At 35.4% G+C, this 60948-nt stretch overlaps 1 protein-coding gene across 1 annotated transcript; it reads left to right on the top strand.

Moving 5' to 3' along the window:
* Window positions 1-356: 356 nt before the first annotated feature.
* LOC108603081 (protein couch potato) lies at window positions 357-59731 on the top strand (the record flags this gene model as incomplete). The annotated part of the gene is given in 9 exon segments (XM_033294094.1): window positions 357-1631; window positions 49129-49206; window positions 49262-49315; window positions 49374-49436; window positions 50228-50372; window positions 51579-51781; window positions 51838-51934; window positions 51966-52200; window positions 56824-59731. Coding segments are annotated over 9 exon segments (2538 nt in total), but the record flags the coding sequence as incomplete, so codon positions are not given.
* Between the last annotated feature and the right edge of the window lie 1217 nt (window positions 59732-60948).

The raw sequence follows: 60948 nt of genomic DNA, 5'->3' as shown, positions 1-60948 counted from the left end.
AAAAAATCTAAAAAATACCAAAAATTTCATAACGCTTGCCTTTATTTATAACTAAAGTTTTTGCCTACTTCTTGTGGCTCAGTGTGTTTTTTTTTTATTGAGTTGTCGTTATGTTTGCTCTTAAATTATGCAGCGTTGGCGTCTGCCACGCCCCACACCCCAACCCCAGCTCTGCCAACATTTGCTTTGTGTGGCGTGGCGTGTATTTTGACAATATTGAAATATTATTTGCATATTTTACGCAACAATAATAAATAGTAAGCAGTTGTATCATTGCGCAAATATTTATGTGTATTTGTTATAGATTATTAATGTTGTGTGTGTTTTGTTTGTTTGCTTGCTTGCAGTTTAATTGAGTCGCCAACATAGCCAACTATCAGAGCCAACAACAACTGTTGGGCAGCCATCACCAACTGCTACACATCGCCGAACCGCAACTGCAACTGCTGCCCGCAGTAACGACGACGACGCCAACAACGACGCCCACAGCAAATTCCATACAACCGACAACCAACAACAACAACAACAGCAATACAAATAATAACAACAGCAACAACCAGCGGCAAGTGTTTGAAAAAGCCATCACCATTTCGTCGATTGCGATTAAACGCAGGCCGACGCTGCCGCAAACGCCAGCGAGTGCCCCACAGGTGTTGTCGCCGTCGCCCAAGCGCCAGTGTGCCGCTGCCGTATCGGTGTTGCCCGTGCCCACAGCCGCCGCCGCCGCCGCCGGAGTCGTCGCGCCAGCAACAGCAGCAGCACATTTGCAATACGCCAACTCGCCGGCAGCAGCAGCAGCCGCCGCCGCAGCCGCCGCAGCAGCAGCCGCAGCACTCAAAGGTCATCAGTTAAGCTTTGCACATCCCACACAATTTGCGGCCGCCGTTGCCGCACATCATCAGCAACAACAACAGCAGCAGCAACAGCAGCAGCAGGTGCAGCAGCAACAACAAGTCGCCGCCTACCAGCAACAGCAACAACAAGCGCAGCAACAACAGCAACGTTTGGTGCAATTTAATCAGGCCGCCGCCGCCGCTGCGTTACTCAATCAGCATCTGCAGCAGTCGGCAGTTGTAGCTGCCGCTGCACATCAGCAGCAGCAGCAGCAGGCACAACAGCAGCAGCAACAGCACGTGGCTGCGCTGCAACAGCAACAGCAACAGCAGCAGATTTATAGCAACTATCAGCTGCGACACGCCCACGCGCATTACGCCCCACAGCAGCAGCAGCAGCAGCAACATATAACGCTCAGCAACAAGTCACAGCAGCAACACACAGCAGCAGCAACTACAGCGCTGAGCATTGCAACAACAGCAGCAACAACAGTTGCCTGCAACAACAACAACAGCAGCTCACCCGGCAGCAATACGCAAGAAACTCAGTCGCACGACTCGGCAGCAGCAACTGCAACCACAACTCTCTCAGCACCAACAACTCCCTCGCCCGCAGGCAGCGCCAGCGCCGCCACAACAGTTGCCAGCGACAGCAACAACAACAACACAGCGACAGCAGCGACTACAAGCAGCAGCAGCAACAGCAGCAGCAGCATAATGGAGAATCAGATGGCTTTGGCACCGCTGGGACTGTCACAGAGCATGGACTCGGTGAATACGGCCAGCAATGAGGAAGAGGTGAGTACGCCAAGCAAAAATACGATAACTCAAATTTAGCTGCAGCTACACAGGACAGCTGAGGGAGTAGCGCAAGATTTATGGTTAAAGTTAAAGACTTGAAATAGGCAAAAATTTCTGAGGCTTTGATCAACTTGGCAGCAAGTCAAAGTCAAAGCAGATTTTTGGCCTAATATGTCAAGTGTTAGTTGAACGCACACACACATGCACAGACAATGCATGCGCTACATGGCGTGTGGCTTGGCTTTTGTTCTTGCAGGCAAATGCAAATGCAAAAAAAAAATGCTGGCAATACGTTTTGCTTACTTTTGATTATGCGCCTTGCGCTATGCTACACAATTTTTCTTGCTGCCTGCACGTGTCGCCAAATCCTCCCTCATATGCATGTAAAACGCATGTGTGTGCGTGTGTGTGTGTGCTTGTCTGTATGCCGCATGTCAAGTGCTACGTGGCCTTTCTTTAAGCAGCCGCCGCTCAGCTCACTTCACTTGCAAACAAAACTCAAAAGCATTCAAGTCTCTCTCTCTCTCTCTCTCTCGCTCGCTCAGTCGCTGCTGCTGCTGCTGCTTTTTAGCTTTTGGGGTCGCCTTTGCACAAATCCAAGCGATGCGTTAAATTTGATTTTATCCTTGATGCATAATATTTTGCGTGCTATATATATATAATTTTTTATATGTTGGCCTCAACCTTTTGTGCTGATTGCAACACCTAGATAACTTTTATATATATGGGAGCCTGCGCTGCTGTATTTATGACTTCAATAACATTTGTTACAACTGCGCTAAGCTGCATATTTAAAGTTAATAACGCTCGCTCGCGCTTTCAACTCTTTATTTCTTGCGCTACTGCGAAGTGCCTTGGCCTGCATTAAGCTGCAGTAAGTGTAGCCGCATTAAAAATGCATCAATCACGTGCATTTTTGCTGCTGTTGCAAATATCTGCCGAAAATGCAAGCAGCACAAGATAAAGTGGCACATGAAAATGAAATATACCAACTATTTGCAGCAGCAGCAGCAAGGAATGCGCATATAAATTGTCCGACTGTCACTTAAATTAATCAAAATGTATATGAGGCCCAGAGACGCTCACACGCAAAAAAGGTGAAATGAAAGCAGCAAATTGGGAGAGAGAGAAAGGTAGAAAAAGAAGCACAATAGCCACACTCTAATGCAGGCAGAAAAAATCAGCTTATAGTTACTTTTAAATATATACAGGGTGCTGCTACAAGAGCGAGCTAGCAGCATAGGCACAATATTTTGGCGCTTATGCCATTTTTGAGCTTACAAATAATTAAAAGTTGATTGCGCTTTCGTTAAATGCATTAAATACTTTCTCAATTTATTATATTTCAATAAAAATTAAGTCAATGTTGCTTTAAAAACAATTTAGTTGCTTCTTCTTCAAAAAATGCAGTTGCTACTTTTAAAATGAACAAAGAATTGCAACAAATCTGCTGCTGCAATAATTTCTGTTTATCTTTTGTTAAACAAAAAAATTATTTGAATTCAAAGCTTTTCATCGATTCGAATCTTGTGCGTATTACTGCATAGAGAATTTTATAAGCAAAAAAAATACAAAATGGAAATGGCAAAGAATTTTCAAGTTATGGCAGTCAAGTCATAAAAAAAATTATAATAAATCTTAAAAATACAAATCGAGCGACAATTGAAGGAAATAGTAAAGAATTTTCAAGTTAAGGGCAGTCAAGCCAACATATAAAATTCAAATTAATCTTAAAAAATACACAACATGCGACAAGTGATGGAAATTTTCAAGTTAAGTCACTGCACTTATCAAATTAGCATTAATCTTAACTAAACTAATAAGCTAGCCGCACAAACTTTTTGGGTTACAAACTTTGCCATTATTAAATATAATTTTTGCTTCATCAGCTAGCAGCTACCAACTGCTCGCTGAGCATAACTGACTTTTATGAAAAGCAATTAGCTAAGCCGCTTTTACGCATATTAGCGCTACAGTTGCAGTCAAAAGTATGCAGCATAAAAATGACAGGAAAGTGCTAAAAAATGTTGAGCTATAACGCTTAAGTCGCTGCTATATGCAAAATGAACTAAAAGCTATGCTAACTATGCTTGAGCTTAAGTGCGACGACCTTTTAAAGCTGCAAGTGCCAGTTCAGTTCGAGCGAGGGCTGACTGCAGTCAACTTATTTACCTTTGCTACTAAAGTCATTTGTATTTATGAATGTGTGAAAGTAACTGCAGGCCAAGCACTCAGCACCAGCGCCACACACTTATATGACTGTGTGTGTGTGTCGAACTGCATGAATTATTGATAAGTCAATTAAAAAAGTATGACAGCAACTGATGGCAGTTAAATATTTTACACCACACACAGCGAGCAAAGCAAGTTGCATGCCGCATGCTGCTGCTTGCATTTCACATTATTTTCTTCAAGCTTTAAGCTCGAGCTATGTCCAGGGGGCTGCAAGTCAAACCATTGAGCAGTCAAGTGTGTGCAGTCTGCCATGTAAAGCGACATGCAACATGCCACTTGCCACACACACACACACACACAGACATACGCACCCTATTTACGAGTGCGAGTAATGCCACACTTGATTTTTATCAAAGCCCAGCAACAAAAGCTTGAACAGTTTGCTCGTTAACCCTTGCCCTTCTGCCTTGCATAGAAAAAAGTTAATAAAACTTGTCACAGCTGTCGCTCTCTCGCTCTCTCACTCTCTTGCACTCTGTCGCTCACACTGTTGCACTTTTAAGCGCTGCGCACAATTAAACTTTTAACTTTGTCACTAAAAAGAATTTGCTTTACTACCTCGCCACTGCACCCCCTACTTGGCACCACTTCCGTGGTAACTCTGACATTTTTGTCAGCTGCTCGGCAGCGGAAATTGCCATGTGCCAAAAAAAAATGCTGCCCCCCTATCCTCTTGCACTTTTTAGTTATTTGCTTGTTTGGTTTCACTTTTCTGTGGCACATTATTGTTATTGTTGCTGTCGCTGCTGCCGTAACAAACAAAAAAAAATACAAAATTTAACTTTTGTTGACCGCTGTACTCTCTCTCTCCTGTCTGCTGTCTCGCTCTGTTGTCAGTTTGACTAAAAACAAAACAAATAAGCATACAAATAGGCAAAACTTTTATGGCAATGCTGCCACAAATGTCAACTTGCAACTGGCAATGCTGTTGCTGTTGCCTGCCTGCCACATAAAATGAGTGGCGCTCTCCAGCGCTTATAAATAAATGCAATGCGACTTCAAATAACGCCTGGGTTCTTCAGTTTTAGTGCCTTACTTGCCACACACACAGCGTGCATGTGGCCAAATTCAAATCAAGTTGTACTTTTCTTCTTCTTTTCTTTTTTTGTCAGCAGCATAAAATTGCTGTCCGAAAATTTATGTGTCGTCTTGACACATACTACCGAGTATAACTATAAATAAACTAGCAAGGGCAAGGCGAGAAAGAGAGCGAGAATAGAGATGGGAATGGACGTCGTGAGCTTCATCCGCTTGGACTTCAATAAATTTTGGTGTTTCGTGTAGCAAAATCAAAAAAGGGATTTTATACTCGTGCGAATTCGGCATAAGAATAAAAGTCCGCTTTGGAATAAACTTTTTATAACAATTGTTAAAGTTACCAATGAAAATTTGGTATTTGTATAGAGGTTTATACAGAATAATCGAGTCGGTTCGCGCTTTTTCAATATTTGGGAATGGAAGCTTCATCGGAATGGAAGCTTCATGGGAATGGGAGCTTCATCCGTTTGGACTTTGTGTAGCGCAGCGTTAAATTAAATAAATTTTCGGGTTTCGTGCAGCAAAATCAAAAACAGGGTTTAATACTTCTGCGAATTCGGAATAAGAATAAAAGTCCGCTTTGGAATAAACTTTTTATAACGATTGTTAAAGTTAGCAATGAAAATTTGGTGTTTGTATAGAGCTTCATACAGAATAATCGAGTTGGGTCGAGTTTTTTGAATATTTGAATGGGTCGCACATTTATTTCGGCTACGCGTCAGACTGGACTGCAAAAAGAAGATCCGTTCCCATCTCTAACACACAGTTTGGCTTGGCTTTTGGCTCAATGAATTTCTAAACAACTTTTTTTATACATGTAGTTCCCAAAGGAGCAGCACACACACATTCGAGACATTCGAACGCCTCAGTTCGTACTAAGTGAAATGTCAACTTTGTGTATTTTGTTGCGCCATTTGGCGTTTCATTTGTGTGCGCTGGCAAATGTCAAGGATCTGAACCGGAATTTAGTCAATTGCTTGCGTTGGCAAGCTTTAAAAGCTAAGCTCCCAAAAGGTGCGCGCTAAGTGCTTAAGCGCCATTAGCTTGACCACAAGTGGCATGCCACAAGCGAAACGAATTTCGACCGAAAGGTAGAAGCTGAGACGCTATCAGCTCTTCCTACGTAGCTGACGCCTTATTCAATTTGGTGCTGAGCAGAATTTAGCGTTAAATGGAATTATTAAAAGGTTACAGCAAACTTTTTGGTTGAAGATGTTATCGGAAATAATTTGTGCAAAGTGAAGTTAATTGCATCAAAGTGCTTAGCGCAAAGTGCAACTGTCTCTCTCTCCCAATCTCTCTCGCTCTCTCTGACGCTTTATTTGCAGTTTGCGCACCTTTTGACATTTATGCAGCGCTTGAGCGCTTGTCTGACGTTGGCATTACAGCTGTCGCTGATTAAAGCTCAATTAATTAAACAAATGCCATATGGTCATAATAAAAAAAAAAATATGCACGCGTGCATATTGTTGCTGCCACATGTGGCGCAGTGGCTCTTGCTCAGTTCGCATTTAATATGCATTTAACCACACCAACGATTCGTATGTGTGTGTAAAGCGATTAAAAATGCAAACTGTACACATAAATTACACGCTTAAATAATGCAGAAATTAATAAGTTCTGTTTACCTTGCCACACGCCACGCCACGCCTCCCACCCACCCAACCTGCAACATAACGACCATAACTCTTAATTACCAATCTGAGGTAGTCTGCCTTAAATGTATATAGTGCAGTTATATTGTATCAGTCCGCTGCGCTCTGTTGCGTTCGCATCATTAATTTGCCTTGACCCCCGCGTCAAAACAGTTTGCGGCCCAAGCTATTTACACATCAAATAATAGACAGAGGCCAGCAGCTTATGCTTTGACTTCCTGTGTGCAAATTTGCGTACAGCTTTGTGTTGCCTGCTATTGTTTGTTTAGTAGAAGAACAGCAGCAATTTAACTGAATAAATTCGCGGAATTGAGTTGAGCTGTAAAGTCCTTTCAAAGGCATAGCAAATCAATCAGTTAAGCAACAAAATTGTTACAAATTTGTTTAGCTTATTAAAAGAAAAATGCAATCGATAACTATTGCAGCACTAGCGTGTGAGATGTGTTAAATTTATGCAGCATTTGTCTTTCAAAATTTAATTGCTGTTCTTTCAATTAACCATTATACTTCAAAAGCAGCGGAAATTAAACATTTCTTGCGCTAACAACATTATGAGTTAATTAACTAACGAACTAGTGCAGCAGTAGCGATTTAACTGTTGCTCATGGGTGAGTTACTAAGACTTTCCCAGCTATATACACTTAAAATTGAACTTTTGGTACTTCAAATTAACGCGTTATTCAAATGAAGTGGAAATTAAACATAATTTAAACAAATTGCCAGCGCTAGCAATTTAAACAATTTATTAAGTTTCTAGCTAGTGCAGCGCTAGTGATTAAAGTGCTGCATGGATTAATTTATTGAGAGTTTGTATCTATAAGCTCTCGACATTGATCCGCTGGAGTTTGAAATATTCACATTTCCATAAAATAAATAATTATACAATGAATTTCAACTTAAACAATTAATTAACTAGCGAACTAATACTAGCGATTTAGTAGTGAGTCCTACTTTAGCTCTTTCAATTATTGGCGTCCTACGCAAGCAGCGACTAAATAATTAGATTAGGCCGCAGTTGCTGCCAGCACGCAAAGATAATTCAAGTTCAAGCTTAGTCAAGGGGCTTAGGCGCTGTTGTATAAAAATCCTTCGCTTGTGCTTGCTTATCGAGCAATTGAATTTAAGCGCCCTCAATTGTATTTCCATAAGCGCACGCTTCCTGTATCCTGTTTCCTGTATTGCTTGGCTGCCGTTTATATTGCGTATGTGTGTGTGTGCAAATCATCAGTGTGCGTTGCTTGTCAGCTACGTGCCGAAATTGCCGTTAACAGGGCGCTAACAACGCAGCCCCTGACGTTCGCTCTCGCTCGCTCTCATGTGTTTAATACATAACCATATGTACATATTTTTAACAATAAATAAACTAAAATTAAACACGCATACGCATTGTATGCGAAGAGCCGAAAAAAATATGTTGCTGACATTGGCAACAATTTCCGCTTTTGCTTGGTCAGTTGTTGATTCTTTTTAACGCCAACAGCAGCAGCAGCTTTTGGCCCACAATTGGCATGCAATGCAAGCTCCAACGTTCTTTTATGATTATTATAAGTGTATGCCACAGCTCACGGTTGCTGCTGCTGCTGCCATTTGGGGCGCATTTTGGTTTTTTTCTTGCTCATTTTTTGTGGCGCGTTCATTTGTTCTGCTGTGTGTTGTGTCATCATCGACACGCAAGTCAAACAAATCAGCAAGCAAACACAGTGTGGGTAACTGGACTAGAACTTGGCTGCCAGTTTAAGGTAACACACACACACACACACACACAGTGAAGAAAAAAGGACAACGCGTTGGCTGCTGTGTTGTTGCCTAATAAACAGCAGCAAAACCAAGTTGCAGTTTGTCCCATGTAAACAGAAGATCGTGACCGTAGCCGAGGACAATTTTTCCTGCCTTTTTTTTTGCTCAATGTTTTTTTTCTTGTTGCTGCTGCTTTTCTTTGTCAAACATTTTGTTGCTTGCCTTATTTTTTACGTGGAATAATTGAAGTTTCATGAAAAAAAATAAACTTTATTTTTTGCGGTCAAGCTTCAAACAAAAAAGAAAGGTTATATGTAATTAAATATTTATAGCTGACTGAACCCACACACACACACACACGCATACAGTCTATAAATTGAAAATTTATAAGCAACCCAAGTTTGCGGAATTTCATTTACACATTTGGCTCTTGCTCTCGAATTGATTTTTATTTGTTTTCACTTAAATTGTAAATTGCGTAAAATGTTGCCGCATTGGCAAATTGTTGAACAAATAAGCAAAAAGGCTGAACACACACACACGGACACACACACACGCATACAGCTGCTGCTGTTAATGTGTTGAGCATGTTGTGTTCTAATGCGCTGACAGCACGCGAAAGCAGCTTTGCCTGTTGAGACAAATGACAATGCCACATGCCACATGCCACAAAGTGTGTGTACTCTATGTATGAAAAAAGTTGGTCGCTTTATATTTTTCTAACATGCTTTTTGAAAAAGTTTTATAACATTACTAAAGGGCCTTATAATTTAATTGTATCAGATTTGTGCGTAACAGGCAGAGAACATAAAAAATATATATATAGCTGCATCGATAGCTATATTTGACTGTATGAGCGCCAAGATTTCAGCAAATACAGCAGCTAGAAACCTTAGCTTATAGTCATATGGCTCTTATATATTAAGCACAGCTTTTTCTTTATCAAGTTTATCAGGCATAGCTTTTTTTCAGACTTTTCTTTATGAAGTTTATCAGGTAAAGCTTTTTTTCAGGCTTTTCTTTACTAAGTTGCGTGTTGCCATATTTTTTTTTAGATTTTTTTAATCAAATTTGCTGTGAAAAATTTAAAAATTATACTTATATAGCTGCATTAATAGCTATATTTGTCTGTATGAACGCCTAGATTTCAGCAAATACAGCAGCTAGAAACCTTAGCTTATTGTCATATGGCTCTTATATATTAGACACAGCTTTTTCTTTATCAAGTTTATCAGACGTAGCTTTTCTTTAGGCTTTTCTTTATCAAGTTTATCAGGCATAGCTTTTTTTCAGGCTTTGCTTTATCAAGTTGCATTTTGTATTATTTTTTTTAGATTTTCTATATGAAATTTGTTGACAAATTTCAGTTTTTTGCTATTTTATTTTATCTACGTTATTTCTTTTTCAAGCTGCTAACTCTAACTTTGTCGTCGTTAATATTTTTATATTTTATTTGCATGTTTCATATGCAACTTTCAACTATGCAGCTTATGTAGCGTCTCTTGTGCTGTCGGCTGTGCTCAACTTTGCGCATTTTTCGCTATAAATTTTTAAAAAGTGCTTAACGCTCTAACTAGTTAACAGTTGCTTACAAAATTATAGCGCATTATTGTTAGAGCATAAGAAAAATTTGAGTTAAGCAAACTTTGAGCTTAGTCGTGGGCGTGGGCGTGTGCGTGAGTGCAGCCACGCCTATGAGCCGAAGTTTGCTTTTATACGTTCGTAGGCCGTTCATTAGTTTTGCTCTGTGTGTGCTGCTGTCCATCACAATTAGACTGCGGCAAAGTATTCCCAAGCTGTTAGTAGTAGTAGTGGGACGCTCCCCAGGCGCTTTGCTTATAGTTTAGGCTGCGTGACAAGTTTTTGCTGTCTGTTTGCTGTTGTCATTTATTTATTTAGCTCAACGCGTTGCAAATTTGATTTCTGTAATGCCCAAGCAACAACGGTCATTAGTAACTTACATACACACACACATGCAAACAAAGTACACACATGTGTGCATATAGAATCTCGGTTAACTATAAAATCAACAGAGCGGTTCTTTTTTTTTTTTGGCGCAACGCAAACAAAAGTCAATCATAAAATATGAAAAATACACACACAGACACCTGCAGTTAGCCTGCAGCAGCAGCCAAGCTGCAACTCACACACACACACACAATGCTCACACGTATGCGAGCATAGCGCCATTTGAGCGGAAACCGGAAATCAACTTTAGGGCGCACTTTGTTTATGCGATTTTATAGCGCAGCCTGCCAACTGTATGAACAAAAAAAAAAAAAAAAACAACAAACTTTGAGCGCTGCCTTGCTGTTGATTTTTACAATTTTTTGTTTATTTTTTTAGCCATTTTTTTGTGTTTGTTTAGCGTGCGATTTTGTGTGCTGCGCATTGTTGCAGCGCTGGCGCTATATATATATATATGTATTTTTGGCACTACTGTTTGATGTTTTATGCAAAGCTCAAGCTGCTTGCTCCAACATCAATGCGCAGTCTTTGCTTTAACTACAACCAGCAACAAGCTTTGCCTTTTAAAGCAAATTTTATGTAGTCTTGCATTTAAATTAGCCACATAAATCAAACTGCTTTAACAAAAAGAAAAAAAAAAAACAAAAGCCATTGCTCAGCGCACAGTTGATCGAAGCTTCAAGTTGTTGTTGCACGTAAATCATGCTGCAAAGTGTTTTTTATAGTTCATTTACCTAGCTAAGTACCTCAGCTATGTGCAGGCAACTTTTTTCTGCTGTTGCTGGACCACTTGGCAGCGCGGGCTTAATGCTGCTACAACTTGGTAGTCAAACAAACAAGAAAAAAAAGGGCTGGCCGAAAAACCATTGAAGCATGGCTTAAATGCGGCGCCAGCGGCACAAAGTGGGGTTGGGGTTGGGTTTGGCGTTAAGCAATTCATTTAATTTGAGTTGCATGTAACTCTGAAGTTGGGAGTTCTGCGCACTGTTTGTGCCCACTGTGCAGCGCAGCAAACAATGCGCCCTGAAGTATGCCATAGAAAAGGCGCCACAAAGCATTCAAGCCGCCGCCACCCCCAACAACAGCAACAAGAACAACTTGGGGGCCTTGGCTTTGCCTTTTCTTTAGCACTTTTGCGTAAACATAATTTTCTTTTCCGCCTATTTAGGCTGCCACAAAAGGCCCCCCCCCACCCCTATCCAATGTCCTGCGCATAAAGCCGAGAGTCGTTGCTTAATTTCAAATTGTGCCATGCATAGCAAATATGCAAAAGGCACAAAAGCCAAGCCGCAATGCCATTAAAAAAAGCTGCAAACGATTGCTAACAATATTCTAACATTTTGCATTGAACCATAAGAGTTTAGCGCATTGCATTGTCTGTTAACTTTAGCTTAAGCTTTACTATAAATTCTATTTATTAATGCGCATTTATTTCTAATTTCAGGTATGTGTCGTCTGACTGTTATTAATTTTTTAAAAGCTTTAGCAACACGCAAGTATTTTACAATGTCATAGTCCGAAGCTATCAAAATCAAATCAAAATGTTCATTAGCCTGACTGCAATTGGGTCATAAAATGTCCATTAAAAATTGCACTTAAATTGTAGAGAGCTCATCATCAGCACACACATACACATGCACATATAACTATGAACAGTGTGTGTGTTGAAGGTTTTTGGTTTTGCTGACTCTGTACAAAAATTAACAAAGGGTCTATCAGTAACCCATATTTGGAATGAGATATTAAATATATTCGAACTATTAACTAACTGAGCTGCTATGCTTATGACTATCATAAATATCGACTCGTAATATTTAATTGTAAATTCTTCATAATTAGAATTCTTATGAATATATTATTATTATGGGTAAAATATTTAACGCGAAGTCTATGAATTTACCATAGTTGAAGTTGAACTAAAATATTTCTGAATTATAGAGCGATGAAGACACTAGATCAATATCTATCTTTTATATAGAATTCTTTTGAGCATTTTTCAATCTTAAATGCCTAAAATATTTAACGAGAAGGTTATCAGTTTACCATAGTTGAAGTTGATCTAAAATATTTCTGAATATTTAAATATCTATATTTAATATCGAGCCCTTTTGGCTCTTTTTCTATCCGAAATAATGAATATTCTATAACTTTATTATTATTACTGCATTAATATCTTGCGAGTTGATGAGTTTAGTAATTAACAATAAATTTTCACCAACAACTTAGTTTATCAAAAACTCTTATAGAGTATTTTTCCAAAAAATATCTAAGGAGGGACCTATCAGTTTACCACAGTTGAAGTTTATCTAAAATATTTCTGAATTATAAAGAGATAAAGACACTAGATCAATATCTATCTTTAATATCGAGCACTTTTGGGTATTTTTCTATCGAAAATCCTGCATATTTTATAAATATAATATTATTATAGCTTTAATATCTTGTCAGTTGCTGAGTTAAGTACTTAGCAATTTATGAAAAATCCTTATAGAGTTCTAAACTGCCTGCTATGCCCATCTGTGCCTGTTTTTTTGCTCACTTCTAAACTCTATATTATATATGCATATAAGCTTTAGCTTTTTGTGCCCATTTCCATAGTACTAATGTCAGCTGATGATGGCACCGATATCCATTGAAGCGGTCAGCAGCTTCAACGTGCGTTCGCGTAATTACAAACCCAAAATGGTGACATGACTACCTTCCAACAATTGTGCGCTTAGCCCGCCCAAAAAAAAAAAATATATATATATATATCAATTGTGCGCATAACGTAGCAAAAAGCTGTTGGGGCTTGGTCGGGGTTTGGGGCTCGCATGCAATTTGCAAAAACTAAATTGTTCCATTGTATTTAAGTTAATTACGCTGGCTAATGCTAATTTAGCTTGTCGAAACGACACTGTTGACAGTTCTCATGACTAAGCTTAGTCCATACATATAAAATATATATAGAGAGAAATTTTTGATTACGATCGCAGCATGTGCCATGCGAGAATGTAGTTAGAGAATTTTCTCTAGTCATATTTTTAAATTTAAATGATAGAATTTGCTGTAATATTTATATAGTATTTTAGCTACGATCTATAATTTATATTTAGCTCAAGTGTAGAGTTTAAGTTTATCCAAGTGCACAACTCGTGTTGTCAATCAACTCTTAATTGCTTAGCCTTTGTTCGTTCACTCCCACAACAGCATATACTATATTACGTATACGTTTATCTAGATATTTGCGCACTGTTTCTGTTTTTTTTTTCTATACTATATAAGTGTAACCTTCACGCTTGGCAACACACACGAAAGGCACAAAAACGGCAGCAGCAAATGTCAAAATGTCCAAAGTTGATTGTTATATTTACGACGCTTTTTAATGTTTGACAAATTAGTGGCAGAGTGGCAGCAACATTGCGACAGCAGCAGCAGCAACAATAATAACAATTAACATTAAAACAATAACAACATGATGGGTAACAAAGTTAATGACATTTTGTTGCTAACATACATTAAATGTAAGAGTAATCAGCGTAGTTGGCCGCGCACTCAACTAAATAATACACTTTATTGTTTAGCAAGATTTGTTTATAGTCCAAATGCCTAATGGCATTAAAATCCAAAAGATTTTTGAGCAGTTTATAAGCAAGGAAATAAAATATTCTGTCTGTCATACACTATTGACTTAATTTTGCTTATCTGACTAATAAATACCCTTTGTTGGACATGTTCATGGATAAATTGGAATTAAATTAAAATATTTTTGAACAGTTTTGGCTCCAAGAAAATAATTAATCTAGCCTGTTATAGCTTTTCGCCTTAGGTTAGCGCATACGACTTATAAATACACTTTGTTAGACACAAAGTACTGCTCATGGCATTGAATTAAAATATTTTTAGAGCAATTTTGGTTGCAAGAAAATAATTTATACATATTTTGCCTTAATTTAGCGCACTCAACTAAATAAATACACTTTGGCGCTAACATGGCATGTTCTAAATGTTCTAAATATTATAGTTACAGCTATATTGAATACACATGAGACTTAAAATATCTACTGCTGCTTTTTAGACACATTTGGCCTACTATTTATGCCTAAGTCCAGCTATTCCACTAACTAATACACTTTATCGGGAACATAGAAATGCTCTAAAGACTTTTCAATCTATATAGAATCCACATGAGACTTAAAATATCTACAGCTGCTCTTTAGATACATTTCCAGCTAGTCCAGCCATTCAACTAATAAATACACTTTGTTAGCAAGCAAGATGTGAACTAAATGTTCTAAAAATTGTAGTTCAAGCTTTATTGAAGACACAAGAGATTTAAAATGTCTAACTATCTAGCACTTAATACATTTGACATACTCTATGGGCATAATTGAAGCCATTCGACTAACTAAATACACTTTGTCAGCAAGCAAATTGTAAACTAAATGTTCTAAAAATGTTAACTAAATTGTTGTTAAATGCACTTCAGTTTTATAAATGGCTGCTGTTGTCTGTTATACCCTTTTGTCTTTGCTTACACAAAGTGTATCGCAAGTGCAGGCGTCGAGAATGACAAAAAGTTATTGCTTGCAAAACGAAAGTAAGAAATAAAAAATATGACAAAATAAATATAATTATAATGCGCACATCAAGCGCGGGAGACATTTCGAGTGTGGTCTGTGCTGCTTAAATTACCCGCCAGGCTTTGTCTGTAAGATCTACAGCTAGAGATATGTAAGACGTCGCGGTAGGCTTATGCAACACGCAGCGAATCTTACCACAAAACATTTCCCAGCTCAAGTTACAAAAATCTCGCTTGCCCCTGTAGCCAACGCTCAGTTTACCAAGGTATTTATATATTTTTGTGGTAGGCTGTGTGAGCCCTGAAGCGCTCAAAAACAATTGTTAGATAATGTCGCTGATCAACAGTTAACAATTGGCAAATAAAACGCAAAAGTATGTCAAGCCTCACATTTGCCATTTGACTTTGACAAACATTTGACTGTCTGTCTGACATTGATTTCCAGCTGCTTATATTTAGTTTAAGACTTGGCTGCTACTATAATCAAGTTGCAACTAGTATAAGTGCACAGCTGCAACATCAAATCATTGTTATTGCTTTCAATTGAGCTAAGCATGTGTGTGTAACCTACAATTGGCAAATTGTTGCCATAGCTTTAATTAAGCTAATTAATAACAACGACACGCGCCTTGAGGCAGCAACCTTTATGACGTGTGTGGGCGTGGCAGAAATATTGACAAGCAAATTGCTGCAGCTTTTGATGCACAAAGCACGCAATTGCAATTACAATGAGCAAAAGGTACAGTCAAGTAAGCAGCTTTCACCCAGTGCTAAAAAAAAAGGCCAAGCAACCTCTGGTTTTGGCCCTCAACACCTGGCAACACCTCTCACGCCCCAGCTGATTGCCATATGTGCCAGTTCCCAAGGTGAGCGCGCCGCAACTCCCCAAAGAGTTAGACAATTGCTGATTTAAGTGTTTTGGGGCCCATTTGTGGCATTAAAAAAAGCCAACAACTGTAAATTGTACAAATGAATTAGAAATGCAATTGTACAATGGCGAGAACACATAAATGTTCGTCAAATATTTAACACAAAATGTATAAATAAAAATACCCTAAGATTTAAGACTCAAAGCAATTTGATGAAATTTATAAAATTAAATTTTTTAAAGCACTTTTTCTAGCATAACAAACATTTATTTAATTTTCTTGTTATTAATATAATTTAATTTTGATGTATATTTATTTTTTGTTAAAAATTGCAAAGCGAAAAATAATTTCAAAGCAGTTGCTTGCTTTAAAATATTCTAAAAAAAAACAAATTAATATATTTTGCCTAAAATGCAATAAACTAGAGCCTAGCTATGATATAATAAAAAATATATAATGCACTTATGCATATTCATAATATTTCCCATTAATCTTTGTTGCCCAGGGTATTAAACAAAACCAATCTTTCAACCGCGCACAATTTGAATGCAGCGCATAAACTAGTGCAAGGTTTAATCAAAAACAAATGTAGCTGGGCATAGATGTATGTAAATTGTATATTTATTTAATTGTTGCAATGCAAATGATGCTGAAATGTAGCCCTTGTGTGCTGCTGTTCAGTTTATATATATATATATATATATTACTATAAATAATTGTTGGCAATTGATATTTGGCAAATGCCAAAAAGGGCCACTTAGCATGCCACACAGACAGACGGACAGACGTACGCACATATAGGCAACAACACATACTTAGCTATACACTAACTACTTACTTGGTAATGTAGAGTTGTCAAGGAAATGCTGAAAAAGAAAGTGTATAAATTAAATTTAATTTTATATAATTTTTTATGCATAAACTTATTTGAATTAAATTGAATACATATATATAAATTATATTTTATTTAAAATTAAATTAAAATTTATTACTTCACTTTATTTAAAAAATTTATATGTTAGCCAACTTCAACTTTTAATTTTATTTTTTTTAATTTTTTATACATAATCTTATTTGAATTACATATATATAAATTATATTTTATTTAAAATTAAATTAATATTTATTACTTCACTTAATTTAAAATATTTATGTTACTTTTCTTTCACCCTTTATTGTTTTTAGTTTCTCGCTGTGTACATCAAAGAAATTCCAGCGCATGTTGCATGCAGCACTTTGATGCTTTATATATATTTTTTGCTGTCTGCTTAAACTTGTTGCAAGTGCATCATGTGGCATGTTTGAGCAGCAGCACAAACATAATTAAATATTTCATTTGGTCTAAGAGTTGGGCCACTACGTCTGGCTGTCATTTGTGCAACAAATTACTTGCTGGCAGCACTCAACAATGAGAGAAGAGAGCTCGAGAGCTCAGGCAGATTGCCCAGTTTTGATAAATCAGTGTCGCTGCTGCCTGCCAGCCTGACTGACTGACTGACTGCCTAGGCTGGCTGCCTGCCTGTGCCTGTTTGTTGCCCAGACACTTTCGTCAAGTTTATCGCGGCAATTTCATCTTTGCAAACTTTTGTTGAGAGAGCCAAAAAACGAAATCAAGCCTGATAAAGCAGCTGGCAGCCAACGTTAGTTAGTTGCCCCTTTTTTTTGGTGACGTAGAAATCAAAAAACCATTAAACAAATGGGCAGCCTAATAGCGCGAGCTCAACTTTCAGTGCAGAGCCAATTTGTCAACACCTAAAAGCTAAAAAAAAAGGCAAACTTTGTGGCTGCGCTTTTGCTTAAGTTAAATGCGCGCCACAAGCCGCAAAGCTAATGCTCATTAAAATCGAGCTAAAGCCGCGACGTAGCTTGAACTTTTCTCTCTTGCGCCTTGCCAAGCTTTTGATGTGTAGTTAATTTGCTAGCGAATGTGGTTACATCATTAGCGTCACACCTAGACTCGGGGAGTCGCTGCCTTTGGCTCATGTTGCGTGTCCTGGTAATAAATTTATTAGACTGGCAACAAATGATGCATGTGCTTTGGCTTGCGCTTGTTTATTAACAGCGCACAAAGTTTTATAAACAAAGCAGCAGCCAGCCAGACTGACTGACTTTGCTTGAACTTCAGTTACATAGACAAATTATTTAGCACAGGCGCGCATAAATTTTTACCTCACATATTTAATGAGCTAGGCGCGCTCAAATTAATCTTTGTCGTTGTGAGAAAGAGAGAGAGAGAGAGAGAGAGAGCTAAACTGTTTAACAAGCTCATGTGTGTGTGTGGCAAGTAATTAGAAATTGATGCTGCTGTGGCATGAGCATGTGACGAGAGTTTAAAGTGCCCTTCCCTATGTGCAACATCAGCAGCAGTGACAGCGGCAGCGCCACTAATGGAAAGTTCGCGTAATTTGTCAGCAGACCATAAAAATTCACACACACACACACACTGACAGCTGCATGCGGCATATAAATGTTAACTGCTTGCTTGGGTTTGAGTTTTAGTTGCTAAGTCGGTAGGTCTGAGTGCCACAGCTGGACCCGAGCTGAGGTAGCAGCCGCTTCAGCTTGATAACGTTGCACTGCGGTCGTCAGCTGCTGGTTTTTACTGTTAATTAACCTCGTTAAAAATGCAAAAAAATGTCGAAAAATTGCAAGTGTTGATGACATTTATGCAAATGTCAGCAAACCCACACAGCCAACCCACCGAACCACCCAACACGCCGCCCACTCGGTGAGCAGTTGTCAGTTGCATAAAATTGATTAATCATTTGTGCTAGGGTTGGCTTAACTAATAAACGCTATGAAAATATTATGTATACGCCACGTTGAGTCAGCTGAGCAAACTGCGCGCATAAATATTCATTTCAACACCAACACACACACACACACTTGCCACATTAATGGCCACAAATACATCATATAACTGCCACTTGTGCCCAACCCAACCCAACCACCCACTCAACTCTCAGCCAAGTCATATTTTCTTTGCTTCGCCAAGGACAAGCAGCTCAGCATCCTTAGCAGCCGCGCTCGCTGCTTTTGTGCGTTTCCCTATGCCACTTGAGTATGTCAACTTGTCATATTTATATAGCTCTCGTTCTCCAACTACATAAACGCTTCAATTTAACAGTAATTGCAAAGCAGCTTATAAATAAATGTAGCTCAAAATAATGTTACTTGATTCATATGCGACTTGACACTCACACTCTTGACATTTGCGACACAACTAATTGCAGCCACAACTTTTTTGTTTGCCACAGCAGCAGCAGCATGTGTCAAGTGCATTTATTAAATTACTGCAATTTATTTCTGCTACGGCAGTTAGCTAAACTTATAGTCCACATGTCAAGAAATTGTTGTCCTTGAGTTAAATGCGTTGAGAAATTCCAACTCTCAAGTTGCCACACTAAAGTTGGCTTGATTTTTATTAATATGACAGCATATTGGATTGAAATTGGAGTGGCAAGCAACTAACTTGTATATACACTTTGCCAGTTAGTTGAGCTTAATGCGCTTAAATGCAATTGGCAATAAATATAGTTGATTTGATTTAATTTACATGAACTAAATGCTTAAAATTCAACTTAAGTTAGCAAGATATGTGCAAAAACTCATGCATAAACTGAAGCGTAACCAACTTTGATATCACACTTTGCCATTAGTTGAGCTTAATGAGTTAAAATGCAATTGAAAATAAATATAGTTGCCTTGATTTTTATTAAATGCTTACAAAATTCAACTCAATATATATGTTAGCTTGTTATTTATTACCATAAGAGATATAACTTGAAGCGTAACCAACTTTTGAAATACACTTTGCCAGTAGTTGAGTTGAAATTCAATAGATAAAAAAAATAATTGAATTGATGCTTTCAAAATTCAATTCCAAAATAGCAAAATATATGCTAGCTTGGCTTTTATTAATATAAAATGGATAAACTGAAGCTTAACCAACTTTGAAAATACATTTTGCTTGCCTAGTCAAAGGAACAATGTTTAGTTTGCTTAGATACATTGAAATTGAAATAAAGTTAGCAGGAGATAAGTTAGATTTATTTCTAAGTAGTGATAAATTGAAGCGCAGCCAACTTGGAAATACACTTAGCCAAAGGAACAATGTTTAGTTTAGATAAATCAACGAAATTGGAATAAGAATAGCCGAAGAAATGCTATAAATATTTATAAACATGCCTAAATTAAAGCATAACTAACTTGAAAATACACTTTGCTAGCAGCGACAGCAGTGCTTAGCTCAAGTTGGCGAAAGATATTGTAATTATAATTATTTTATTATGTATTGAGGCTAAGCTGAGCTCAAGCAATTTCTTATAAACTTTGCCTACGTAGTTGTCTCTTTCTCTCTCTCTCTCGCTCTTGCTCTTAATTATTTTCACAAACTCTTTAAGCAGCGGCAGCAGCCGCAATACAAATCCTTTGTGGCTTTAAGTGGGCGCCACAGATTTATGTAAAGCGCGTCCAAAGGCTCGTTCGTTCGCCCGGCTGCTAGACACAGCGACAATGAAGCTGGTCAGCTTGGCCCCCGTACAGAGGGCGTGGCCTGCGTAACCGCACATTATGTTAATGAGCATAATTTTCTACAATTTTGTACAATTTTTTTGCGCTATTTTTGGTGAGGCTGCTGCTGCTGTTTTCTTTAGCTATTACGCTCAGGTAACATGTTAATTACGAAACGCTGCTGCTGCAGTTCATGCCGTTTGGGCTCGCAGGTCTCCCTGGTGAGCCGCCCACCAACCCCGCCCCCCAAACCATGCTACTTAGCAGGCTATTACGTTTACAGTTGCTTTGCTTTTGCTTTTTGCTTTTTTTGTTGCTGGCTGACAAATTATGCGCCCGAAAAAATTTGCTTTTTGTTAAATATATTTTTGCTATATGCGCTTTTAATGGCTTTGGCTAAAAAATTGCGGTTTAATTATTAAAATGCTTTGCATAGTTTTAGGCGTTGCCATTGTATTTGTTGTTGCGCTGCGGCTAATTTAATTAATCGGCACAAAAACCAATTTGAACGGCTCGCTGTGGCTAATTGGGGATTTACTAGCGATCAGCATTATAATTGTGGCTAAAGCGCACGCATGTGTGTGAGCTTAAGTTTGATTTAATGCAAATGCGTAGCGCTTGTTTATAAAAGTTGCTCATTAAAGCAAAGCTTAAGCTTAGGCCATGCCACACACACAAATCAATGCGCGCAACATGCAACATGCGCTGTTGTCATGGCAACGTCAATTTAGCGCGAAACGTATTTTGCATGCAACACAGCTGAGAGTTGAGTGCGGACCAGAGCAACCGCTTGACAGGCCAACAGTCGATAAATTCGTTGGGAGCCGCGGTGGCTCCGGGGTTTTTCTTTTTTTTTTTTTTTTGACTGCTGCTGTCTGCCAATGCCAAAGCGACGTGCTGTGCTGCGCCTCTAGCCGCAGGCATCATTAAATGATTTGACAACGTGATCAGCATGTCTGATTAGTGTTCAACCACAATACGCTGCGTATACGCAATATTTGAATTACTCAAAGCCACTTGTGTGTAGCTCTATGTGTGTGTGTGTGTGGTTACTTCTTAGCCTATTTTGTAGTGTAGCCTGCAGCCTTAACCCTTGAGCTGCATTGAAAATTCGTTTTGCATGTTGTGCAATTTTTTGCCAATGCTGCTAGAGAAAATGCGCTTATCTCACGTGCAGCTGTAGCACAGCGATAAACACACACACGCATGCATAAGTGTGTGTAAAAAATAAAAATATTGCATTGCAATTGTTGTGCGTTATTAATGTGAGCGACAAAAATAAATGCTGAGCGTCAAATGAACAGCAGAATTTTTAAAGCGTGAAAACAAACAAAATGTGTTAAAGAGGCTGAGAGTGAGCAAGAGCGATAACTATAATTAAGCAGCAGTAATTAGACTTTCACTAAAGCAATTTATAGTAAGCATGGGAATAAAAATTCTATGCATACAATGCCAGGCAATCGAATAGATACCATGAAAAATCTACAAAAAATTCTTTTTAAATTAAATAAATATTAAATGTGAGATTGGCAAACATATCGAAGAGTTACAGTCATTATTTGATGCTATTAATGGAACTAGGTAGAGTAAAGACTTAATAACTCTATAGTTCTACTACAAACTAAATTTATAGTTTTAGCTCAATAGTTTAGCTCATTAGTTGCTGCTATTAATGCAGCGAAGCACAGAAAATAATTAAAATATTTTTATAATTCTACTTCAATCCAAATTTATGACGCTTTATACTTATATATAGCTTTTATTTTATTTTATTTATTTAATGTCAACTTAGAGCAGTCGACAGCAAAAGAAAAAATTAAATTATAGTATTTATATACAAAATATGTAAAATTAAATTTAAAGGTAATTTATAATTATATCTTTATTTTTAAAACCTTAAATTCACTACTAAATATTTAAATAGAGCTCAATGAGTATACGAAAATAATGTTTAAAAAATATAATTATGTTTAAAAAAAATTCTTTTCTATGCTACAAAATTAAATTATTGTGCATATTCAATTATTGCTTTCAAGAATTTCACACAAAGACCTTTTTTTATTTTATTAGATTTATACGAAATATTTAACAACTTTTTTAACTTGTTTAGCTTGTTTGTTATGCAACAAAATCAATTTAGCTCTGCAAACTGCTTGTTGCCATACAAATGACGTATACTGTATAGCTGAGTCGTCATTAACTATTAATGCAGACCTTTCTAGTTGTTGGCAACAATTGCTGCCACGCTATGTTTACCGCTTGTTCTCACTTGATTAACCAAGCGCAGTTTTAAACGCATTATAATTATAGCTGTAAACTTGAGAGCGCATAAAAGAATTTTATTAACAAAGCGGCAGTTAACTGCAGCTCGCAAATATATTTTAATTATAAATTAAAACTTTATTTGCTTAAAGTTTAAATATAATGTAGGGCTGCTACTTTAACAGTTTTATGTGCGTAAGTTGGTTTTTCATCTTCACATAAACTTCAATCTTTTTTGCAAGCTGCACACGCTAATTAGCAAATATTTCACCTGCTGTGATGAGTTACTAAAGCGCACACACACACACGCTGCTTTTCTTTGCCTGTGTGTGTGTGTGTTCGTTGGCACTTGCAATTACAATTGTAATTAGCATGGTTTTGGACATTGCTTTAATGCTATTATTGTTGTTAGCTATTGTTGTTGTTGTTGTTGCTGCTGCTGCTTGTTTGTTGCCCTTAGAGCTGCATTGCGTCTGTAGTTTAATTTTGATTTGTAGCTTCTCGTCTCATTTTGCGTTTTGTAATGGAATTTTTAATGAGCTTTTGGTGGAACTTGCTGCAGTTGCCGCTGCTGCTGCTCACGAAAATATGTTGCCTGCTTTGAGGGGCGCTTTATCAGACGGCGACAAACAACTTATCAGCACGAGCTTATCGCTAAAACAAAAACAGCAACAAGCACAACCAGCAGCAAATAAAATGCAACATTTTTTTCCACGGAACTGCAAGTACACAGCAAGAAATTTATGGCTGTGGCTTAAATGAGTTGGAGTTGTATTAAGTTATGCTTGAATTTATGTTGTTAAAACTTTAAAAGAACACACAGCCAATTAAATGAATCACTTATAGAATATTAGAAATGGAAGCAAGTTAGTCTACCTGGGGCCTGCTTTTAAATAAAAGTATATTGCCATTAAATAAAATATATATGTAAAAACTTCTAGAGTAAATACACGCAGACAAATAATTAAATTGCTCATAAGATTTAAGAATTATGCCTTGAAAGCTGTGATCCGCTTTAAATAAAAACTGTGCTTACATTAGATACAAAATATTTGTAATATATTCAACAGTGAATAGAATTAATGATAAATTAGAGAATCTATGAGCTTGTTTATAATTTATAACATTTTTAAATTTCTAAGTAGAGTAAATAGAATTAATATTAAATTAGAAAATATATGAGCTTGTTAAAAATTTATAACATTTTTATATTTCTAAGTTATGAAACATGATCTAGTTGAGCTAATTGCTTTGCTTATAGCATGAACTTCTTTTATAGTTTTTTTACATGCTGAATTTCAATTACGATTACTACACAATTTCTGTATATCAATCGAAATAAATATATATAGGTGAACATTTTTTAGTTGTTGATTGATTAGGAGTTCAAATAGTCGAAAAATAGTTAAATATTATTTGAGTTTATGCACATAAATCGAAAATAAACTTTCAAAATAGTAGAAATTTTTGCATTTGGCATACTTTCTATTAATTTTGGTTAATATGGTAATTTTCAATATTTTTGAATTATTGCTGATTACTCTCAAATATTTTTAGTTAAGTTAATTAATGTAATTTTAAATATATTTCAATTATTTATGTTTACACGCAATTATTTTTGCTTGATTAAGTTAATTTTGGCTTATACAGAGTAATTAATTATTTTCAATTCACAACACACTTTAGTATTTTGTGCAGTGTAGCGTTGAAATTGCAATATTGCTTGCCGTCTTGCAATGTTTTCATGTTATGCGGCAGTTTTTAATGAATGGCTGCAAGTCACACACAAGAGCATGTTTGCCAAGGTTTTGTCAATGCTGCTGCTTCCGCCCTATTAACGTATGTGTGTGTGTGTGTGTTTGTGTCTTGGTCCAGACTCTACGTGTGTGTAACTTTACTTTGTAGCACACACACACACACAGACTTTTATGTGGTCGTTTTTATTACACGGCATAATGAAGTGAATACTGTACGATATTGACTCTCAACTGCTGCTGCTGCTTGCTGCAAGTTCTGGTAAGGACATGAAGTGTGTGTTGCTTGCTTTTGGCCGCTACTTCAAGCATTTTTAATTACTTTGACTTTGGCAGCGACTGCATTGATGAACGCACAAGGATAAACAGGAAGCGAACTGACAGCTTAATTAGAAAGAAATACGCTTGCCGTCTCTCTCTCTCTCTCTACACGATTTAAAATTTGCCATTTAAAACTTTGCAGTTCATTAATTAAGCGCATATTTAATGCGTTTTTAATCAGTTGAAATTAAATTAATTTTAATGCTTTGGGCTACAAATTTGCACATTCCGTAAATCAAAATGAATTAATTTTCTCTATAAAATGTTTGTGCAACAATTGAGCGCATGTTGCATTGAATTTTAGGCTTGTGCTTTAATTGGAATTCATGACAAAAGCGGCACAGCGCACAATTAAACAAGGGGCGGCTCCGCATGGTGGGTGTGGCTCTCACTTCCTGCGCTGCGCTGTTTAGCAGCTGCTGCCTTACAATGGGAAATTATGTCACGTTTTGCTTCAATGATCGCAGCGATTTCACAGTGATTAGTTTTCTGCCTGCCATGCGTGGCCAAATGGGGCGTGGCATTTGCCATTTGCATATCGAACGCAATTAATCGCGCTAATCGTTACTTAAAACGCCAGCTGACGAGTCAAGCTTTAAAAACTTGAATTTAAATCAAATTAATAAATTAGCAGCTTCAGATTTGCCATTGACTTGTTGAACTGCAGCTCATTAAAATGTATTAAAATTAATTATTTATGTATTTTTTTTTTATCTGTATTTTTTCAATATTTAGTTTTGCATTTTTTGTTGCTTCAAATTTTACTACGCCAACATTTTGTGCTCTGCTTAATAATTAAGCTAATTATTTGCTGTTTAAATTTTATACAAATATGTTTCATGTAACAAAAAAACATTAACTTTAATAGTTTTGTTTTTGCGCGCATATGTCGCACGCTTTTGTTATTAATAATTAAAATTATAAATTGAAATGCAGCGAGTGGCAGCGACTAACTTAATGCGTTGATTTAAAGCGTTATTACGCAACAGACCAGAAGAGTTGACATAACAACAAAATATAAAATATATAAATAAATATTTGCATTGAGCAGAGCAGGCGAGCGTTGCATGGCAAAGTGTTTGGGCAAATATTTGCGACAAATGTTGCAAAGTGACGTCAGCAGCAAAAAACAGTTTGAGCGCGTTAAATATTTAGTGGCCATATATATGGCCAAATGCAAATGCATAAATTGTGTATAGTCTGCAAAAATATTGCACAGAGATTTGGTGACATTTGTCAGCAGCAGCAGCAGCGCGAGATTTAAGCCGTTAGAGAAAGGTCAGCTTAAATGTCATGACATTAAGGGCAGTGGGGTGTTGGGTGGTGCTGCTGTGGCCACAATGCCCGAACGTAAGAAGCAAGTGAGGCATGTGGCAAGTAACGCATGTAGCATGCACAGCCAAGCATAATAAATCATGCGAGTGCGAGTGCGAGTCCTGTTGCGTTCTTCTTGTTGTTGCGTTCGCCCAAGGTGCAAAAAGCAAATCGAATAAAACAGCAGCAGTAGCAATAACAGCAAAAAATAAAAATAAAACAAGTGACTGCAACAAAGTTGAGCGCAAACAACTTTTATATACACTTTGATTAGGGCAAAGCAGCAAACACACTTGGCAGCAATATATGCAAAATAAAAATGTGCAAAATTCCTAATTTATATATCCGAGCCCTCTGAAATTTTAGGTAACGTTCAAAAACATGTCAGAGCTTATGTTTGATTTATTAAAGATTTTTACAGATTTTTTTTGAGGGCATAAAAGATTTTTCGGAAAAGGGGGGAGGAGATTGTATTGAAAAAGATAAGCGAATGATCGATATCACTCAAAAATAAGACAAAGCTTATGTGTGATTTTTTTAAGATTTTTTCAATATTTTTTTTGTAAGCGTAAATGATTTTTTCGAAATTTTGGAAGATGGGGAGGAAATTGTATTGAAAAATAAAAGCGAATGATCAATATCGGTTAAAAATAAGACAAGGCTTATGTGTGATTTATTTAAGATTTTTTGCGATATATTTTTGTAAGCGTAAATGGTTTTTTTTTTGGATTTTCGGGAGTGCAAAATTGCTAATTTATATATCCGAACGCTCTGAAATTTTAGGAATCGTACAAAAACATGACGAAGCTTATTTGTGATTTATTTAAGATTTTTAGCGATTTTTTTTGTAAGTGTAAATGATTTTTTTTCGGATTTTCGGGAGAAGGGGCAGGAAATTGTATTGAAAAATATAAGCGAATAATCAATATCGGTCAAAAATATGAGAAATCTTATGTCTGATTTACTATAGATTTTTTGCGATATTTTTTTTGTAAGAGTAAATGGTTTTTTTTTCAAATTTTCGGAAGAGAGGGTCTGATTTATTAAAGATTTTTTGCGATATTTTTTTGCAAGCGTAAATGCTTTTTACGGATTTATGGGAGAGAGGGAAGGAAATTGTATTGAACCCATATAAGCGAATTGCTTTGGGAATAGAAGTGGAACTTGCATACCAAATTTGGATGCTCTAGCTCTTTTAGTCTCTGAGTTATTGTTGCTCATACAGACGAACATGACTATAACGACTTCGTTTGTCTTGCTAATCAAGAATATGCGCACTTTATGCTGTCTGCCACGCCTTCTACAGCCTGTTACATACATTTGCACAACTTTAGCATAACCTTTTTTATATTTTATGTCCAAGTGTATAAATAACAAGTTGAACATGGCTGGCTGGCTGGCTGGCTGACTGGCTGGCAGTCCGTGCAGTCGAGCATTAAAAGAGCCTCTGCAACAGTTGCTGCTGCTATTTGCTGCTGCTGCTGCTGCTGCTGCTGCTGCTGCTCTGGGGCATTCAACGGTATAATTTCTCATATACATGTCACGCGCCCCAACGAACCGTGCCACAAATGCGTGCAGACACTTATTGCTTGACCAGGGGTGTTCGACCCAGCCCCAGCCCTGGTTAGCAAGCACTTGTCACTTGCTCTTAGTAAAGTAGCTCGCTCGCTCTCTTGCTTTAAATGCAGATTATTGAGGCAGGCTTTAAGTTTATTGTCTGCCACACACAAAAGTTTTACGATACGCAGGACTTAAGGACATGTATCCAGGGGCTACACTGTAGCTTATTTATGGCTGCTTTAACAGCAGCAGCCACAGGGACACATTTCAATGCATTTGGCATAAGATTTATGCATACACAAAGTTATAGCTGAGCAGCTTATTTTAAACTAAAGACAAAACTACATATCATTTCACTTATATTCATTTCGCTTTATTTCTTTGCAGGTATGTAGCAACATCAATTTCATTATTTGCGGTCACACACAAAAATTGAATTCGACGACGACGACGACTAAAAACACAGCCGAGAATGTCAAGCAATAAATTAACGCAAATTATTATTAATGCGTGAACATTCATCGCTGTCAGCAGCACAAACAGCAAGTATAATGCCCCTCGATTCGCCTAATCCACGCCCCTTAAATGTGTTACGCCCTTTCTTTCGATTGCCGCGTCGACAAATTGTCAACAAGTGCAAATGTCGCACACATGGCCAACAGCGTATTAGGCAAAGAGATTTGCGACCGTTTTTGGTCCACATTTGTTGATTAATTGCAATTTGATGCTAAAAATTGCAGCGCATTTGCCATCGAATTGCCGCCAAAACAGACACAGACCAACCAACAACAACAGCAACAAAGTGTAACAGCTTGTGGCCAGTTCAACGAACTTGCAAATTACGTATTTCCGTTGCTTTTCCACTTAAGAGTGAAAATTTCGCTTGCAAATTTCGTAACTTTTGAAAAGCCTCTAACTCAGTTTAATGAAGTTCCAATTAAGAGTTAAATTGATGGACGCGCTCTAGTACAATTGAAAATTTTTAAATTTATTAATTTAAGTTGAAACAAAAGCAGCATGAGTTAAGTAGCTAGTCCAACAATATATTTCTAGCTAAAAATTTTAATTGTATTAGCAATTGAAATTGCTAAATATGTTAGTTTAGTTTGTCGTTTTGCTTTCAACAAATTTAAATGCTCAAATTTTGTAGAGTTCTAGTCAAAAGTTTACAGCAAAGCACTAAAAAAAATTGTTGTTATTAATTTAATAAATTTTAGATGCTTTTTCATTGAAATCTAGTCGATTGCCTGGAATTTTGTTATTTATTTTAGGTTTGACTTTGATTAGTCGACGAAAAAATTATAGAAAGAAAAATGTTCAAGTTCAAATATATAAAAACATAAGAAATATTTATTTATTTATATAAATGTAAGCTTAAAGTTAAGCTTCAGTAGAGGCAGCCATAAAAATAGAAGAAGAAATATTTATTTATTTATATAACTCTAAACTTAAAATTAAAACCAAAGCTACAGCAGAGGCAGCCATAGCTACTAGGACTTTCAGCTGGGAATGTGTGGAAGAAGAAGAAATATGTAATACATATATTTTATATATTTTATAGGCAAATTATGCCAAACTCAATAGCAACTCAATTAGATCAGTTCCTATATTAGAGTTGAACATCAGCAACTAACTAAAGATTATTTGCAGTTTTTAAAATTTTGTATTAAACTGCAAAAATTAGCATTAAATAAAATATATATAAATGTCTATTTGCAAGTTAAAATATATATATTTAAATGGCAAACAAATGACTTAAACACTTCAAATTTATTAGATTAATAGAAACATTATTTTTTTATGAATGCTACGCTGTTGATTTTTGAATAGAAATATCAAATTGTTGGGCTAGCTACTTAATTAATAATTTTCAATTGTTGTTTAGCACTTTAGTGGTCAATTTTTATTTAAATTTACTACTCGCATGTAAAATTTAAATTCCATTGCTATATGCGAAATTATATAAATGTTTCGCATTTATACAATTGATAAATATCAAATTTTGGCAGCTTTAATGTGGCCTGTTTATACAATATGCAGTGGGTTTAGCTGGTTTTATGTTTATGGCAACATTGTCACGTGTGTGTGACGAAATTTGCTGCACTAGAGCAACATAAAGCTGAGAGCGGCGTGGGGCATAAACTTGCAGCGCTTAAAGTCTGCAATTATTACAGTGCCTGGCTGGCTCTCAGTTTATATCGCTTGGCCACGTTTTGAGCGCACGTCATGTGAACATGGCTAACATGTTGTGTTGGCCTGGCAAAGTGTCGACAGCATCCCCCTCCCGCTGCACTGTTATATGCCTGGCTGTGGCCAACAAAACTTTAGCAGCTTTAGTGCTGGCTATTAAATTTTCGTGTCGGCTAAATTGCCCTCACCCATGTAAACTGGCAGCCTCTTTAGTAGCTTTGAACAATGCTTAAAACTGTGCTCATGCCTGTGCTTTGGCGCCTGCTGTGTGACAACAGCAGCAGTCACACTCCCTCAGCCGCTGTCTCTTTGTTGGCCACGTTATGACACAACATTGGCCATGCATACAGCTTTTCCGGCCAACCTCATCGTCGACGACGTTGCAATCAAAACAGCTTGACAACATTTCATCAATATCCAACACATGACACTGATGCTTAAGCTATTGTTGCTTAAACTTTTTGTTTAACGGTGTTAACAATAGCAGCGCACAAGCTGTAATTCTTTCAAGCCTTTTGCTCTGCTCACACTGTAATGAGCTCAATGAGCTGCACGTGATTGTAGCTTGGGGCACGTTTTGTTGTTTGTTGTTGCAGCTTAAAGTTGACAAAACCAATTTCAAGTTTACAATTTAAACAATTTTTTAGTTTTTTTGCTGCTGCTGCCGCTGCCAACCGCCAATTTCCATATGGCACAAGCTTTTGCATATTGCAGTGGCAAATGTCGTTGGCCCGCGCTGCAGACAAAATACAATTTGAATTCAGCTGCCTTTTGCAGTCTCGCTGGCATAAAAAAAATATGATAGGTGGAACTGGAACTGCTTTGAGTTGTCGATTCAAAGCAAAGCTGCAGCAAAAAGTGTGCAGAGCGCTGCATATGACAGCAACTGCGTCTGTGGGCGACGCTGATGGGTTAATGCCATTAGACTGTATTGATTTGATTGGCGTTGATTGGAAAACTGCCAGTCTGTCTGCCTGCCTGCCTGTGCGGTCAACGCGGCGTATGCGTATTGCGTACATTTTATTACAACACTGCAGCATTAAGTGATCAATTTGCTGCACACTTTAAACAGCATGCATAACTAAGCTACATGAATGTTGCGCATACGCCATGTGTATTGTTTGCTATTTTGATTTCAAGCTATTTATTACAGCCTATTTGCCCAAATAGCAACATCAGTGTTGCCATTGACTACCTTTTAGTTTGACGCTTTTGATTGACACGCCTGTGAGCATGTTGCGAATTCAGTTAAGAGTTGCCTGCTGGCTGCTTTATGTGTACAACTCACATAATATATGCTGCTGCAGTCTGCTCTAGCTGTAGCATTTTCAACACGTTTGATAGGGAGCATAGCAAAAACTTTAACAAGAAAAGTTAACATGCAGCTTACGAGTATGACGCTAGTTTTTAGCACTTCTTGTTGTGTTTTTGCTTTTCGACAGCTGCTGCTGTTGTTGCTATACAGTAAATAGTGCAAAAGCTGCCACCAGCAAAAGGATTTTAATATTACTTAGAGAGAAAACAGCAGTCTGAAGTGCAAGCCAAGTCAGTTTTGTAATTTAAGCATAATTAACTAATAAATAGTTACAAGTTTTTAAGAAAGAATTATTTCCAATGCTAAAAATCTGCGCTATACATTTATTTTATTTTTTTTTATAAAATTATAAAATTCTTATTTATTCAGATGTGTATTTTGCTGTTAAATTAGTTTGCTATTATCTATGTGGTAACTTTACCTATTTATATACTAAATTATACTAAACTATACTATAATAATACTAATAAAAAAATAATACTATAATAGGATAGGAGAATACATAGGTTATAAACCTAGTTGACAAGACTTGGGGGTGTAGCCTCTTAAGTCTTCTTCCACCCACGTAACATAAATATTAAATAAATAAATTAATAATCAATCAAAGTTTACTGCTGCAGCAAAGCAAATAAAATTATTAAAATTTGCAATTTATTGCATTTAAATTTAATTGCTTTAAACGCTAAATTTAGAATTCAATATATAATAACAATTTAATTTATTAAGCAAGTCGCAGAAAGAAATTATTTGTAATATATTTAATAATAAATCAAAGTTAGCTGCTGCAGCAAAGCAAATAAAATTATTAAAATTTGCAATTTATTGCATTTAAATTAAATTTATATAAAAAAAGTTTAAATAGTTCAAATTTATTAAGCAAGTCGCTAAAAATATTATTTGTAATATATTTAAGATTAAATAAAAATCAAAGCTTGCTGCATCAAAGCTACAAATTTGCTACATTTGCAATTTATTGCATTTAAATTTAATTGTATTTAACGCTAAATTTAGAATTAAATATAAAAAAACAATTTTATTTGTTAAAATTTATTCAGCAAGTCGTTGCAGCATTGTTTAGAATGTGCTGCAGGAATTCATTTCAATTCTATAAATCTGCATTTAGATAAATCAAAGATCAAACATATTATTTGCAATTTCTTGAATTTTTTTATATTTTTCTTTAAACGCTTAATAGCATTCAATTTATGCCTCTTTCATTTTTATAAATTTCTACGCAACAATAAAAATTCGTTTCAATTGTTTGCATTTGCTTATATAGAATGCTTACTGTACTTGCAGCTTTTTGTTGCTTTTGCTGGCTTGCAGCTGTTGCTTGTTGCTTGGCGACAACGCATTTTATGCTGCTGCTCAAAGCCAAAAAAGCACAAAGCATAGAATACAAAAAAAAAAAGCGCAAGCAAAAATGTGATAAATGTTGTTTGCACTCAAAGCAGCAGCAGCAAGGGGTAAAAGTTTACAAGCAGCTGCAGTGACAGCAGCAACAACAACAACAACAACAGTTGTTAAGATATGTCTCATGATGATAGCTTGACTTTTATTAAAACAGAAAATCTCAATTAGAGTTGGCAGAGCAGCTGCAACTTCAAAATTTCCAGTGCACGCATAAAATTTTAGCAGGCAACGCGTTAATATTTATAAAAAGTCTGTGGCAGTATTTTTATATATTTTTTATATATTTTATATATTTATATTTTATATATATTTATACAATTTTGCTAGTTTAATCATTTGCTAATAATAACATTAAGTTGGCTATTTAAAAGTTCTCAAACTTATTGCTTTAGCTTAAGAATTTCGTTTCCCATAAAGCTTCCGCACCCAAAAAATCTTTTGAGGCGTTTCCGTCTCAGCTCTAAGCTCAACACTTGTTTATCTTCTTTTCGCTGCATACTTCTCGGCGCCTGTCAATTGGCACAACACAAAGTTTTGCTTATGACTTTGCTGCCAACACTTTAAACGTTTTCGTCTTTTTTTTGTTGCTGCATAATTTGTTATTGGCTTATTTTATATTTTATTGATGACGTGCCTGCGTTTTGCGCGCGTCAAGTCAGCAGCCTGGCAACAATTTGTGCAATGAGCCAGAAATCGCATGAAAATCAAGTCAATTGCCTCAAGGCAGCGGCAGCGACTGTGTCGTGCCAGCTAAACGGGGCCAGGCACTGCAGTCAAGCACTTTTTTGAGTTTCAAATGCTGTTGACGTGCAGTTTACACACACAGAGTCAAGTGTGTGTGTGTGTGTTCGTTGCTTTCTTTTTGAGGCCAACACGTGCCTGACAGCAGCGCCAAGTTTTTTGTATTTCGCCTAGAGCTGCCGCTGCCGCTAAAAAGAAAATATGGGTCGCATTTGGATTTTTGATGAGCAGCAAATCATTTTGCTAGAGACTTTGTTAGTTGCACGACAATCAGTTGCAAGCTGCTGCCGCCGCCTCCGCTGCTCGTGCCTGATTTAATTTCGAGTTCATTTTGCTCGACACAAATCGCCAATAAATCGTGCAACGAGCTTATTACCGACAAGTACACTGAGGCCACAAGAGAGATGAATCTCTATGTTGCAGCACCTTATGCTCGAGCTCGAGGAGCGTCGCTCAGCGCGGCAGATAAAGCCAAAAGCCGATCCAAAGCCAGCTCAAGATGGCAGCAAACAATAAAAGCAAAAAAAAAAACGAGAATATTGCAGATAAACTCACAAGCAGTGAAGGGGGTGGGGTGGTTGGGTGGGGTTGGCAGCACGTAAGACGATAAAAAAAATGGCTGCACATAAAAAAATAAAGGCAAACGATAAAATGGCGACAAAACAAACAAACAAAGCTTTAAAGCGCGCCAAAGAATGAAATCACAGCCAGTTAGCCTTGAGGGCCAGACAGGCAGACAGACAAATAGACAGACGTTGGTAAAGATAGACGATTGAAGCGTCGTGACAATCAGACATGAAATATGTGCTTATCTCTCAGCAATTGTTTGGCAATAGTTTTAAACTGCTGCGCTTAAAGTTTAGTTTATACATTTTCGTAATAATTCCACAGCAGCTGTCCACACTCATTTTATTTTTTATTTGTCCTACAGCTTGTTGGCATTCGCTGCACGCGTTGCAACCACAAATTAGACAAACATTTGCAACACTTGCAGCTGCGGGGCAAACATAACTTTATGCGCTGCAAAGTATGCTACGCAAAAAATAGCTTAAAGTCTTTAAATGTCGCTATTAATAGCCTCAAGCTGCGTGCTGCTGTAATTACCAGCGATTTTCACACTCACTTGAGCTTACACTCATCAATGTGCACACACACACACACAGACACACACACATGCTATTTGCATAGCTTAATCCTGGCGCTTGTCATTCCCCCAAATCTCGCTCAGTGAAATATACGAGAGACTTTAACCTGAGAAGCAGGCGATACGTCGAGCTTCTAATCACGTCGCATCTCTCTCTCATCTCTCGAGTGCGCAGTAGCTCCTTCAAATGCTATTGTGGTCGGGTGTGTTGCAAGTGTCAATAACTTAATGTTGAAGCAAGGACTACGTTAGTCTATCCGAACATAGTCTTGTACTCTGATCTAAGCTTGTTCCATGTCTGCTGACTCGTCACTCGGTGTGTTTTTGCTAGGCTTAACTGTATAGAACCACTTCAGCTTTGGCCGGCACTCGCAGGTCTGATCGAGCGTTGCGTGCGCGCATATAAGACCTATAATGCCTGCTATACGCTTGCCTATTGTTCTCTTCATAAGAAAAAGACTCCGACTGCGTGAAATGCTCTATCCAAAGCTTTACTGAAATTCCAAATGTGGACCAAAGAATGAAACTTAGGATGTCTATGATAAGTGAGCTTGTTAAAAATGAATATAACAAGACCCGTTCGTGAAAATGTGCTCTAATAAAGGATTAGCATAGTTTATATATGAGAAAATGCAGATTTACTTAGTAATTTGTTGGGATTTTTCAAGCTAGCAGCTCTGAGACTCGTATTTGTTTGACCAGCAAGTAGCCAAAGTCCCTGAACTGCGCACAGGATAGTTAAAAGTGTGGTGCCAATTAGTATTAAATTTGTATATAAGAATAAAATGTTGTTTAAATTGGCCGTCATATTAAGCAAGAAACTCCTGTCTAAAATATATTGAAATTCGTTATATAAAGTTTGAAAGTGCTATATGATAAATCTTCTCTCATGTTAGGAAAATAAGCTATATGTGTACTGTAAATCAATTTTGTCGTAGCTCAAAGTTTGTGTTAATTTTATGCGAATTTGAGATTTTCTTTTTTCTTCTAATTAAATTAATAATGATAATTTTAATTTATCACTGGGAATCCGTTCCAGTTCGTAGTGAAACATAAAACCTAGTGGGGGACCTAAAATATCTAGTGTAGCGAGACCGTACGAATTAAATAAATTGCTGCAAGTTGGTGTGTATGCTGTATATAACCTAACTTATAACAGAGTGAGTAGGAATAAATTGCTCTCGAGAGAGATAGCAGAGATCGCAATTGATGAGAGAGGAGAGTGACTTATGAGTGGACGGTGGGAGTTAGTTTGATAATGTGATATTTATACTTTTGTAAAATATTAACACTAATCAATAATAACAACAAAAATAAGATAAACATCGTTCCAAGTTAGCTCCAATACATAAAAATTTTGGTCTGATAGTCTCTCTTAGCTCAAACTCTCTACGCTCAAATATATCTGTTAATGCAATCTTAAAATAGCCCAAAAATGTATTTAAGCCCAAAACGGAAAATATAAATAACAATATTTTCTATTAAAAAGTCTATTCGTAGATTGAGATATGAAAAGTAATTTGAATATGTTTAATTTTGTACTAGATCACCAATTTCCCATGCATTACTTAATGCAAATTCTCGAGTGTCCCAGATATAAGATCTATCTAAGACAAAATTTAGACTCAGACGAACTCTAAAGGCGTAAAACAAGTCTTTTCCGTTTGCTTATATACAACTGCAATTAATCATATATAAAATTTTGTAGCTACCCCAATTTTCTTCATGTGCTGCTATGCTATGCAAATGCTAAGCCAAAAACAATATAATGACTCATTGTTATAAAAAATCGTTCCTTAGTAGTAGCCCAAATAAAATAATACTGTGTGATAGTCAATAATATATGTCAGGCTAGGTATAGCCTTCCCAATTTTCATTCAATTTATTGCAAATGCCCATTTTTTGGAATTAATAGTGTCAATAAAATTAAATAATAATACCAAAATTTTAATAATTCTCAAATTTTTCATGCCCATAAGCCGTCCCTATTTGTTTACTGCTTGCAATTCCAATAATGCACTAGTTTGTTTAAGACCAATGGTATACTATACTAAAAATAATTATAATAAAAGCAACTATTTAAATAATAATTTTTTCCATATAGCTGCCAAACATTGCTTAGCCTTGCCCAATTGACTTTAAACAATTGTTACAGCCAACGACTTGAATGTGACATATATATAAATGGTCTGTTGAATGTCCCTTTCCACGCTTGTAGCATACATTTATAGACAAATTACTTGTAAACAACAACAAGCGCTCAGCTGGCCATAACACTGGGCTATTTAAACAGCAAGCCAATGTTGGCGTGGCATACGTCCTGCTTAATTCAGCTGTATGCCTAAAATTATCAAAGCCTGAGCCTCTGAGCAGTCTGAAGCGCCTTGTGCTCAATAAGTAGAATTGGTATGTTGTATGTCCTTCAACTGCTTGTTAGACCATATTATTTACATATAGATCATGTGCTATTCGTTGTGTGTGTGTGTGTGTGTGTCTGTGTTTTTTGTGTTGCCAATTGCCTTGGATGCTAAGCCAGAGGAAAATGCGAGACACACTTGGACACAAACGCTTTGTGGAGTGCCCTTCAGTCTATTTGGATACACTTTTGCATATATTTGTTGTTGTATTCTTTGCACTGCTTGCTGAGCTTTTGTTGTAGTAGCGCTTCATGCTAAATGCGCTCTATTTTTATATGAGCACACACTTTGGCTAATGAAATGCAAACGCTGCAATGTGTAGGTGTGTGTGTGTGTGTGGCATTTGAAAATATCTACAAAGCTCAAGCTTGTGGCGCTGTATTAATATTTATGCGTTGTTAGCAGCTAAAGCTAATTAGCGGCACTAAAAATTCGCCAGACTTTAAGCCAAGTTTAGTTAATATATCTTTGCCTCTTTTATGATTGCTTAATTTAATATAAAATATGCGTATTGGGTAGACAAATGTTTGTTGTAAAAGTTCTTGGCCTTTGCTTTAATTGCTCTGCTCAGAGTTTACAAGGCGTAAACTTTTTGGACTCTACGTAGGTAAATAGAGCGTCGGGTTCAAAGTTTTTTTGCGCTGCCAATTTGATTTGCAAATTGAAATGTGTTTTTGTCCCAGCAGCAGCAGCAGCAGTGTGGGGGCGGTTTTAATTGCATGCCACGCCCTGTTTACAACTTGTAGATATTTCAATTTGTGTGCGTGTTTTTAGCTATAAATTAAATTTGGCGCTTGCGATACAAAAATTTATTGCAAAAAGTGCGCGTTGCAAATTAATTAATATTAATTACTATTTGTTGGCTTTTCCATAGCAACAACAACAAACAGCAAATGAACAAATATTGTGCTGCGCACTGTTTGCTTATTTATATTTAATTTTATTTGCAATTAAATTAAAGCCAAAAAAAATGCGCTGTTTGCTGCTTTAAATTAACAAACAATTTTTTTTATAGAGCTGTCAACGCTGCATTTTAAAGTCAAATGCAATAAAATAAGCTGCAGCTTGCAACTGCAACCAGCAGTCGATTCATACAACAATTGAGTTCTCATTGCACAAATAACTGCGACAAACAAGCGCGTAATTGAGTCTGGCGCTGCCACGCCCCCCAGCCCACTACTGCTAGCTGTAAATCAAACAGCATAAAATGCAAGCAGCAAATACAAATTAAGTGACTGTTCCTGCCAAAAATTCGCAAAGGTGTTGTTTGCACAGACAGCAACAACAACAACGAGAGCAGCAGCAGCAACAACAGCAAAAAGTAGAAATAATCAAAAGTGTAAATTTTGACATTGTATAGATTGAAATACTCTGTAAAGTGTGTGCAGTCTAGAGTGCTATTCACATTTAATAGACACACAGCTTGACTTAATGTTATGCATGCTAATAATTGAATTAATATTGTATATTAATTACTAAGCATATTCATGCTTAATTAAAAGGCTTTATGTGTATTTAATTGCACTAACAAATAAGCAAAAAGTACTTGAGCTGAGTAAAAATAATTTGGCTAGAGTAAAAGTTTTGATTAGTTTTATTTAGCTTGAATTTTATACAATAAAACAAAGCAAATGCAACAAATAATTGCAGCTAATTTAAACAGTAATTAATAAATTGACAAATAGTCTAATAATTGCAAAGAAATGAAAAATAATTGAACTGCTTTAGTTATTTGCAATTATTTTGAATAATTTCATATATAAATGAATTATGTTGCGCTAAATTAATAAAAATATTTGAAATACAGTCTAACAATTGAAAATAAATGAACTGCTTTAATTATTTGCAAATAATTTGAATAATTTCATTTATTAATGAATTATGTTTCGATAAATTAATAGAAATTATTGAAAAATAGTCTAAAATAAATGGAAAATTAATAAACTCCTTTAATTATTTGCACTTATTTTGAATAATTTCATATATAAATGAATTATGTTGCGCTAAATTAATAAAACTATTTGAAATACAGTCTAACAATTGAAAATAAATTAACTGCTTTAATTATTTGCGCTTATTTTGAATAATTTCATATATAAATGAATTATGTTGCGCTAAATTAATAAAAATAATTAAAAAATAGTCTAAAATAAATGAAAAATTAATGAAATATTTGCAATTATTTTGAATAATTTTATATTTAATAAAAATAATTGAATAAAAGCCTAACAATTGAAAATAAATGAAAAATAATTGAACTGCTTTAATTATTTTGAATAATTTCATACATTAATGAATTTATGTTGCGTTTTTTTTGCAATTGTAATAAATTAATAATTGAATATATTTCTCATGTGAATAATTGAAGCTAATTTAATTAGTAATTAATATAAATAATTGAAAAATAGTCTAATAACTGAAAAGAAATGAAAAAGAATTGACTACTTATTTATTTTCAATTATTTTAAATAATCTCATATAGTATTTTATTATGCTTCTATGCTTTGCAATTCTAACAAATTAGTAATTGAATATTATACATATGGGAATTATATATTAACTAAGATGTTTATTATTTAAAAAATTTGGATAGTTAGTTATAGTAATTGCAGCTATAGCAGCTATAATGCTAAACGTATTAAGGTGAAGCTTTAGTTCTTTGTTAGTCTCACATCAATCTCAGCAGACTTAAGCAGACTTCAAGACTGCTAAGGCAACAAAGTCGTTTAAGTTAACTTATGCTTGAGCTTTAAGCATGATCTATGCATGTTTTGAAATATGAAGCGTGCAACTTATAAGCGCTGAAAATGTCTCAACGACTCGCAACTTAAAAGGTATTCAAATAATAGTGAGAACAGTTGTACGTGTGCACCCACCCCCCACCCTCCAGCACTATATAGCAATGTCAATAGACATCAAAAATGAAAATTGTAATACGAACATTTCGACAGAGACAGAGAGAAATAGACAGATAGACAGACGGCCAAACGGACAGGCAATGTCATCGTCATGATGCTTATATCCTGTGCTGTTGAATCCTGCACTGTTTGCATTGTATGTACGTTCCGCCCGTTTGTTGTTTTTATGCTGCAGCAGCATGTCCTGCTCCTGCTGTCCTTAATTCCCCGCACCAGCATCAGCTGTTTGGCCATATTGACAGCGCCAAATTCATTAATGTCAGCGCCAAACTGCGAACATCAGGCAGGTGCATGTCCTGCGCTCTCTCTCACACACTTTTCCCAATAATGCAAGTTTATTTTACACGTTGCGAAAATTTCGCGCGCTGCATTGTTAAATGGATAAGCCAAAGTGACGCAGGTGACGCAGCGTGGACAAGTGACTGGCTGAAGCAGCCGCTGAGTTATGGCTTGACAGTAGTAGTGTGGCCAAGTAGAATGGCCGTAATGAAGTGACAGCTTTATTGACAAATAAATTTCTGTTTGACAACACACAACGTCGCGTTGTAGCAAATAAAACTAAAGTAAATACTAATAAAGAAAAATAGTGTGTTGAAAATTGTTTGCAACTATTTTTGGTGGCCAATTGTGCAATTTGCTTTGATCTGTTGCCAATAAAATAAATTGTGAGTGCAGCAAACGTAGCGCATGGGGCAAGCAGCCTGCTGTGTGTGTGTGTGTGTGCAAGTCATAAATTATGCAAGAAATGTGCAGATTAAACACAAAATGCCAAAAGCACTTAAAATGCTCGAATAACCAATGCGACTGGGGCGAGCTGTGCATAGATAGTAGCTTAGAAAGTTAGAAGCGGAAGTCGTTGCATTTTAGCTTAATTTGTCGTTTGTTTCATTAGCAGACAACCCAACGTCAACAGCAGCAGCAGCAGCAGCAGAGACAATTATTATTGTTTAAATATTTGAACAACAACTGGGCTCAGGGTCTGGGCATAAGAAATTTGCTGTGTGTGCATTTAAATGCAAACTTTAATGAACTATGAGTGACAAAACTCTAAGCACAGCGTAGTTAATTTAATTATTTAAATATGACAAAGCTGCAAAGAAATTTGCTAGCTCAGCACACATATAAACAAAAGCTTAACACAGCTGCTGCTGGTGCTGCGGCTGCAACAAATTAAAAAATATTTAATTAAGTTAACTTTGACAAAAAACAAACCATGGCAACGCTTTTATAAATTGCAGCCACACACAAAGTTTTAGCCACAAGCGCAAACTTTTGCTTGCAAAAAAATATGTTTTAAATTTTAGTTATGCATTATAATTGTTCACAGACATGGCTTAATAATTGTCATAGCTTTAATTATTAACAGAGCTAAGCGGCTTATAAAAATTGCATAGCTATTGTTGACCAAAACTAATTAACAACAAATTCAATGCATAACATAATGTTATGCTAACAATTAGTAACAATAAATATATAAATATTTTATGCTGACACAATTTAGCATAAATAGATGTCAACAGACAAACTGTCGCATTCAGCAGCAACTGACACAGTTTTGTGGCAAGGCGCAGTTTTCACTTAAACCGTCAAGTGTTTGTTTCGCTCGATTGAAAGCGAAACGCAGCAGCAGCCAGGCCCAAAGCCAAAGCCAAGAGGCTACAAAAGCCGCAGCGCCAGCATCATTTATTTAACAGCAAACAGCAGCCGAGAGGGGGCAGCGGATTCTGTTGGCGCAACTTACATAAATTTCATTTGCTTTGCAGCAACAGCAGCCAACGCGGCTGTTTAATATGCATGCCTTGTTGTTTGGTCAATCGTAGCTAAAGTCTGACGAGTGGTTAGAGCTAAGAGCAGCAGCGCCGCCGCTCGTTAGGCGCAGCAGAGAGCGTCAGAGACTAAGCAAGAGAGACAAATAGAGGCCAAGAGGCAGTGAATGTAGCATACTTAGCAGCGCTAGTCAAAGTTCTACGCTACGCAGAAGAAAGTTGAATATTAAAATAATAATTTGATATCTAAATAGCAACGAGTATTAAAATATGAGTTAAAACTAAAATATCAAGCATACATAATCACAATTTAAGTGAAAATGCTGTTTAATTATAATAAATACACTGCAGTATGTGAAGAATAAAAAATATGTTAATATGATGAAATGAACTCAATTAGAATTTGATATCAAAATGAATTTCAAGTTAAATTATACAGTTAATAGCAGCTAATATTTAAATATTGAGTATAGATGCATAAAATTTGATATTCAAGTTATATTTAAGATCCACATGGGCATAGATAATGACAATTCCAGTGTCAATTCAAATTAATTATAATTAATACACTACAGTTTGTAAACAATGAAAATATGTTAATATTATGCTAATATATTGATAATGTGATATCCAAATAGCACTGTATGCATTAAATTAGATTGTTTATTAAATCTAAAAACAAAAGCATAATATTAAATAATTTTTAAATTTAATTTTAAAGATTTTGTGTACTCCTTTTCTTTTATCGTCGACTGTACATAGTTGGCATTAAATAAATAAATAATAGAAGCTAATATTTAAATAGTAATTGTTAGACCTCCCATAAAGAGAGAAGATCCAATAAATACCATAAAGAAGTAAATGAAAATAGAAAAATTTAAGAATTACACAGATGATAGAAATATAAGTGCGAACTATGCTAAACTATATGAAATACACTTCAGGCTGTATCAAAAGAAAATGAAAATGCTTATTTAAATTTAACAATTAATATATAAATAGTATTGATTAATTTACATTGATTTATTTCGCTACAACTTTTATAATTAATACCATAATATTACAAATTTATTTATGAACAGTCCTTTAACTAAATCCAGCCTACGCCCATGTATATTTTCATTTCCATTCCATCTTTGCCTTTTCCAATTGACTATTAGCGCTTGCTCTGTTAACTCACTGTTATGTTGCAGTCTGCTGCTGTTAAGTTGCAAGCTGGTCAGCCTCATAAATCAGCAACTGAAAATTTAAGCGCGCGCCAACAAACAAATTGCTATTTTAATTTTGAAACAAATCTGTTGCTAGTTTGACTGCTAAATGGCAGCAACAAGAGCTTTGGCTGCTCATTAACAGGCGCAGGCAACTTTAGCAGCTTTAACACTTGTGCCGCACACAGCAGTTGCCACATGCCACACATGTGTTGGCTTTAGTTGCAGCTTGGCGCACTTTTGGCATAATAAATTAGCTAGTTTGCTAGTGTGTGGCCTGTGGGCGTGGCCATGTTGCGTTGCGGCAACTTCAATCTTAATTAGCACGAGTTGCCAGGCAGTTGCTGCACAAAATATTATGTATACGTCACGTTGTGCAGCGGCAGCGGCAGCTTATTGAGCTGTTGGCTTTTGGCTGTTAACGCGAAATTGTCAAAACTCGTTTGCGTTGCCAGCGGCAAAAGTATGTTGTTTGCCTAATGAGCAACTAACAAACACACAAATGGCAGCGCTTAAATGTATGCTATAGCTTTTGTTAATTAACTTGCAGTTGCAGCCAAAACAAAGTTTAATTATTAATTGTATAGCTTAAAGCCTAATTAATGTATATGGTGCAACCGACTGACTGTCTGTCTGTCTGTCTTTCTGTCTGTCAGTTGCATTGTGCTTTGAGTCCAAGGCTCAGGCGCTATCTATTGTTTTGTCATTTGTCATGGCTTGCCTTAGAGCACGGAAACGAAACGAACGTGCCGCCTGCCTTGGCCTAAACGTTGAATTGTTAATAATTTCTCATAGCTTCGCTTTCTTTTTAGTTTTTCTGCTTGACGTGCGACAAGCTGCTGACAAATGCTGCATATGAAATGCCAGCCTTGTCCTAGTTCTGTCCACCCTCCTCCCACCTTTAGGCTTGAGCAAACATTCTAATGAAGTGCATGCCAAAATGTGCATAATAAACTAAAACTGACGCTGACAATTCTCAAATTCCATAAATTACAAATATGAGCGAAGACACTCTGTGCAGTTGTTTAATAATAAATAAGCTTAGCAACAATAGAAGACTATGCGCCAGCAAATGCTCACGAACCAGCTGCCAACAGTTTCAGCTAAAAGTCATCGCTCATTTGTTATTTAATCTTCGACCAGCAGCAGCAGCAGCTGCTGCGCAAGTTTTCGAGCAAAAGTGTTAATGAGTTTTAATTATTAAAATTTTGAGCACAGCGCTTGTTACAATTTTCAGTTTTATAACAAGCGCAGCTCGCAAAGTTGCAGCGCTCCAAAATTTAAGCTTTAAGTGCTACTGATATATGAATTAAAATATTAGTGTTAAACTTTAAATCAAAGGCGCAAAGGCGCACGCTAATTACCTGTACAATTTGTAGTTGCGCTGTCATGAACTGTAGGCACAGATAACAGGCAAGCAAACAAGCTAACAGCAATGGCAACAATGGGCGAGCGAATTTCTAAGAATATAAAAAATAAAAGCAGCAGCAGCAAGGATGCCAAGCCAAAAGATTAAAGCAAACAACAACAGCAATAGAAGCGGCAGCGGCAGCAACAAGAACAAGGCGCTTTAATTGAGCTGTAGCCAAGTGAGCGCAGTGGGGGGGTAGTGGGGCGGCAGATTGCGGCAGGTCGCGCCAGTGTGGCGCGTGAGCCAAATGCCAAATAGCGAAAAAGCGCCGGCGACTGTGAGAGAGAAAGGCGCAAAATGCAAACAAAACGTTGCATTTAAGCCCCCAGAAGAAGTTGGCCCAACAATGTGCCGCATTTAGTTGTTGTTGTTGTTGCTGTTGCAACGTCTTTTGCGCCTAGCGCTGGCATTTGGCGCGTGCCTGGACACGACTCCTAGTCACGCGCTCAGCTCTCAAGCGAATCGTATCGTTTTAACAAAGCAGCGCCCCGTCACTTTGTATGCAAAATGCGGCAAAACACGGGGCAAGGCAACAAGCAACAATAGCGTTGTAACAATTGCAACATGAGGCAAGCCACAAGCACAGTCAGTTAGCTTTCATTCATTTGGCATACACTCATTTAGTCGCATTCAGCTCACGCAATGTTGAGCTCTCAATGCGGCACACACAACTTGAACTTGCCACACACACAGCGGCAGTGGCAGTCGCAGTTGCAGTCGCACCAACTTAATAAACAACAATGCAGCAAACCACAGGCATTGGCATTTTAGTTAACTCAACGCTCGACTTAGTTGGCCATAAGAGACTTGCTAAAATTAGATTTAATTAAAGCCAAGTTTAATGTACAGTGAGCATTGTATATGAGCAACTTGCAATTTGATATTTTAGCAACTTTATTGACTACAATATTTATATATAAGCCATAACTCTTTAGTATGATTTGAAGCTATTGATGAATTTGTTGCTGATTTTTGAATTACATCTTAATTAAAAAAAATTTGATTAACTATATTTCAATACAAGAAATTCCTATTTAGTGCGATTATTAGCAATTGTTGATTTTGTTGTTGATTTTATCAATTAAAACACCAACGTTTGCTATTATTGAGCTACATCTTAATTAGAAAATGTTTTGATTACAAGATTTCAATACAAGCAACTCTTCTACAGTATGATTTGTAGCAATTGTTGATTTTGTTGGTAATTTACACCAATTGTTGAATTATAACTCAATTATAAACTTTTTTAATTACAATATTTCAATACAATCAAATATTCTTCAGTAAAATTGTCAGCATTTGTTAGTGATTTCATCAATTCATTCACCAACGTTTGGTATTGCTGAGTTACAGCTTAATTATAAACTTTTTTTATTACAATGTTTCAATACAAGCAACTCAACTTTAGTACAATTGTCTGCATTAGTTGATTTTGTTGTTGATTTTATCAATTAATACATCAACGATTGCTATTGAGCTACATCTTAATTAGAAAATGTTTTGATTACAAGATTACAAGCAACTGTTCTCCAGTATGATTTGTAGCAATTGTTGATTTTCTTGGTAATTTACACCAATTGTTGAATTATAGCTCAATTATAAACTTTTTTAATTACAATATTTCAATACAATCAAATATTCTTCAGTAAAATTGTCAGCCTTTGTTGATTTAATTTGTGATTTCATCAATTCATTCACCAACGTTTGGAATTGCTGAGTTACAGCTAAATTATAAACTTTTGTAATTACAATATTTCAATACAAGCAACTCAACTTTAGTACAATTGTCAGCATTAGTTGATTTTGTTGTTGATTTTATCAATTAATACATCAACGCTTGGTATTGTTGAATAAAATAAAGTTGTCACATTGTTGAAACATTCTAAATCCAAGCTATTTTATAAGTATTTATTAGCAAAATGGGCTGTTGGTGAATTTACTAGTTGGTGTAAATTGTTGAATTGGTTGCTGCCTATAAAACATTCACATTCTAAGTTTACTAATGATATAAATGGGCGTTAACTGCTTCAATGCTGCTGTTTAGTTAGCAAAGAGATTAATAGGAATTCATTATTGTTTTATTCTTGCTTCAAAATTGACTAAAAAAGTCTGAGAGAAAATTAGTTTAACAACAAAAGTAGAGCCTGAGGTAATTAATCTTGTTGCTGCAACTGCTTAGAATAAATTATAAAAATTCTTTATTAATAATGTTAATTTGTTAATAAATCAATCAGTTAAATGCTTTTATACACACTTTGTTACATAAAATACTTTGTAAGATACAATATACAATCTATTTGTATATAAAATGTTTACTTTTTATGCAACTATCAATTGCTAGCATAATTTGCTTAGCGCATTCATTGCCACAAAACCAGTTTACAAACAGTTTGGGCTCACTTTGTGCTTGCCGCTAAATCAGCAGCTCTTGACGTTTGTCTCAATATTGCGCTTCAGCTGTTGGCGTCAATAATAAATATTTATTTAATACAGCTGTCGCTTTTTTCGCACAACAATTTAACGCCTTTTAAACAGTCGAGGTTGCATTCTAAGCGCCCACACTCAAAACTCAACTAAATGATTATGATCGTTGATAATTATTGCTAGTCAACACTTCAAACTTGACGAGTGATTTACGTTTTGACAGAGCGAGGTATACACTGCGTATGCGTTATTTACACATAACTGCAGTTGAAAGTAAACAAAAGTTACAATAATTTCATTTGCTGCCTAAATTAATAATTGTTGTTAAGGCTAAACAATCAGTGAGCGAGACACAAACAGTTTGCGGCAAGGCGGCAAACAAGGGTTAAGACTTGGCAGCAACAAACCGCAAAAGGCAAATACGACAAGTGCAGCATATAGAGTGAGTGCCAGAGAGCACAAGTTGCAAGGATGACCAACAACAACAACAACAACAATATGGACGCTATGACATTTAGTCGACTATGGCAGCCAAAAGTTTGAGGCATGCCACACCCACAAGCTGCAAGCAACACAACTGCAACATAAAGTTTGCATTAACTGGCCAAATGGGAAACTCTGCTAGTAACTGTAACTCTGTTTGCCAAAAATGTTGCTGCCGCAGTGGCCAAAAATCGTACAAAGCAAATAAACAAAAACAACAAAGTGAAGCTTAGCTCGACTCTCGACTCTCGTCTCTGCCTCTGCCTGATTTGCTGTGACTAACTGACTTTTGCGGTCAGCTTCTTCTTCTTTAGCATGTCTCGTCTGTTATTTGCATGTGTGTGTGTGTGTGTGTGGTACATAAAATAATTGCATTTCAATGCCATTTGCCAGAGTAACTTGCGCAACCACAAAACAAATTTTGCAGCATCTCGCACTTGCATTTGCTCTGCTAATTAATTTACTAAGCTGCGCAGCGCTACTTGCATATAAATTTGTCGCTAAACCTCATTAGCCGCAGCCAATTAGCTGACCTCAGTCTGCGCAAAAAATTTATTTTAATTACTATTTAACTGAGCGTAGCACATCAACTAAATCCTTCAGTTTTGCGCCTATTCTTGTTGCTGCTGCACCTTTCAACACTTGAGCGTGTTAATTAATTTGCAAATTTGTGGCTGCCTGCATACTTAAGTGTCAAATTTAGTCTTTGAGTCTTTCACAGCGTTTGACGCTCTAGTATAACAAGCGCTAGATTTAGCGATAAAACACGTTTTAAATTTGTCGAAAAGTTGCTACCAAGCCAGCGCAGCTTGCCAAAAGTTTTCTACACTTAATTTTATTTATGTATCAACAACAGTTTTAGCAGTAGCTGCTATAAATATTTTAAGCTTTTTTATTAACAAATGTAATACAAGCTTTTGGAATAGGTTTACTTTGAGCAACTATTTTGATACAATTATTAATTTTAATCAATAACTTGCTTATGCCAAAGTTTGCATCTTTCGTTTCAAGTTGATAAAGCCATGTTTGTCTGTATGAGCGTTAAGATTTCAGCAACTATAAATGCTACAGACAGCAAATGTGCAACATATATAACCTAAGCATATAGAGTTTATTTTAGTATATTAATGAGCAACTATTTGCAAACATATAGTTTTTAATCAATAAATAATGCATAAAAATGCAATAATTTGTAACAATAAATATGCACATAAAAATTGTAGCTAATCAGGCTATGGAATCAAGCTGATAGCGCCATGTTTGTCTGTATGAGCGTTAAGATTTCGGTAACTATAAAAGCTAGAGACAGCATATAAACAACATATATAAGCTGGACAAATAGCGCTTGTTTTAGTATATTAATATTTGCAACTCTTTACTCACAAGCCAACAAATAACAGTAACAGTTACAGCTTTGAAGTTATAAACTTGAGTTGTAAGCGAGTCTGCTACATAAATAGTTGGACAAATATTATAAGAATTAGATAGAGTATCTATTCCGTCCGTAAAAGTCCTTAGCCCCATTCTTCCAGTAACAATTACAGCTTTGAAGTTATAAACTTGAGTTGTTACTGGGTTTTAATACATAAATAATTTGAAAAATATTTTAAAATTTAGTTACATAGCTATGCCATATGCGCTATCAATTTAGCTACATAAAAAGTCCTTAGCTGTCTATCAAGCTCTAAGCTATGCGCTGTTTAATTATTCGACGCTCTATAAAAAGCTTGCAACAGCTAAAAGCTAAAATAAAAAAAAAAAAAAAGGTCGTCCCTTTTTCAATCTGCTTGCCTAGGTGTTAAAAATAAATGTGTGTGTATAGCAGCAACAAACACACACACACACACACGTTGGCAGGCAGCGCTCATTAGCCCCCCCAAGCCAAATGTGGCATGTTGCACTGCTCTAACAGCTCGTAACATGTTGCTGCTGCTGCTGCTGAGCGACGCGTTGCGTCACGTCGTTGCCGTTAATGAATTCAGCGTTTATGGCGCTTATTCCATTTGGTTTCATTATCAGAACACAGACACACACACACACACACACTAATGCGCATGTATCACTTGTGTATGTGTGCGCGTGTTCGTGTGTGAACTTTTGGGGTTAGAACGTCAGCGTATTTAAATATTTGACACATTGAAGATTTTGTCTGTGTGTGTGTGTGTGTTTCCTTTTTGTTTGCAGCGCTGCTACGTGACAGCTTTAACTTAATTACGTAATCATAGGAAATTGTTTTGGATTTGTTAAACTTATAGCTGTCTCTTTCTAACGCTTGCAGGTGCGCACATTATTCGTCAGCGGTTTGCCCATGGACGCTAAGCCACGTGAGCTATATTTGCTATTCAGAGCTTATGAGGTAAGTTGGCTGGCTAAACTAATAACTAAGTTTAGACTAACGTTAATTTAAACAGGGCTACGAAGGATCTCTGCTTAAGGTAACAAGCAAAAATGGCAAAACTGCATCGGTATGTTAACAACTTTAAGTTTGTTGTATAAAAATTAATTGTTTATTATTATTTGCAGCCTGTGGGCTTTGTAACATTCCATACAAGAGCTGGCGCTGAAGCAGCTAAGCAGGATCTGCAGGTAACATATTATAACTAATGCTATATATACAACGCCCATAATCAAAAAAAAAGCAACACCAAAATGTTTAAGCAATAAACTTGTGCAAGACTCGCTCGCTCTCTCTGTCTCTCTCTATCTTTCGCTCTCTTCTAAAATGGCGTTACAAAAACTTCAAACCACTTAGTTTTGTAAAGAGCACTCAATCAAACAAATATAGCAAATAATTTTAATAACAAATATATATACAATTAGTTTAAAGCATACACAGCGTCCCTATGAACAGTTAGGACCCAAACAACAACAACTACACTTGCTTGCAACAACAACAAAAAAACAACAACAATTCACACCGCATTTATTGAATTTTGTTTAAGTTTAATTTATTGTTTCCTTGGTATTGCATCTCGCTCTCTCTGAATTCACACACATACACCACACACACACACACAACTGCAATTGAGGCAACAAGCAGCACCTACAACAACAACAAGCAGCAGATTTAATAAACTTAACTACAGCAGCCAAATGCTAGACCCACTTTAATTATTTAATGGCTGTTGCATGTTTCAATTATATCCCCGGGCACGCCCCCCAACTAGTGCCAGCGACACTACTTGCGTTTCCGTTAGTTAAGCTATTAATAATTATTATTATACACAAGTCACGCGCAACATTCAATTTATTTTTGGCGAATTGTTGCAACGAAAACAAATAAAATTTAGTTTATTATTTTGCTTGCCTTGTGAGCAGCAGTTAAAAGTCAACTAGCAAATATACAAACCGCTGTATTTTGATCTGATCATTTACAGCAGGGTGTACGCTTCGATCCCGATATGCCCCAAACAATTCGCTTGGAATTCGCCAAGAGTAACACGAAAGTGAGCAAACCCAAACCACAGCCCAATACAGCGACAACAGCCTCACATCCTGCATTGATGCACCCACTCACTGGACGTAAGTAAAATAATAAAAAGAAAAAAAAAATATATATGAAAGCAACAGCTCAAGCAGCAGCTAAAAATTTGAATTTTTTGTTGGTTTCTTTTATTTAATGTACTGATAATTGAAAACTGCGGCGTGCTCTTAAGCGTACGCATCAGCACCTCCTAACAAGAGACACACACACACACACACACATACAAGACAAGAACAAGCAAGCAATAATTGCTTCAAGTGCACACTCTATCAATATATACATATATTATATATATAACTATTTATGCATAGGTTGGCAGCAAATAAAAGAACAAATGATATATATTATATTGTAATGCACTACAAACTCACCGAACCACACACTATGTTTGATTCACACACACACACACACACACATACGAACACAGCTACACAACAGACAAACGTAATGAAATATATAAACAAAATTATTACGCGCACTTGCAATGGCAAACGATAGAAAATTGTAAAAAATATATTTAAAAAATATTAAATAAAATTTTAATAAAAATAAAATGAGCTATAAATTTAATTAATATTATTTGCAATGCTAAACAATTGAATATATGTAGTAATAAATATACTATAAATTTATTACTATAATTTTAATTCATTTAAAATTAAATATTGCTATAAAAATATTATTAATTAAATTTATAATTTATATAATAAATTAAACAGGATTAGAAAAATAATATTGATTTAATTTATAATTTATATTAAATTAAATCCAGCCATATAATAAATTAGATTAATATTAAATTGTTACAAAAATAATTTAATAAATTTAAATAATTTAAATTAAATAAACATGAATAAATTAATTTATTTAATTTATAATTTATTTCCTTTTAAAATTTAAATTCATTATTAAAATGACTATATACAAATAATATTAAATAAATTTATAATTTAAATTAAATTAAAGATGTTTATAAAAATAATATTGATTTAATTTAATTAAATTAAAAATTGCTATAAACACAATATTAATTTAATTTATATTTTTATTAAATGAAATTGTTACAAAACTAAGATTTTCATTTAATTTATAATTAATTTAAAACTTCAAAATTTGTTTGCCATTGTCAAGCTGCCGCTTCAAAATGAAAGACTTAGGCAACGAACTTAACTTGTTCTTACTGCAGTTCATTAAAAGCTAAACTAAACGTCTAGAACTCTATGGCTTATTTAATTTCCCTGTAGATCTGGGCGGACCATTCTTTCCGGGCGGACCCGAGCTATGGCATCATCCGTTAGCGTATTCCGCTGCTGCCGCCGCTGAGCTGCCCGGCGCCGCGGCGCTGCAACATGCAACACTTGTGCATCCGGCACTGCATCCGCAGGTGCCAGTGCGCTCCTATCTCTGACTAAATACAGACAAAGTTATGGAGCAGCCTATGCATCAAGTAAGTTCCAAGCAAAACAATTGAAATGAAATATAATTAATATAAATTTGTTGCAGACTCAATTGACCATGCCACATCAACATCAGACAACTGCTACCGCTTTACATCCCAGCCATCAGGCTATGGCTATGGCCGCGGCGGCTGGTGGCGCTGGCCGTGCTCTGCTGTGCTGCGGGCCAACAAGGCTCAGCGGCGAGTGTTGCAGCTGCTGCTGCTGCTGCCGCCGCCGCCGCCGCTGCTGCTGCTGCCGCTTCACATCATCATTATTTATCCAGTCCCGCACTGGCCAGCCCCGCCGGCTCGACCAACAATGTTGCAAGCAATACACAAATTGCAGCCAATGCGCCCTGCTCCACATTGTTCGTTGCCAATCTGGGCCAATTTGTTTCGGAGCATGAGCTCAAGGAAGTTTTCTCTAGGTAATTATCGAAGCATATTGAACTAACAACTTTTCAAATACTTTGAGTTTGCAACTTGCACCACACTTCTCTCGAAACTAATTGCAATGACTAATCCATAAATTTTTTTTGCGTTCTCTTTAACGTTTTCGTTTGTTGCCCACCACATCACCACAAAATCTTACACTCTTGTATTATACATCGCATAACTGATTAATCAAATATATAATATATATACATATATATATGCAAACAATAATAAACAATATGCACAGTATGCCTGGCTTTTGTCGCCTACGAATGCACACAAAAGGTTCGCACCATATCCAAACTACTTTGCCTACAACTTTGTCTACAACACCAACTTCAACTTTTCCAACTGCAACTGCAACAACAACATTAGCTACAAGCTGCAGCAGCAATGGCCAACAGCAGCAGCAGCACCCTGTAGCTTTTATAGAATTCAATGATGCAGCAACTGCAGCTCAGGCCATGCAACAGCTGCAGGGCAAATATTTATTGAGCTCGGATCGCGGCTCCATACGCATCGAATATGCTCGCACCAAAATGTTAACTGAGCTCTGCATGCTTAATGGCAAGACAACAACAGCAACACCAACACCAACAGCACATCAGCAACTTTATATTTTGAATGGCGCTGGCTTGGAACAACATCTAAGCCATGTTAATGCAAATATGTTAGTAACTGCACCAACAGCAATCAGCAGCACAACAGCAACAGCACAACAGCAGCAACAGCAGCAGCAATACGAACAGCAGCAGCAACTTGCAAGCAACAGCACCAGCACCACTAGCGTTGTTGTTAACTCACTACAGCACCACCAACTTCATCCAAATCAGCACCACCAACAAAGTCATCTCTTTAGAGACGTATGTATATGACTAACAAATCCAATGTACAAATAGTCGTAGTTGTAGCTTTCGCTCTCTAACTGCTTCCAATACCACAGCATGCGCATATTTTCAACTAGAGTTGCAGAACTAGCGTTACTAATAATGATTTTTTATTAAACAACTTTGAGCTACAGCTTTTTAATTAACGTTTATTGTCTATTATATGTAAGCATATGAAAATTAATAACATTTAAATGCTTGAAAGTATTGAAATTATGCATAAAAGCTCAAATTATCGTTACTATCGTCGATTTTTCATTATAAACTTCGAGCTATAGCCTTTAACTAACGTTTGTTGTCTATTATATGCAAGCATATTAAAATTTATAACATTTAAATGCTTGAAAGTATTGAAATTATGCAGAAAAGCTCAAATTATCGATACTATCGTTGATTTTTCATTATAAACTTCGAACTATAGTTTTTAACTATCGTTTGTTGTCTTTTATTTAAAAGTATATTAAAATTTATAACAATTGTATGCTTAAAATTTTTGAAATTATGCATAAAAGCTCAAATTATCGATACTATCGTTGATTTTTCATTATAAACTTCGAGCTATAGCCTTTAACTAACGTTTGTAACTATTTTATGCAAGCTTATAAGAAATTATAACAATTGTTTGCTTGAAAGTATTGAAATTATACAGCAAAGCTCAAATTAATATTAAAGTCAAGCTAGATCAGCTTTTTGTATATAGCATATTTAAGTTATATATGCGCTTGAGCTGAAATTTTGACATTAATGTAGTAAAATTTAGTTATATCGACGCATTTCCGCGAAATTATCGTACGTCGCTTTTTATTGAAATTGAGATTTTTATGCAAACTTGTTCTAAATCCTATTTCTTATAATCTGTATGCATATTAGAATGATATTCTCTATAGTTAGAAAGATACAATGATTTACTTTCTTGAAATAAATCATTATAAACGCTCTGCTGTAAAATTTGGTTTTATGACTTACGATACTTTCGCGTAAATGCGTCGATATGTTAAGAAAAAATAAATTTGGATGGATTGGATATATAGTTCGTTAGTTCTGCAGCTCTAATTACAACTCGCTTTTGTTTTTTCTTTACTTTTTTTTTAAAGTTAACTTAAAAATCGAAGAAAAAAGCAGCTGCTGCTTATAAAATATTTCATTAAAATTACGTTAGATTTAATTTTAAAATATGCTTTAAAATATGTCAAATTTGTGGCTAGCTAGCTAGCTCTAGCCTTAAATAAGCTAATCTAGCAACACTGCTCTCTAAGCTCACTCCCACTCCTCCCCCCCCCAAGCATGCGCCTATCATAACCCGCTTTTGTTTTTGTTCTTTTGCCTTGTGTTAATATTTAATAGCAAAGGGTTCATGCCATAACTCAAAGCATTAACTATTTATAAAATTGCAAATTGTTATTGTTTCGCTTACTTTGCATGCTGCCAAGCCCAGCAACAACAACAACAACAAATTGAGGCCAAGCAGGCATTTAAATACAAATTATAACAAACACATGCAGCTCACCCACTTTAGTGCTACACTACCCAACAAATTTATGGTCGACTTATAACACTTGACTCTTTATGTTGCACATATAAACAGACTTAATATGGCGACCTCGTCTGCTTTAGACAGCAGCCGCTAGTTTTAAGTGCAAAGCTGCCGTTTAGCAAGACAAATAACAACAACAACAACAACCAGCAGTAGCAGCAGCAGCACCTTAAACTTAATACACACACACGTTTGTGTGTGGCGCCGCCGCTGCACGTTTGTTTAAATGCTAAAAGACCACATAAATTTATTTTTTCAATTTTCGTGCCGCGTCAAGCGATCTAAAGCAGCAACAACAACAACAACAACGACAAACAGCGCGCACACAAAAAGAAAAGTTTATAAAAAATGCAAAATGCTACGCATGCCACACCCACCTAAACGCCCACACACACACAGCATGTGCCTGCTTTTTTATAAAGTCAAGTTATATAAAGAGCGGGGGCAAAAATATTGCTAGACGTTGAAAATAAACTTCATGTTGGGCTTTAATATGTGCGCTATATTAATAAAAAATGCAAGCTAAATAAATTGTATGTCGATAACAGTGTAAACAATAATTTTGGCAAGCTAAACACTTTCAAATTTATTAGAGAATTTTTTTTTAAGATTGTTGCATGCAAATTTGTTAACAAACTTTAATAGTTAGTTTAATTTTATTTCTAATGCTTAAATTAAAATTATTTTGCACTTGCCTTAGTTAACAATTGTTTATAATTACAAATAATTTATTTAAGCATGAATTGAAAACAGTGCGCAGCTTATTTTGAGCAAAGTGAAATATTTTTAGCTTACCAAAAAATCAATAAAAATAGTTGAAAATTAAAAAACAGCTATACGACTATATTAAAAAAATATTTTAATATGTACTATTGAAAATAATTTTTTAATTTAGTAAATGACAAAATATCAATAAAAATAGTTTAAATTTAAAAAAAAAAGACTATACGACTAAATTAAAAATCATGTTCAATTGCATTAAATTATTTTTATTAATGCTAATATTTTTAAATTATTTGCAAACCTAATCAATTAATCAAGTAATCAATTGCCTTAAACTTTTATACGATTATTTGCCATAAACTAAATTAAAAAATCATTTGCAATTGTCTTAAATTATTTTTAATATTCCTAGAATATACCAAATTATTTTTAAATTACTTGCAAACCTAATCAATTAATCAAGCAATCAATTCGCTAAAGCTTTTATACGATTTTTTGCCATAAACTAAATTAAAAAATCATTTGCAATTGTGTTAAATTATTTTTATTAATGCTAATATATAGCTAATTATTTCTAAATTATTTGCAAACCTAATCAATTAATCAAGTAATCAATTCCCTTAAGCTTTTATACGATTATTTGCCATAAACTAAATTAAAAAATCATTTGCAATTGTATTAAATTATTTTTATTATTGCTAATATATAGCAAATTATTTTTAAATTATTTGCAAACCTAATCAATTAATCAAGTTATCAATTCGCTAAAGCTTTTCTACACTTATTTGCCATAAATTATTTAAAAAATCATTTGCATTTGTATTAAATTATTTTTATTATTGCTAATATATAGCAAAATATTTTTCAATTATTTGCAAACGTAATCAATTAATCAAGTAATCAATTCCCTTAAGCATTTTTACGATTATTTGCCATAAACTAATTTGCAATTGTATTAAATTATTTTTAATAATCCTAATATATATCAAATTATTTTTCTATCAATCAATGAATCAAGTTATCAATTCGCTAAAGCTTTTCTACACTTATTTGCCATAAATTATTTAATTGTTCAATAAACTTAGTTGAATTTTAACAGCTTTGCTTGCAAGCTTCAAATCAATGCAATAAAAAAGTTCTTAAAGTTTGCAGCTTGTAACGCTTTAGCTCGTTGTTGTTATCTAAGCTTGCCTCAAATCAATTTAAATTGTTGTGGCATGTGTGTGTGTGGCACGTGCTAGCTGCAACGTAAAAAGTTTGGCAATTGCCGCAAGGCTTTGTGCAAAAAATAGCTGCCGCTCTAGCTTAAGAGTTTGCGCACTTTTTTTTTATTGTAGTTTGTTATTTATGACAGCGCAATGTTGCATGTGTGGCAGCAATGTTAACTAACCGTAAACACCAAACGCACCGCTGGCAATGCCAAAACTAAAAGACAGTTTAAATTAACTTTTATTATTCTCAAACATTTGCAGAGGAGCGGGTATGGAATCAAGGCATGATTTGCTCGCTAAGAAACTAGAACAACAGCAACAACAACAACAGCAGCAACAGCAACAGGTGCAACAGCAACATCAGCATTACCATCATAGCCACCATCAGCCGCATCATCATCATCATCATCAGCATCACCAGCATCATCACCAGCAGCAGCAGTTCTTGATGACGCCGACAGCAGCAACCTGACCCGGCAGCGCAAATGCTGCACCACCAACAGCGCTGCCCCACCACCAGCAACACCATCAGCAATACTATCAGCAGCAGCAGCAACAGTTGCAACTACAGCAGCAACCGTTGCAATATCAACATCAGCAACACATTTATTCGTATGTGTTGCCAGCGGCTACGCATATTGCCGCTTGAGTTGGTGGTGCAGCAGCAGCAGCTTCGGATTCGGTTTAAGATCGATATCAATATTTTGAGTTTGAGCATAGAGCAGTAAGCTCCGCATGTAACGGATACATGCAACAAATACTTTAGTTGTAGCATAAAAAACATAAAAAACCCAAAAAAAAAAATAATATTTAAAAAATGCAAAAAAAATACAAAAAAAAAAAAGTTTTAAAACATTTATTTAAAATTAAACAAGCATAGCCCAGTTTAGTGAAATTTTTAACAGGCCGCTGAGACAAAAATTGTAGCTAACCATATACCAAAAAAAAAAACAAAAAACAAAAGAAAGTAAACAAAAGCAGCAGAAACTAAGTTTGTAGTAAAATATACAAAATGAATAGATGGCGAGGTAAAAATAATTGTAAACAGTTATAGAGCTGAACAAAAAGCTGCTAAAGATTTTTGAAATATTTTTATTAAATATTTATTGTGGTTGATTTGGTTTCAGTTGCGTGTTTGGTTTGTTTTTTTTTTTTCAAAATAATTTTTACCAATGGAATTGATGCATAAACACAAAAAAGTTGCATGCAGTACGTTTGGTATTATTTGAAAATTTTGCAGCATATAGCAAGACAAGTTAAGAAAAATTACAAAATAAAGCTATTAAAAGTTTAATAAATGAAAAAAATATATAATTATAGCTTAACCGAATGTGCCCTTTAAATAGCTCTCTTTCTAGAATTATTAAAAAGACATAAAAAACAAAAAACAAAATGCTTACATCACATATTTGTGCATGTAATTTATAATATGCGTAAAAATAACTTGTAACATTTTTGAACGTAAAAAAACAACGAGAACTAGTCGGACGTCATCAAATGAATGTGAAATTTCTATTGAGCAAAAATTTAACTGAACGCTGGTTTCGACAAACAAATTTTTAATTTACAAACTTTGCAATTAAGCAAAGTTAGTGGCGCTGTTTAAGACTCGTAAATCATACAATGCATACTAAACAAACAAATGTACATATGCAATTTGAACTAATTAAACTACAAAAAAATTGCGACAAAATTTTTAACACACACACACAAACACACACACAGTTTCCGCCCAGCAACAACAACAAAAGAAAATCCTCTACTAAGACTAGAAACTTGTGCTATTCGAACTCTCCCAACTCTGAACTTTCCAAAAAACAAAAAAAAAATGCTAGAACAATCAACACACTCATACATATGTATTTCTTGCTAAACAACAACAACAACAACAACTACAAACCAACGATCCATGAGGCAGAGAGCGTTAAGTACAGTGTGTAGTAGGTCTAGAGGTCAAGGGTCAACACAGTACGCAACAAGAACGAGTTTATAAAGAAAAAAAATCAATAACATATCATCTTACGTAGCAGCAACAACAACAACAAGCAACATCTATTATTAACTAAAAGCTCTAAACTCTACTACGCTATAAACATAAAAACATACAGTTATCAAACATATATACCCCCATAGGCTTTTAAGTAGCTAATTACACACAGTGAACAAAAATCTGGCATCTAATTTGTTTAACTTTTTTTGGTTTTTTAGTACGCATCTCAGCATTGTTTATAAACTAAGCATATTTAATTTATATTTGAATTTTTATACATGTATTTACCAAAGTTGTCCTTACTAAATAAAAAAATAAAAAACTTACTATTTATGTTAACGCTACCCAACAATTTGTTAAATCAAAATAAAATGTATAAACAAAAAACGATTTAAAACTTAGTTAAGTTAACTAACAACTAGACATACCAAAGGCATATTTCAAACAACAACAATAACAATATGTATTATATACAGTAATTGGCGAATTATACAGTTATTAATGCTTAAATTTCAAAATCAATGCTTTCAATGTTTAATTTTAAATATTTCTATTTTTTTTTTTTTGTCAATTAATGACAAATGTATAAGCGTATTCCGTCCAATTACATTTCTTACTTTCCTCTTGCCTATGGACTCATCAAAAAAATTAACACACACATACAAATTAAAATAACAGTTATCAAAACATTACAAACTCAAACTTAAGTCAGGCACACACACACACATAGACACACACACATGCATATAACATAACTAGCGTTTAGTATATAAAACTTATGAAAAGTAAACATAAAAGTTAAGCAATTTAATTATATTATAACTAAAACAAAAAAAAAACTAATGCATATCATAAAATTGCGCCTTTAAACTGAAGAAAAAAAAAAACAATTTAGAACAAACAAATACAACAAGAAAATATAAACACAGCATATTTACAACCTAAAGCTAAGCATACAATTTATTAATAAACGGCATAAATGAAAGCTACAAAGCATAGATAATATTCCTAACAAATATTTTCGAAATTAATTTTTAGCACTAAGCAAAGCAAACAAAAAACAACTTTGAACGTGTGGGAAATGTTATCAACAAATAACTGAAACTAATACATATGCATAGTGTATGTGTGTGTGCGTGTGTGTGTGTGTATATCAGCTGCTATATCATCTATATCATCCAGCAACTAACTAAGCTTAAGCATGAGATCTAAGCATATGTAGTTTGATTTTTGGGAATATCTAAGGCGAACTAGTTTTTAAACAAAAAATGATAAAAAAAACTAAAACTAAACAATATGAATTATGGGAACATTATATGAATTATATACATATATATATTATATGAAAGAACTACATGCAACTACAACAGATACATATCAGCAATATATAAAAGATTTACCACAACAAACGAAAAAATATAAAAAGCAGTAACAACTTTTACAAGTGTTATGCTTAAATTAAAAAAAGACATAAATTATTATATGACAAGCGATATGTTTTGATGTGGTTTTTAAACAATTTTTCGACAATGTGTAAGCGTAAAAAGGCAAAAGCAGTTACCAAATAATTATATATCGTATACAAGTTCTAACTGTAAGCGTTGCTTGCCTCTTAAGCAGGTGGCAGGGGCGTGTCTAATGGCAATTAGTAATTAGTTTAAAGACACACACACACACACATACGACTACATACATATAACAATTCACTTATCACAGTTACAAGCAACAATAATTTTACTTATTGTGTTTCTCTCTTTTGTTTTTACGTAATATTATTTATTCCAATGCAATGCGCATATTTGTAACCCCCAACCCCCAACAACAACAACAACTAATATTTAAGTAATTTATGTATTTGTATACAATCTTTTTTGTCAAGTGTAGCGTTTACTTAGACTCTTTTTTAATTAATTAATTGACGGTATTAATTATGCATAATAAATTCATTTTGTTCGTTAAACAAACATGCAGCCAATATTTGTTTTATTTTCGTTTTTGTGCAAATATTTAATGTTATGCCTTAAATTTGTTTATTATTTATTTAACAAATTTTAGTGCATACATAAAATATACAAGCTATACAATTTATATACATAATGCATCTATATACATAAACATAAGTAGAACAAATTGATATTTGGGATATTGAAAATATCAATACAACAACAACAGCAACAAAAAAAAAAAGCAACACAAAAAGTGAAATGAAATAACATTTAAAAAATTAATTGAAAACATATCAAACTCGTGCCCGTTATACATATATATAACAAAACATATATATACATTATATATATATCTATACATGTATATATACATAATTATCTATATATATAAAAAGGCAGCAAACAAGATTATGCGCAGCAATTTTTAAATTTTAAGGCAAAACATATGAA

This window comes from Drosophila busckii, chromosome 3R, assembly GCF_011750605.1.
Source record: "Drosophila busckii strain San Diego stock center, stock number 13000-0081.31 chromosome 3R, ASM1175060v1, whole genome shotgun sequence".
NCBI lineage: Eukaryota > Metazoa > Arthropoda > Insecta > Diptera > Drosophilidae > Drosophila > Drosophila busckii.
The sequence above is the reverse complement of the archived record's forward strand: the minus strand, read 5'-3'. Positions and strand labels throughout refer to the sequence as shown.